Source organism: Lathyrus oleraceus, chromosome 6, assembly GCF_024323335.1.
Source record: "Lathyrus oleraceus cultivar Zhongwan6 chromosome 6, CAAS_Psat_ZW6_1.0, whole genome shotgun sequence".
Lineage (NCBI taxonomy): Eukaryota > Viridiplantae > Streptophyta > Magnoliopsida > Fabales > Fabaceae > Lathyrus > Lathyrus oleraceus.
The window spans coordinates 134,251,125-134,323,213 of record NC_066584.1 but is presented as its reverse complement, the minus strand read 5'-3'; the positions used below and the strand labels follow the sequence as shown (position 1 = coordinate 134,323,213).

The 72,089-nt window shown below is 36.6% G+C and overlaps 3 protein-coding genes across 5 annotated transcripts; 1 reads left to right on the top strand and 2 right to left on the bottom strand.

Annotated features, from left to right (window-relative positions):
* Nucleotides 1-47,581: 47,581 nt before the first annotated feature.
* On the top strand, nt 47,582-51,573 carry LOC127091973 (uncharacterized). Of its 3 annotated transcripts, none has more exons than XM_051030729.1 (9): nt 47,582-47,770; nt 48,213-48,348; nt 48,549-48,724; nt 48,959-49,026; nt 49,154-49,255; nt 49,393-49,548; nt 49,895-50,014; nt 50,869-50,998; nt 51,212-51,573. In XM_051030729.1, the coding sequence occupies exons 2-9, from the start codon at nt 48,236-48,238 to the stop codon at nt 51,331-51,333; spliced, it is 987 nt and encodes a 328-aa protein (XP_050886686.1). In that variant the 5' UTR covers nt 47,582-47,770; nt 48,213-48,235; the 3' UTR covers nt 51,334-51,573. The 3 variants fall into 3 exon arrangements, with proteins under 3 accessions (XP_050886686.1, XP_050886687.1, XP_050886688.1); XM_051030730.1 differs by having other exon boundaries at nt 47,615-47,770; nt 48,181-48,348; XM_051030731.1 differs by having other exon boundaries at nt 47,626-47,940.
* Nucleotides 51,574-54,772: 3,199 nt separating this feature from the next.
* Nucleotides 54,773-58,339, bottom strand: LOC127091972 (putative pentatricopeptide repeat-containing protein At3g11460, mitochondrial). Its single transcript, XM_051030728.1, has one exon. The coding sequence runs from the start codon at nt 58,123-58,125 to the stop codon at nt 56,224-56,226; it is 1,902 nt and encodes a 633-aa protein (XP_050886685.1). The 5' UTR covers nt 58,126-58,339; the 3' UTR covers nt 54,773-56,223.
* A 2,510-nt stretch (nt 58,340-60,849) lies between these two features.
* Nucleotides 60,850-68,036, bottom strand: LOC127091971 (ABC transporter B family member 29, chloroplastic). Its single transcript, XM_051030727.1, has 10 exons — nt 67,406-68,036; nt 65,282-65,368; nt 65,079-65,186; nt 64,679-64,945; nt 64,527-64,610; nt 64,042-64,258; nt 63,785-63,870; nt 61,686-61,873; nt 61,369-61,498; nt 60,850-61,201 (listed from the first exon to the last, which is right to left on the bottom strand). The coding sequence occupies exons 1-10, from the start codon at nt 67,943-67,945 to the stop codon at nt 61,055-61,057; spliced, it is 1,854 nt and encodes a 617-aa protein (XP_050886684.1). The 5' UTR covers nt 67,946-68,036; the 3' UTR covers nt 60,850-61,054.
* Between the last annotated feature and the right edge of the window lie 4,053 nt (nt 68,037-72,089).

Below are 72,089 nucleotides of genomic sequence, written 5' to 3'. Positions count from 1 at the left end.
GAACTATGACATTTACCTCATGCTCATCTCCATCCATATCTCTTGTAATCTGAATAAGGTTTTGGTCCAGCATCTCTTGTAAGTCTCTCTTCACCACAGCACACCCTCGAGGGTTTCTTGAATAGATGTGGCAAGAAGTAAGGTCATGCTCATAATAGCTCAACTCACAAAAAGTTACATGCATCTCGACCTAGGATCTTCTGATCAGATTGACATCAAAAACACGGTATTTTCTAAGACATCCTTCGACCATATTCACAATTGCACCCCCCATGTTTAGGCAACAGTTTGGCTTGTATATTAGGATCAAAGTCTTCAAAAGGTAAAATAATAGTTTGCATTAATCTTCTCACCTTGGCTTTCAAAGCGAAACAATTTTCAATATCATGACCGGGTGCTCCTTGATGGAATACACAATGATGATCAGGTTTATACCACCATGGAAGCTCTTTCGAAATAACTGGCGGAGTTATTATCTGTACCAAATTCTTATGTACCAAAGCAGGAAATAATTCCACATAGGACATCAGAATTGGATCGAATTGTGAAGGTCTCTAGACACAGTTCTATTGATTCTGTTGATGGGTAGGTTGTTGAAAACATGGTTGATAACTTGGTGCTACTTGAATAATTGGAGCAGGATTAATAACTGGGGTAACTAACGCCACATGTTGATTATGTTGATTGTTTCTCGGAGATATCCTACGCTTGTCTTGGGAAATAACATTAGCATCATGTTCCTTCTTCTTAAGAAAATCATTCCCATACCTCTTGGAACTATCAAATGAACCACTCTTTTTCAATGGCCCATCATGGACACCTTCTTTTAATCTCATTCCTATGTTTAACATCTTGGTAAAATCACTGAGAGAGCTTGCAACCATCCAGTGGTACTAAAACGGACTCAACATCTTCAAAAATAGTTGTCATTTCTTTCTCTTCCAATGGAGGGATGACTTGCGCAACAATATCACCCCATCTTTGCGCGTGCTCTTTGAAAGTTTCTTTATCCTTTTGGGACATAGCACGGAGTTGATCTCTGTCCGGTGCCATGTCAACATTATACTTGTACTGACGAACAAAAGCTTCATCTAGGTCATTGAAAAGTTCGGATCTGGGTGCTATCAAGTCCCATGTACCATTTCAAAGCAGCACTAGTCAGACTGTCTTAAAAGTAGTGAATCAATAGTTGATGGTTATCAGTTTGAGTCGACATCTTGTGAGCATACATCACCAAGTGACTCAAAGGATAAGAGTTTCCCTTATACTTCTCGAAATCTATAACTTTGAACTTATGAGGTATCTTCACATTAGGAACTAAGCACATATCATGAGCGTTCTTCCCAAACAATTCTTTTCCCTTCAAAGTTTGAATCTCTCTCTGCATAGCTTGAAACTGATCTTGAAATTCATCCATCCTTTCATAGACATCAACCGTTTCAATCTGATCAGCATGGAAAACATGTTCTTCCACATAAGGAGCATCATAGACCACAAGAGGTGGTACAGACATAACAGGTTGCACAACGGGAACTTCAATAGCAGGTTGATATCCTTCAGGCACAGAGTGAGGAGGCATACCCCAAGGGAAACCAGGAGGTATATGCTGTTACAGAGCACTGACTGGGGACACAGAAATGGGCGTAGAGACGATTTCAGAAATCAAAGTCCTCTGAAGCGGAGTCTGAAGAGGAGAAGGGGGAGGCTGATTATGAGCAACCACCAAAGTTTCCATCATAGCAGTGAGTCTTTCAAAATTGTCCCTCAAAGTAGTCACTTCTTCACGGAGTTCACGATTCTCTTATTCTAGACGGTTCATCTTCTTTTGTTGATTAACACGGGTGTTGTACTGGTGAGACAACTTGTCTGAATGAAGACCAAGAAAAGGAATAAATAAGACCCCTGGCAAACTTACTCAAAGAAAGACTAAGATGCAACATGATGCATGATATGCAAAATGAAAATGCAAAGTTTTCAAGGAACTTCAAGACATAAAACAAATTGCAAACATCATAAAGGAAATAACACATTTTGAAATACTGAAAATCTCATTTTATTAATAATGTGAAGGATTACAATTTGAAATGCAATTTCAATAATCCTAAATCATAAGCAGAAAGAAACCAGATCAATGGAATCGTATCCGACGATGACACAACTCCAAGCTGATACTTCTTGCGAAGTCTTTTCATCTCTCTTTTTATAGTTACTCTTCATGGCATCCTTCTCCATCACGAACTGATCTACAATGCCTTTCCAAACGCCGGAAGTATGAAGATGAGTAGATGATAAAGTGGTAAAAGAAAATAAATCCTCTCAGTTCCTTGATCTCTTCATAGCATGTTGCTCAAGCAATTTTATCAAGTCATCCTTTTCCTCCAACTGCTTCTGCAATTTTATCTTCTCAAGGTTTGAAGTGTGAAACTTGTCTTCCCAAGCATCCTTCTCTTACTTCATCCTATCTAAATCTTCTTGTAACTCCTCTATGCCTTTAATACGAATAGTGGGTGATCTAACGACTACTAAAGACATTGGTCGCTCATAAGCATAAGGTATCTTGAATTCTTTTGCTCTCTTCTTCACCCAACTAATATAAGGCTCCAAAGCTACACAATTATTCAACTCAGGCTCACTTTTTCCTTTCCTATGAATATTGTGCCAAGCATGCATCGTCCTAACCTTCAATCCTTGAGTGTCTTTCTCTTCTTGGAAAAATAAACCCTCTAACAAAGTGTAATTAGGTTTGTCCTTCATAGCGAACCTGAGTTGACGTCTTGCCAAAGTCGAATTGTAGTTGATTCCTCCTTGTGTACCAAGAAGAGACACATTAGAGAACTCCCCACAACTATCAATAATCTCAACATTGTCATAAACAGAAAAATACCAAGTGATGACATCATTGGTGAAAGACATGAGTCTTTGGGACCACCTTAAATAACCCTTGTTTTCTTTGAAGATAAGAGATTGTGGCAAGTGCAAAATAAACCACTTGTATAGTAAAGGTGCACAATAGACAATAGTTCCATTTCCCTTACAAGTCCTATGGTGAATGGAGAAATAGGTGTCACCAAGCAAAATTGGAACAGGATTCCCAACCAAAAAGATCCTAATATCGTTAACATCAACAAAATTGTCAATGTTGGGAAACAAGACCAAACCATAGATGAGTAAGGCAGAATAGTTTCAAAGGCCACCATGCTACCAACATTAGCAGAAGGAAAGGCTTTCTCAATCAGAAACTTTGAAGTCAATCCTCGGATACCTCCTTTAACAGTGAGATTGGCATCTATGTCATTTTTCTTCAGGTGAATAGCTTCAACAATAACTTGAGACTCCAAAATCCCTTCCAAACCACTAAAAGGAACTCTATCAGAAATTGGTATACCCATAAGATAAGCATACTCCTCCATGGTAGGCAACAACTGATAATCAGGGAAAGTGAAACATCGATAGACGGAATCGTAGAACTGAACCAAAGTGCAAAGAAGGTCATCTTCAATATCAGTAGATAGAACAAACAAAAGTCTTCCAAAATGGTATATGAAATCCTTAGGATCATCCATAAAAGATACTAGTTTTCTTAATTCCTTAAGATCAAGACATCTGAAATTGTATTTTTGAGTATTCCTTCTTCGAATATCCATGGTCAAAATATCTACAATGTTTTCAAAGAGAATTTATAAGTTCCTCGAAAACTGAGAACAATGCTCATGAATGTAATGAATGCGTGATGCAACAACCACAAACAAGATCACACAAGGCACACATGCAAGGTCCAAAGGTTCAGAGTCACAAGCATGGAGCCAAGGATGAAAACCAACCCACAAGGTATGTACTAAGGGTATAATCACCTGTAGAACAAGGTTATAAAAAGTTCCCAAAGTCATAGTTCCATCTTTTGGATATTACCGGCTTAAACGACTACTCGCCAACCAATAATATTCTCAAGAGAAACTCGTCCGAGTGTAGTATCATGTAACAACTAATTCAAGTCTACACCTAAATAGCCACTGCACCACGTCCTAAAAGGGTAGGATGTGTTAAGGGTTCTAAGGTCCTCAGCTTCTCAGGCTCCCAGGTCGAAAAAAGTAATGCCAATCACGACTATTTGTAAGACATCAGTGTAACACCTCAAAATTTGCCCTCTTCTCTTGGGACTAGCATAACATATTACATATCATTTTAGGTCATTAGGCATTGCATATTGCATATCATGTGGTTACATTGTGCAAGCCATTCTCTCAAGTCTTGATCAGAAGATAGGAGGTCATGTGCAAGCTAGGGTTTCATTGGACTGGTCATTAATCATCTGAGGATGGAGGTCCAAATTAGGGTTTTGTGATTCTCAAGGAGATTGGTCTTCATCCTGATTGAAATGATACATCATCATCATCATGGTCTTGATATCATCCAGAAGGTTCAAGAAGATTGATCATATACCTTGAGATTAGGGTTTTGACCACTGGTCAACCCTAATCAATTGCTTTGGGCCAATCAGGGCATAGCAAGGAGATGGGGTCTATAATGGATATGGGGATCATCATATGATTTTATGGAGCTTATTGAGGCTAGGGTTTCATCCTTGAGCCATTTCATCAGAGAATTGGGGCTCAGATTGATCAGTGCCTTGCCAAATTCATCTATCAGCTGAAAAGTCAACTGTGCTTGATTTTATGGATTTGGAGGTGGGAGAGAGTTGGATACACTTCATTCATGTTGGAACAAGTTTTATTTGACATGTCAAAGCTCAAGAATGAAGAAAATAAAGTCAAGACAAAAAGTTGCCAAAAATGGAAAGTGACTTGTAATGGAAGTTTCCAAAAATGGAAAGCTTTTCACCTCAAGACCACGTGTCCAAAAAAGCTTCAAATGAAAATTTGTTCAACATGAAAGTTGTAGATCTTGTTCTCACCTTTCCAAAAAGTCCAAGAACTTGAAATTCCCATGTATGGTTGGCAAGTTATGGTCCATTCAATTTCAAAAATGACCCATAATCAAAGTGGCATAACTTTCACATGGAGTGTCCAAATTGAGTGATCTTTTTATGAGCAAACTCCATTTGACATGTACTTTCATGGTGCATAATTGGAATTTATCAAAAATGGTCAATGCAAAAGGTCAATTTTCAAGTGTACAATTAAAATCCAAGGGCAAAATGGTCCAACTTGAGAAATAATGGGAATTTTGGAATTGGAGTTTTTGCAACACATCACATATGCCAATTAGAAATGGTTTGAATTGTCATAACATTTCAAGGTCCAATATTTGGCTAGGTCATTTTGAAACTTCACTTGAAAATGCAAAATTTGGCATGACATATGGAAAATGAGAAATACAATGCCAATTGCTATGAAACCAAAGCCAACACATTCCAAATGGCATTTAGGAGATGTATGAGCTGTCATACAGCTGTCATGAGCCCTTATGTGAAATGCCAAATTTGCCCTTGCACTTGAAAACCACATTATGCTAATTATTTCATTTTTTGGTTAATTGGTGATTAGAAGGTGATTAAGCAAGAGTATAAAGCTTTAATTGTAACTGAATTTGGATCATAATCACAATTCACAAAGTTTTCTAACCAATTTTCCCTCCAATTCTCCAAATTCATCAAGAACATTCATCAACCAAATTCATCCAAACTCCTTCAATTCATCATCAATTCGATTGATTCTTTTTGCTTCATCCTCCAATCATCTTCCTCTCAAACTGTTTTGGTCATTTGAATCAAAAGGACATTGGATTCGTGGCTGTTCATCCTTGGTGCATCAATGGCAATTGGCAATTTCTTCCAATAGAAGCAACCTTGAGCTTACCTGATCATTCCAACTACCTTGCTGAGCTTCAATCTTCACCTGTTTGGAGGAATCGCGCGCAAAAACCTCAAGATTCAACACTGTCTCCAATTTAAGGTGTGAGTTCGAATCTCATGATTCCTTGAAAGTCCATATGCGTTTTGAAGTTCCTTCCATGTAGATAATCGTGATATAGTTAGTTTTTGATTTGATGAACTATAGGTTGAGTTATCTTGATTTTAAGATTTGATGTCAAAACCTAATTTGATCGATCCATGAGCTACAGTTAGAATTAGGATAAATTGATCACATATTCATGATCCTGGTGCTTAGACGGTTCCAATGACTATAAGCATGTTAATTGTTGTTGAGATTCGATGTTCTTGCGTTCTTGAGATTTTCTGGAAAAAAGATGAAGAACGATGAAGATTTCTGGAAATTTGTGGAGTTTGATCCATTTGTATCGCGTGCCAATTTGAATTTTTGTTTCCCTCCGCTCCTAGCCAATCAGCGCGTGACACTGGATTAATGAGAGACGCGGTCGTTTTGGCCAAGGCGTGTTATTTACAACATTGCCACTGAATCCATTTAATTAATTAAAACATCTTAAATAATTATTTCAAAAAACTAACAAAACTTAGAAAAATCATAAAAAATTCATTATTAATCCAAAAATAGTGAGACTTTTTTTGATAGATCCCAAATTTTCCCTAGAATTTTATAGGTATGATATCATAAGTTGTGCATGGAGAAATGTTGACCTGACCTATTGATCTTTGACTTGTGTACAATTTTTGCATGTTTTGCCATATCCTTCATGAAATGCTTATACTTGTAAAGAAATGATTGAAATTTTTGTGCTTATTCTGGACATGTTGATGGTGATTTCCATGTAGAGTTTGTGAATTTTGGATACTTGGTTGATTAGATATGAATTTTTGGATTAAGGTGTGACAATTTGTGTCACACCAAGCTAGGTCATCTTTCTGATTTTATTTAAAATGCCTAGAGATGTTGATTTGAGCTGAAATTTTGTGTGGATGATCATTGATATGTCAAGATAACATGTGATTTTTGCTGGAATTTTTGGTTGCATTTTAAATTTGATTGATAATTTTCTTCACTGATTGGTTCATTGTGCAACCTTGTGTGATACATGTTGGCATATCTTTTGTGAAATTCTCATATGGTTTTGGATGAATGTGAAATTTGGTGTGATGATTGTAGACACATTGTGGGACACCATGCTTTTGGTCCCATTCATTTCTTAATTGTTTTCACTGTTTTATGAATTATTGAAGTGAATGCATGTGTTGGTGCTATGAATTGGCTTGCATAATTGTGTCTGGATTTCTTGATTTTCATTGGCCTAGTTCCTTTTGTCCAATTGAGCTAAAAATTGACATGCTACTTTTTGGTTGTGTCCTGTTTAGGTGTGAATTATTTGAGGATTTTTGGAATTGTTTTGGTATGCTTTTGATTGAAGTCATTCTGTTTGGACTTTTGATGTTGTATTTGACCTAGTTTGTACCAAATTGTGCATGAAATGAAAATGGTGGATGATATGAGCATGGGACCAATTGCATTTGCTTTTGAATTGCTTGAATTTGATTTTGGTTGAGAATTGCTTGCTGTTTAGAATTTTTTCTCCCTTTTGGACCCTAGGCTTGGCCTAGTGGTCTAGTTTCTCACATTTGGTTTGACTTTTCAGGATGAAATGCACAATGCTTAAGGAGATGGCTTCAAGTCAATTAAATTGAGATTGTTTGATGTTGAGAACTAATTTGACTTTGTTTTGTAGGGATTGATGCTTGAGCTTAGGCTTATAGCTTGCACTTGTGTGCATTGACTTGTGTTGTCTGTATAGATTAACATTTGCTGTTTACTGTTTGTCTGTCTGAGTACTGATGATACTTGATTGATTTCAGGTACATTTAGTCGCTTACAGTTCTTTAAGAACTTGCTTGTTGTTGCTTGGTTTTTAAACCAGTTGAGGTAGGACTTCTATTCTCCATGTAGTCTGGAAGACCTGGCCTGTTATTTGGCCAGGCAACTGTCTGAAGTCCTCCTTAAGAGGCGATGTTTGTGGTTGTTTACATTTGTGCCAAGCAGGTGAAGACCTCTATGAGGCAATTGGTGGAAGCCAAGGGATATGCAATCTATCCCCCACTATTCTGTGAGTCGTCCCTCTGCTCACACGGCTGTGTGTTGATGCATTGGGGCACGAACCCAAGATCCTGTGCTGTTGCACAATCGAGTCAGAGTCTTTGAGCGTAGAAGGGTCCCTCCATTCTGGACCCACGCTCCTTTGTCTGAAGCTCTCCCTGGTCAGGGATAAGAGCTGTGAAGTCCAATCTTCACTCACCTTTCATCTGCTTCACCTTAGCCTCTCAATGGCAAGGTTAAGAGCGAATCTACCCATGTACAGATGACTTGCTTCGGCAGTCAAACCCATTGTTTGAGCCTCACTTGACTGGTTATAGTGTGTGCTTTGTGAATATTTGTTTGCTTGTATGCTTGTATGCTTGCTTTCTTCCTGGATAGGATTAGCTTGCAGTTGCGCAAGTAGGTAGAAACCTCAACGTAGGGTAATGATGCATGACAACACTAGGCTCGAGTACAGCTCCCTGGTAGTGTGTCTTCCCTTGGTTTCTGGCTAGTTTTTCTTTCCCTTTCAGGGGAACTACATCGCCCTGATCCTCGTTCCAGACGAGGTATGTAGGCAGGAGACCGTGCGAGGTCTCTCCGGGCTTTTTTTTTTCTTTTTGTGTGTGTTTGCTTGTTATCTTCTTGTGTGTGTTTTGGTTCGGATGCTGATGTAAGTCCAGTGATTGGCTTTCAGGCTCCACGTTTGCCTTCTTGTGTGCGTTTTGGTTCGGATGCCGATGTAAGTCCAGTGATTGGCGGTCGGGCTCCACGTTTGCCTTCTGGTGTGCGTTTTGGTTTGGATGCTGATGTAAGTCCAGTGATTGGCATTCAGGCTCCATGTTTGCTTGTGTTTGTGTTTGCTTGTTTGGCGTGCGTAAGCCGAACTACGGCAGCTCTGATTCTCGTTCCAGACGAGATACGTAGGCATAGGATGCGACGTCCTATCGAGCTCCCTTCCTCTTAACCCCACCTGTGTTGTCTTAGCGTGTGTGTATGATGTTTGTCTGTTTATTTTAGCAACCTATTCTTTCTTTTAGAACGTGGATCCCGTCGAGTACGACGGACGTGAGGGGTGTTAATACCTTCCCCTTGCGTAACCGACTCCCTTACCCGTTCTCTTTGGTCGCGAGACCACGTCTTTTACAGGTTTCTCTGAGCGTTTCCTTTCCCTATCTTGGGATAAATAACGCGCAGTGGCGGCTCTGTGTTGTTTTTTTGTTTCAGCCCGCCGGTTGTTTTTCGCGGATGCGACAGCTGGCGACTCTGCTGGGGATTGAGATGGTGTTGACCTGTGCTGGTCCATCTTCCCCGAGCGAGTCCTTCCTAGCGTTCTAGGATAGTTTAGGTTGCTTGTTTTGCTGTATTTATTGCATTTATTATTCTGACTGTGTATATTTGCATAAATATTTGCATGCATCATACTATCATGTTGCCGTCCTCTGTGCAGGTGGTTCCTCTGTTTTGGGGTGGGTGTTCTGAGTGGGGCTAAAACCCAGGCCCGAGTGCACACCTAGGATTAGTGTGGTCTCACGTTCCTCATTTGCTATATCAGTATGATGTTGCAACGTGACATACCACAAGCCGGACGAGGTTCATTTGATAGTGCTTTCCATTGTGGAATATTTCACTTTGGTTGAGTTACTTCATCTGGGCTGTTGACTCTGGTGACCGATCATTTCCCGGATCTTTGGTTTAGATGATCTCAGGAGAGCTACAATGGCACACCCGAAAGGGCAAACCCATTGAGTATCTCTGCCCGATTGTCGAGGCTATTGTCCGCCTTAGGATGACCTGATTAGAATTTACCTGTGAGGGGAGGGTGATTCTTTCAGATGCATGTTCTGTTGGTGACTCAGATGGTGACTTTTTGTTCCGTGGATCAGAGTCCTATTTATAAGTCGGATTTATGGCCATTTATTGCCGAGACGCCGGAGTGCTGTCCGAGTTATTTATCAGTGGGCATCCGTTTATTTCAGGATTCCCCGGGCCGATGTTATCAGTGGGGATCCATTTATTTCAGGATTCCCCGGGCCGATTCAGAGGTTGTAGGTATCTGCTCAGAGTTTTGTTTTGTAATGATGATGATGTATCTGTCTTCCGTTTATTTCGGAACCCTTGAGTTGGATTTGTGATTACATGTTCCCTCAGATGGTTGTGATCAGTTCAGAGATCCGAGCTGTGGTTCAGTGCAGATGATCAGATGGCTGAGAGGATGGCAATGCATTGCATTCATTCATCAACATCATTACATAATGCATTTACCTGTATCTAACACATGTTTATCCATATGCAGGGACCCTTTAGATCGAGATCCTGGTTGAGAGACTTTCTGCTCAGATATGAGGACCGGTTTGAAAGACAACGTTACCTACAGTTTCTTTAACCCAGAGATTGACGAGTTGAGAGATATGATAGCATTGATTACTCTCGACCATGTGGGGATGTTCAGAGAGTCATACGGTAGTATCCTGAAGATGGTTTTCAGACTCACTGACAGTGACAGGAGTGCCATTCATACTCTTCTCCAGTTCTATGACCCGGGTCTGAGATGTTTTGTGTTTTCCGATTATTTGTTGGGGCCTCTGATGGAGGATTATGCTAGCATCCTGGGTGTTCCGATCCGAGATCAGATTCCTTTCTGTGCTATTAGAGGAGAGCCAGATGTCCTTGGGCTTTCCCGTGCTCTTTATTTGAGTCCGGAGATGGTTAAGGAGGGTTTGAAGGAGAAAGGAAAATTACCTGGTTTTCATTTGAGTTTCTTGGAAGCTAAGACCAAGGAGCATGCTGCGATGGGTAATTGGAAGACGGTTTGTGCTTTGGTTGCTATAAGCATTTATGGGGTTGTTCTGTTTCCTAATCAGAAGAACTTTGTGGACCATAATGCTATCAGATTGTTCATGCAGAGAAACCCTATTCCTACTCTGATCGGAGATGTCTATTACTCGGTTCATAACAGGAATGAGAAGCGGCGTGGAGGTTTGATCCGGTGCTGTGCTCAGTTGCTATTCAGGTGGTTTATGAGGTATTTGCCTTCCAGGGGTGCTTTTGCTTCTCTTGATCCTACGGTCAAGTGGTCTGTCAGGTTGATGGGTTTGCGGGCTGATGACATTGCTTGGACTCATAACGGCATGGCTGGACGAGACTTCATATATAGCTGTGGGAGATTTCCCAATGTGCCTCTCATAGGTGTTCAGGGTTGCATTAATTACAACCCGACGCTTCTTAGGAGACAGATGGGGTTTGCCATGGAGGTTCCTCCTCTCGAGCGAGAGATTCAGGAGTCCTTTTACTTCTCAGCTGAGGGCGATCAGGCCAAGTTGATGCAAGTGTCTGGGTCATGGCGTAACATTCAGAGGAAAGGAAAGGTTCCGTTTGGTAAGGTCAACAGTCGGTATTTTCCCCTATTCGAGGATTGGTTGCGGAAGAGGATAGAGCTCACACTTCTACCATTTCCTGGAGGTGATCTTGGGTGTCCTATGATTGAGGGTCCGCGTTCTTCTGTCAGTATGGAAGAATTCCTCGAGATGAAGAGGGCCAGAGATCAGTTGCTTACAGAGAAAGCTGAATTGGAGATGACTGTTGCTCGGGTCCAGATAGCCAATCAGGAGATCAAAGTGAAGATGGAGGATCAAGACAAGCGACATGCCCTAGAAGCGAAGCGCTTTGAGATGGATACCGCCTATTATGGGAAAGTTAATCAGGCCTTAGCGTCATCTACCAGAGAGCACGACGTCACCAAAGAGAGATTGGCTAGAGCTTCAAAGGTCATTGAAGATGAGAAGAGGAGGCAAATTCTCGTGAAGGATCAGAGGGACGACAGAGTCAGAGTTCTCATTGCTGAGTGGGAGGCCAAGCTGAAGGTTAAGGAAGCGGAGAATGTGAAAATCGTCGCCGAGAGAGATCATTACATTGCTGAGAGAGATCACTACTTCAGGCAGATGAAGATTCACCAGAAAGAGGTGGGGAGATTACAACAGGAGAACACCGAGCTCAGGTTCGCTGCAGAGTTCGCAAAGATGGTTGATGATACAGGGCCATCTGTGGGACCTTCATCAGGCTAGCCTTTCTTGTTAGTGTTGGATTACCGTCAGGCTTGTTGACGGAATTCATTTGCTTGTATTTCTTTCCCGATTATGGAGATTTGTATCAGCTTTGATGTGTGACTATGGCACTTATGGTGCACTTTGCTATGTGATGGTTATTTTCATTCAGTGATTGATCTTCAAGCTTTATTTGCTTTACCGTATGCGCTCACACGAACACACACATGGTTGGGCGGTATTTTGCTGAATCATATATCTCTGATCTGTATGATGAAATCAAATGCTGAACATCAAAATATTGCCGCCGAATTATTATATGTCTCGATGAAGCCAGGATCAAGAGACAAAGTGTCCCTCATATGGATGGACATTGCATTCATGCATGATCATAATAACTTGCCTTCTGTTTTGCAGGTATCAGCTTCTAACCTGTTTGATTGACACAGGAATGATGAATCCGCCTAACGCCGACATTCTCGAGCTGAAAGAGAAAATGGGAGAGTTGATTAATGTCATGCAAGAGTTCTCCTTAGGGCAGAAAGCGATCGCCGAGAAGGTGGGGAGGATTGAAGACTGGCTGAAGATGGGGAACATGCAAGGAAACGCTTCGTCATCTGGATCGAAGAAATCCTTTGGTAATGACCAGCGCAAGGATGAGGGTGAATCGAGTGCTGTGTATGCCCAGAGAGGACACGGTAGGGGTCGTTACTACCAGCACACTGCTGCAGTAACCATCCCTGCTGGTAAACAGTCAGTCCGACAGCAACCTCAGACAACTCCACAGAAGATACAAGGAGCTGGGAGTCAAGTGAAAGGAAAGGGGGTTGGTCGTCATTTTGACAAGCCACCCATGCCATATGCTGCCCTTTTTAAAAAGTTGATGGATCTGGGGATGGTTCAGCCAAGGATGTTAGCTCCATTGAGATCAGATCAGAGGCCACCTAACTATAATGAGAACGCCAGGTGTGAATTTCATTCTGGTGCGCCTGGGCATAACATTGAGGGTTGTAGAGCCTTTAAGCATACTGTCCAAGACCTGGTGGAGTCCAAGGCCCTCCATTTTTCACTATTGTCAAATGTTAATGCTAATCCCATGTCGGCGCATGGTCAGGCGATGGTGAATGCAATTGCTGAAGATTCAGATCACGCCTATGCGGTGGGGGAAGAGACTGACAGTGACTGTGAACTTGAGTCATGGATAAAATCGTGCGTGGCAGGGAACTCGAAGGCTTAAAAAGATCAGCACCGTCACTCGTCCTGAAGAGTAATAATTTCTTGTTTTCAGTTTTATTTGCATGAAAGCCATACGTGTTGCCCGACACGTAATGGTCCATTGTAAGGGCCACCTCATGTTTAAATTTGCATTTCTGCATCATTAATAAATGGAGGTTTTTCAGTCAAAAAGCGGTGTTCCCTGTTTTTTCATTTATTTTTGCAGTTTAAAAACAAATAAAAATGGCAATGTTTATTTTCATTTTTCCTTTTTGATTTGTCTTGTTCCGAATTTAAAAATAATTCTCCGGATCTCTTTGATAACGATTTGGTTACACCTCATATGACTTCGACAATCCGATCTATCATGCTGAAGAAGAAGGCGAAGAAGATTGTGATCTGCTGGAATTAGCCAGGTTGTCAAAACAAGAGGAGAAGGTGATTCAGCCGCACGAGGAGCAGGTTGAGGTTGTTATTCCAAGCACCGCCGAGGTCAGGAAGGAAAAAATTGGGGCCGCTTCAGAGGCGAGTCGAGAGCAGAATGGTAGTCCTGTTGGAAAAGCATGTGGATACCTTCGCCTGGTCATGTCAGGATATGCCAGGGTCGGATACCGATGTCGTTGTGCATAAGCTGCCATGGAGAGAAGACTGTCCTCTGAAGGAGCAGAACGCTCGTGCCTGTATCAGAGAGCCATGGTGACTTTGTTTCATGATATGATTCATCATGAAGTTGAAAGCTATGCTATGACATGATAGCAAAGTCTCAAACAGAAGAGGGGCATCTGGTAGATCTGGCCAAGACGGTTGACCGGTTGAGACGATTCAAACTGAGGCTGAATTCGAATAAGTGCACTATCAGAGTGCAGTCCGGTAAGCTGTTGGGGTTCATTGTAAGAGAGGAATCGAGGTTGATCCTGCTTAAAAAAAAAAAAAAAAAAAAAAAAAAAAAAAAAAAAAAAAAAGAGAGAGAAGTGCCTGAACCGAGAACAAAAAGAGAGGTTCGTGGTCTCCTGGGTAGATTGAACTACATGTCATGGTTCATATCTCACCTAACAGCCACGTGTGAACCCATGTTCAAGATGTTGAAAAAAAAAGATCAAACGGTCAGGTGAAATAAAGAGTGCCAAGGGGCATTGAAAGAATAAAAGGATAAGTTGCAGGAACCTCTGATTCTGATACTCCCTGCAGAGGGACGACCATCAATTTTGTACTTGACAGCCTTCGAGGGGTCTACGAGGTGTTGGGTCAGCACGACTAGTCTTGTCGAAAAGAGCATGCAATTTACCTAAGCAAAAAGTTTACCGACTGTGAAACAATACATTCACTGCTCGAGAAAACTTGACGTACTTTGGCATAGGCTGCTCGCCGACTGAGACAGTATATGCTGGTTCATACCACTTTGTGGATTTCGAGATGGATCTGATCAGGTAGATTTTTGAAGAGCTAGCAACGACCGGACGGGTTGCAAGAGGGCAAATGATTTTGATTGAATACGATATTCGATATACCTCTCAGAAAGCAATTGAGGGGAGTGTATTGTCTGATTACCTCGCCCGACAACCCGTGGAGGATTATCAACCAAGGAAGTTTGAGTTCCCTGATGAGGACATCTCGAGGTGCTCATATCGAAAGATTGTGAGGAACCGATCCCGGAGGAGGGGCCTGACCCTGAATCTGAACGGGTTTTGGTGTCTGATGGGGAAGGTAATGTGGACGAGTTAGTGCTTTGGTTACACTGAAAGGATCCCACATTCCTTTTGTTGCCCGGAAAGCATTTGAATGCACCAGCAATGGTGGCTGAATACGAAGTTTGTATCCTAGGTATTGATCGTCGGTGCGTACATTTACTGGGGCAACGCCTTTCTCGTTGGTGTATGGAATGAAGTCGTGTTACCTGTTGAGGTTCAGATTCCCTCTTTGAGAGTCCTGATGGACGTAACATTACAAGAGGCTGAATGGGTGAGGACCCGGTACGAAGAGTTGAGCCTGATAGAGGAAAAGAGGCTGGCAGCCATCTGTCATGGGCAGTTATACCAGCAAAGGATGAAGCGTGCTTTTGACAGAAAGGTGCGACCTCGGATATATCACGTAGGTGATATGGTGCTGAAAAGGATCCTTCCTCCTCAAAACGATCGAAGGGGCAAATGGACGCCGAATTATGAAGGTCCATTCGTGGTCAAGAAGGTTTTCTCTGGCGGAGCCTTGTTGTTAACGACCATGGATGGCGAAGATTTTCCATCCCCTGTGAATGCGGACGCAGTTAAAAAATACTTCGTGTAAATAGACCCGCTGGACGAAAAGAACAAAATAGTCCAGGCAAAAATGGGCATCCCGGCGAACCAAAAAACAGAAGAAAAGGTTCGGGCAAAAATTAGGGATAAAAAGAAAAAATGTACACCCGGCAAGTCGAAAACCTGAAAAGGCGACTTGGGCAAAAAAGGGTATCCCGGTGGACTGAGAACCCGAAAGGGCGGTCCAGGCAAAAGAGGGATTGAAACGAACAACTGCGTCCGGCATGATCGTTTGCGCTTTGGTTAAAGCATCATGGATAATACCCGGTAGGGATCAATCAGAATCGTCTTGTTCAGAAGGCAGAAGGCATGGAGAGTCTGAGGACATGTGGGGTGTAACCGAGTTGGAACTCGATGAGATCACGGGTTCACATTGCCATTAGGATAGATTTTTCCTTTTGTGCAATTACCTCTTTTCAGGAATTGCTTCCTTTGTATTGCTCATTTGAGCCACACAATTTTCAATCAATAAAATGCATATTCAGTCAAATAGTTTTGTTTTTGTTTTTCATTACCGTTTTGATTGCAAAAACATCCAGATATTTTTGATAAAGAATTTTGCATTTTAAGACATACAGGTCCCTTCCAATGCATGCATATAAGATTGAAACTTGAAATCTTATTTGGAAGGTTGAGTGACCCAAGTGTTGAAATCTTGACACGCCTGGGGCACGGTTTTATCTAACGATCTGTTTTGCAGGAACTGTTAGATATTTTTCACTCACTTGCAGGTTGTGATGTGGAAGCTTGTCGACAAAAAACAAATCCCCATGGAGTCCAATCAGGGACGGGGGGGACGATGAAGAGACGTTAAGACGTACGACGATCCTTGATGATAATCAAGAAGACTCTTCAAAATCGGAAGATTGGAAAGTCTGTAGAAATTCCCCGCAGGGTCCAATCAGGGACGAATGATGGGTAGAGAAACGGTGAAGAGACGACGAGGGACGTCCGACGACCTTTGGAATTAATCAAGAAGACTCTTCAAAGTCGAAAGATTGAAATTTCTATATAAATCCCAGGAGTACGTTTTTCGTCGAACGCCGAGCGATTGGGAATACAAGATGATGGAGCAGAAAAGGTCCAGACAAGTATGGGAATTCTCAAAAGTGGAAAGCTGATACGAGATTGGGAGGTGGATACCATGGTTCGACGAGTCGACGGGTGTTCTATGCCAACTTTTCTCATTTCCCCCAGCTAGGTCCCCAAGCAGAGTTATGAGGACTAACTCCCCAGCAGATCCAAGGTCTATGGATCCCCTAGCTGAGTCAAGATGGTTATCCCCGGCAGGTTTAAAACGATGTTTCCTCAGCAATCAGGCCAGAAGGTTGCTATTCCCCGAGTGGAGCGGGTTTCAATGAAATATATCTCCAGCAGTGTTCATCCTACCAGTGGATTGGACAAGTTCCCGAAGCAGAGGTGAATGTATATCCCCAGCAAGTCAAAGGTCGTGGTATCCCCACAGAGTGTTGGTGGTTCTTATTCCCCAGCATTTCCTCGAGAAGATTGGGTGCAAAGGAGGTTTTCCCCAGCAAGGGCTGCCTTTTTCCCAGCAGCAGTGCCTATTCCCCAGCAGGGTGGAGTTGGAGCAGTGACGAGTTCCTCAGCAGAGTGTCTCGTACTCCTCAGCAGAATCCCTTGAAGGGGATACTTTTTATACATTCATCATGAAAAAAAATAGCATAGCATGTTGCATAGAAAAATAATAAAGCGCGTAGCATTTCCATAATTATGGAGCATTACGCAGAAAAATCAATCATGCATCATTGCAAGCATAAGCTAGTCTCAAGCCGTGGTTACCGTTTGAGATATGGTTTTGCCGGAGGTGAAGATGCTACTCGAGCCGTGGTTACCGTTTGAGGAGTGGTTTCACTAGTTGGAAAATCATCAGCATTGCAAGTATCAGTAACGCAAACCGTGGTTACCGTTTGGGATTTGGGTTCACCGGTTGGTGGAGATGTTGCTCTGCGGAGTTTAGCATCATGACGTCAGGTCAACAATGTTCCCCAGTAGTGCGATATTGGAGGAAATGTTTCCGTCGGACAGAGATGGAAATAAAATCAGAGGACGTTACGCGATCAGCGCGATTTCGGGGTTCAAATGCAATGATCGGGGATCACTTGCGCAAGAATTTTCCGGTATTCAGACCGAGGCGGTATTCAGACCGAAGTGGCGTTCAGGCCAATTTTCCGGTGTTCAGACCGAAGAAGTTTCCGACGATCAGGTCGATGTACTTATGGCATTCAGGCCAATTTTCCGGTATTCAGACCGAGGCGGTATTCAGACCGAAGTGGCGTTCAGGCCAATTTTCCGGTGTTCAGACCGAAGAAGTTTCCGACGATCAGGTCGATGTACTTATGGTATTCAGGCCAATTTTCCGGTATTCAGACCGAAGTGGCGTTCAGGCCAATTTTCCGGTGTTCAGACCGAAGAAGTTTTCGACGATCAGGTCGATGTACTTATGGCATTCAGGCCAATTTTCCGGTATTCAGACCGAGGCGGTATTCAGACCGAAGTGGCGTTCAGGCCAATTTTCCGGTGTTCAGACCGAAGAAGTTTCCGACGATCAGGTCGATGTACTTATGGCATTCAGGCCAATTTTCCGGTATTCAGACCGAGGCGGTATTCAGACCAAAGTGGCGTTCAGGCCAATTTTCCGGTGTTCAGACCGAAGAAGTTTCCGACGATCAGGTCGATGTACTTATGGCATTCAGGCCAATTTTCCGGTATTCAGACCGAGGCGGTATTCAGACCGAAGTGGCGTTCAGGCCAATTTTCCGGTGTTCAGACCGAAGAAGTTTCCGACGATCAGGTCGATGTACTTATGGCATTCAGGCCAATTTTCCGGTATCCAGACCGAAGTGGTGTTCAGGCCAAGAAAATGAAAAAAGAAGAGAAAATTTTCGGGGTTCAAGCAAAGCAAAAGAAAATGAAAAAGAAGAAGAATAATAATCCCGAGCGGATGAGTGGTGTTCTGGCCATGGTTATCCCTGCGTTGCCATTTATTTTGGTATCCAGGTCGACGTCGTTGTTTCGGTATTCAGGCCGACTTTTTCCGTACCAGACGGATATTTTTGTTTCAAGATTGTTTCTTCGCCGATTCTGACAAGCGTTGTAATTATTTTCCCATCAGAGTGCAAATTGTTCGTCTGTTCTTGGTATTCAATCACTCTTCATCCTGATCATCTGAAAGCCGAGGCTATTCATATCGACAGGTTCACAGTGGATTGAATAGGGGCAGCTGTAACACCTCAAAATTTGCCCTCTTCTCTTGGGACTAGCATAACATATTACATATCATTTTAGGTCATTAGGCATTGCATATTGCATATCATGTGGTTACATTGTGCAAGCCATTCTCTCAAGTCTTGATCAGAAGATAGGAGGTCATGTGCAAGCTAGGGTTTCATTGGACTGGTCATTAATCATCTGAGGATGGAGGTCCAAATTAGGGTTTTGTGATTCTCAAGGAGATTGGTCTTCATCCTGATTGAAATGATACATCATCATCATCATGGTCTTGATATCATCCAGAAGGTTCAAGAAGATTGATCATATACCTTGAGATTAGGGTTTTGACCACTGGTCAACCCTAATCAGTTGCTTTGGGCCAATCAGGGCATAGCAAGGAGATGGGGTCTATAATGGATATGGGGATCATCATATGATTTTATGGAGCTTATTGAGGCTAGGGTTTCATCCTTGAGCCATTTCATCAGAGAATTGGGGCTCAGATTGATCAGTGCCTTGCCAAATTCATCTATCAGCTGAAAAGTCAACTGCACTTGATTTTATGGATTTGGAGGTGGGAGAGAGTTGGATACACTTCATTCATGTTGGAACAAGTTTTATTTGACATGTCAAAGCTCAATAATGAAGAAAATAAAGTCAAGACAAAAAGTTGCCAAAAATGGAAAGTGACTTGTAATGGAAGTTTCCAAAAATGGAAAGCTTTTCACCTCAAGACCACGTGTCCAAAAAAGCTTCAAATGAAAATTTGTTCAACATGAAAGTTGTAGATCTTGTTCTCACCTTTCCAAAAAGTCCAAGAACTTGAAATTCCCATGTATGGTTGGCAAGTTATGGTCCATTCAATTTCAAAAATGACCCATAATCAAAGTGGCATAACTTTCACATGGAGTGTCCAAATTGAGTGATCTTTTTATGAGTAAACTCCATTTGACATGTACTTTCATGGTGCATAATTGGAATTTATCAAAAATGGTCAATGCAAAAGGTCAATTTTCAAGTGTACAATTAAAATCCAAGGGCAAAATGGTCCAACTTGAGAAATAATGGGAATTTTGGAATTGGAGTTTTTGCAACACATCACATATGCCAATTAGAAATGGTTTGAATTGTCATAACATTTCAAGGTCCAATATTTGGCTAGGTCATTTTGAAACTTCACTTGAAAATGCAAAATTTGGCATGACATATGGAAAATGAGAAATACAATGCCAATTGCTATGAAACCAAAGCCAACACATTCCAAATGGCATTTAGGAGATGTATGAGCTGTCATACAGCTGTCATGAGCCCTTATGTGAAATGCCAAATTTGCCCTTGCACTTGAAAACCACATTATGCTAATTATTTCATTTTTTGGTTAATTGGTGATTAGAAGGTGATTAAGCAAGAGTATAAAGCTTTAATTGTAACTGAATTTGGATCATAATCACAATTCACAAAGTTTTCTAACCAATTTTCCCTCCAATTCTCCAAATTCATCAAGAACATTCATCAACCAAATTCATCCAAACTCCTTCAATTCATCATCAATTCGATTGATTCTTTTTGCTTCATCCTCCAATCATCTTCCTCTCAAACTGTTTTGGTCATTTGAATCAAAAGGACATTGGATTCGTGGCTGTTCATCCTTGGTGCATCAATGGCAATTGGCAATTTCTTCCAATAGAAGCAACCTTGAGCTTACCTGATCATTCCAACTACCTTGCTGAGCTTCAATCTTCACCTGTTTGGAGGAATCGCGCGCAAAAACCTCAAGATTCAACACTGTCTCCAATTTAAGGTGTGAGTTCGAATCTCATGATTCCTTGAAAGTCCATATGCGTTTTGAAGTTCCTTCCATGTAGATAATCGTGATATAGTTAGTTTTTGATTTGATGAACTATAGGTTGAGTTATCTTGATTTTAAGATTTGATGTCAAAACCTAATTTGATCGATCCATGAGCTACAGTTAGAATTAGGATAAATTGATCACATATTCATGATCCTGGTGCTTAGACGGTTCCAATGACTATAAGCATGTTAATTGTTGTTGAGATTCGATGTTCTTGCATTCTTGAGATTTTCTGGAAAAAAGATGAAGAACGATGAAGATTTCTGGAAATTTGTGGAGTTTGATCCATTTGTATCGCGTGCCAATTTGAATTTTTGTTTCCCTCCGCTCCTAGCCAATCAGCGCGTGACACTGGATTAATGAGAGACGCGGTCGTTTTGGCCAAGGCGTGTTATTTACAACATTGCCACTGAATCCATTTAATTAATTAAAACATCTTAAATAATTATTTCAAAAAACTAACAAAACTTAGAAAAATCATAAAAAAATTCATTATTAATCCAAAAATAGTGAGACTTTTTTTGATAGATCCCAAATTTTCCCTAGAATTTTATAGGTATGATATCATAAGTTGTGCATGGAGAAATGTTGACCTGACCTATTGATCTTTGACTTGTGTACAATTTTTGCATGTTTTGCCATATCCTTCATGAAATGCTTATACTTGTAAAGAAATGATTGAAATTTTTGTGCTTATTCTGGACATGTTGATGGTGATTTCCATGTAGAGTTTGTGAATTTTGGATACTTGGTTGATTAGATATGAATTTTTGGATTAAGGTGTGACAATTTGTGTCACACCAAGCTAGGTCATCTTTCTGATTTTATTTAAAATGCCTAGAGATGTTGATTTGAGCTGAAATTTTGTGTGGATGATCATTGATATGTCAAGATAACATGTGATTTTTGCTGGAATTTTTGGTTGCATTTTCAATTTGATTGATAATTTTCTTCACTGATTGGTTCATTGTGCAACCTTGTGTGATACATGTTGGCATATCTTTTGTGAAATTCTCATATGGTTTTGGATGAATGTGAAATTTGGTGTGATGATTGTAGACACATTGTGGGACACCATGCTTTTGGTCCCATTCATTTCTTAATTGTTTTCACTGTTTTATGAATTATTGAAGTGAATGCATGTGTTGGTGCTATGAATTGGCTTGCATAATTGTGTCTGGATTTCTTGATTTTCATTGGCCTAGTTCCTTTTGTCCAATTGAGCTAAAAATTGACATGCTACTTTTTGGTTGTGTCCTGTTTAGGTGTGAATTATTTGAGGATTTTTGGAATTGTTTTGGTATGCTTTTGATTGAAGTCATTCTGTTTGGACTTTTGATGTTGTATTTGACCTAGTTTGTACCAAATTGTGCATGAAATGAAAATGGTGGATGATATGAGCATGGGACCAATTGCATTTGCTTTTGAATTGCTTGAATTTGATTTTGGTTGAGAATTGCTTGCTGTTTAGAATTTTTTCTCCCTTTTGGACCCTAGGCTTGGCCTAGTGGTCTAGTTTCTCACATTTGGTTTGACTTTTCAGGATGAAATGCACAATGCTTAAGGAGATGGCTTCAAGTCAATTAAATTGAGATTGTTTGATGTTGAGAACTAATTTGACTTTGTTTTGTAGGGATTGATGCTTGAGCTTAGGCTTATAGCTTGCACTTGTGTGCATTGACTTGTGTTGTCTGTATAGATTAACATTTGCTGTTTACTGTTTGTCTGTCTGAGTACTGATGATACTTGATTGATTTCAGGTACATTTAGTCGCTTACAGTTCTTTAAGAACTTGCTTGCTGTTGCTTGAGTTTTAAACCAGTTGAGGTAGGACTTCTATTCTCCATGTAGTCTGGAAGACCTGGCCTGTTATTTGGCCAGGCAACTGTCTGAAGTCCTCCTTAAGAGGCGATGTTTGTGGTTGTTTACATTTGTGCCAAGCAGGTGAAGACCTCTATGAGGCAATTGGTGGAAGCCAAGGGATATGCAATCTATCCCCCACTATTCTGTGAGTCGTCCCTCTGCTCACACGGCTATGTGTTGATGCATTGGGGCACGAACCCAAGATCCTGTGCTGTTGCACAATCGAGTCAGAGTCTTTGAGCGTAGAAGGGTCCCTCCATTCTGGACCCACGCTCCTTTGTCTGAAGCTCTCCCTGGTCAGGGATAAGAGTTGTGAAGTCCAATCTTCACTCACCTTTCATCTGCTTCACCTTAGCCTCTTAATGGCAAGGTTAAGAGCGAATCTACCCATGTACAGATGACTTGCTTCGGCAGTCAAACCCATTGTTTGAGCCTCACTTGACTGGTTATAGTGTGTGCTTTGTGAATATTTGTTTGCTTGTATGCTTGTATGCTTGCTTTCTTCCTGGATAGGATTAGCTTGCAGTTGCGCAAGTAGGTAGAAACCTCAACGTAGGGTAATGATGCATGACAACACTAGGCTCGAGTACAGCTCCCTGGTAGTGTGTCTTCCCTTGGTTTCTGGCTAGTTTTTCTTTCCCTTTCAGGGGAACTACATCGCCCTGATCCTCATTCCAGACGAGGTATGTAGGCAGGAGACCGTGCGAGGTCTCTCCGGGCATTTTTTTTTCTTTTTGTGTGTGTTTGCTTGTTATCTTCTTGTGTGTGTTTTGGTTCGGATGCTGATGTAAGTCCAGTGATTGGCTTTCAGGCTCCACGTTTGCCTTCTTGTGTGCGTTTTGGTTCGGATGCCGATGTAAGTCCAGTGATTGGCGGTCGGGCTCCACGTTTGCCTTCTGGTGTGCGTTTTGGTTCGGATGCTGATGTAAGTCCAGTGATTGGCATTCAGGCTCCATGTTTGCTTGTGTTTGTGTTTGCTTGTTTGGCGTGCGTAAGCCGAACTACGGCAGCTCTGATTCTCGTTCCAGACGAGATACGTAGGCATAGGATGCGACGTCCTATCGAGCTCCCTTCCTCTTAACCCCACCTGTGTTGTCTTAGCGTGTGTGTATGATGTTTGTCTGTTTATTTTAGCAACCTATTCTTTCTTTTAGAACGTGGATCCCGTCGAGTACGACGGACGTGAGGGGTGCTAATACCTTCCCCTTGCGTAACCGACTCCCTTACCCGTTCTCTTTGGTCGCGAGACCACGTCTTTTCCAGGTTTCTCTGAGCGTTTCCTTTCCGTATCTTGGGATAAATAACGCGCAGTGGCGGCTCTGTGTTGTTTTTTTGTTTCAGCCCGCCGGTTGTTTTTCGCGGATGCGACAATCAGTAATCCCAAAGGGGGCTCCACTAAGCGGGGGATCTCAAGTCAGCTCATTAAGGATTAACTCTAAGTAAGCCAAACAAGACTATAGCATCCTCCTATCATAAGAGCATTCAAGTCCGGGTATAGGACTTATCTCACAACACAGAGATCACCAAGCATCAGACAGAACAAACAATAGCAAACATAATATACACAAGTAAATAAAGATAGGCTAAACCCACCAAGGACTACTCCCCAACAGAGTCGCCACTTTTCTATAGTGGTAAAAAATTTGAGATTAAGCTATTGATTAACTTAACTCGCAAATCAAGAGTTGCCACTGCGCTTTTATTATTTCCAAAGGAAAAAGGGAAAAAGTAGGAATAAAACCCAAAGAAGTTTTAAAACAAAACTAATAAAAAGAGATAAGGGTCCGGGGTTGGTTTAAAAGAAATAATGTTGTTGCAAAAGATCGGATATATGGGAAAAGAAATGTTTTTTTTTATAATTTTGTGTTTGCCAAGACTTTTGGAGTCTCATGTCTACGTATCAACAAAGTGCAATGGAGGATCAAAACCTCGTATTTCATGGTAAAAATAACAAAAGATGTTTGTTTTTTATTCCTTTTTTAATGAAAATACATTTTGTCATTTTAAGGAGAATACTCAACTAGCCACCCACAACTATAAGAACTTTGCATCACCATGAGAAGGGCTCCAACTTGGATAAAGATCAATAAGTATGCCATTAGCTCTCTTGGATGGAAAAGATTTATCATCAATGCTATGGGGATAGGAGAATTATATCTCAACTATGTAAATGACTCATGTCTAAACTTTGAGAAAACTTTTAAAAGAAAAAATGCACAAAGAGCATAAAATAATTTGAATGAGTTCATGCATTTTTTAAGTCTTTTTGAAATTGGTATGAATATGCTTAAGACGGATTAGCATTTTATTAAGAAAAGATTTTTTAAAATCATTTGACAAAAGTCAAGGTTTATTGAGAAAGTGGTTTAAATTTGAAAACAAGAAAGTTTTTGAAAGTGAGAGGAGATTTTGAAAATTAAAGAAGGGGGAGAAGAAGCGACTATCCTAGAACATAAAATAAAAGCTATGGAGGAAAGATATCAAGCAAGAATTCCCTCCTTTGGATTAAGCCTCAAGCAAGCCAAATGAGAAAAGAATAGTCATGTGTCAGAGGGAATTAAATTAATCAAACTAAGTCTTTACAAAGAGGTCCAAAGTCAAAGGTGCCAGATAGATCCCAATGTCTCAAGTCATAAACTCCCAAAGCAAGGGTCAAGGTCTTAGTCCGAAGTCCATAACTCCACAACAATGCTAATGATAGTAACCATCAGTCAATGAATCAAGAGGATCAATTCCCTTTTTAGGTCTTTCCTTTATTAATGTCTTTTTACAAGGAAATTAAAGTCCAAATGGACAAAGAACAAATAACACAAGTACAAATAATATGATGTGAGATGTTAAAAATAAATCATAAAGTAAATGACAAACGAGTACATAGCATAAGGTAAATGGCATTAAAGTAAAGATCATAAGGTAAATGACATTAAATTAAAGTCAATGTAAATATATGTTACTAAATGTTAGTGATCAAAAATGAAAATGGTTTTGTCATCTTTTATAGAACACTCAATTATTCACTCACAAGTATGAGAATATGTACCTCTACATTACTTATGAGAAGGGCTCCAACTTGGATAAAATCAACAAGTATGTCACTAGCTCTCATAAATGAAAAGGAGGCGGTATTTTCATACAATACCATGAGGAATAGGAGACTTACAATCTCTCTTATAAAAATGACTTACTTTCGGGACAAATTTAGCGTTATGTTAAGCAATCGTAATTGGACTTATGTAGAAGTCACAACTATTTGAGGTTGGTCAATAATAATGTTTGTGTTAATACATGCTAGAGACATGATATGTAAATCATTCTCCTAAATCCATGTCATACAAAAAGAAAAGAGGATGGATCAAGCACAAAGGCTAGAAGGGTGGTCCATTACCTCAATACATACTTCATAGTACTTAGGATAAACTTATGCATCAATCTAAAGAACCTTAAATGATCCATGATCAATTAGGAGGTAGATTTGAAATGATGAAAGTTCATCAAGCACCAATCCATGCATCATGAATAAGATAGACACAAACCATCCAATTGATCAAGAGGAAAAGAAAGAGATGGAGAAGAAGAGGACAAAAGAGATCACAACAAAATTAGATCAAAGGTTTGATCAAGTAATCATCAAAATTAATCATCCATTTTGGTGGATTAGGGTTTTTACCCTATTAACACCCAAGATCCATTGAGTTTGATGAGACCTATGATCAAAACAACCATGATCAAAGGCTAACAGAAGTCAACAAAGGTCAAACAAATATAAAATGCGACAAAATGAAATAAAATGCATCAAAAATATTTTTAAAATGAATTTTAAAATGGAAATAAAGAGGAAAATCCATAAAGTCCTTCAAAATACTAAATAAATTGCCAAGAAAATTATGGAAGGTTGGAAATAAAATAAGAAGCATATAATAAATTTTTTAGAATTTAAAAATGCAGAAAAGTATTTTTAAATCAATTAAAACAAAGGAGAAAAGAGAAGTTCCATGAAAAAGAGAAAATCAATAAAATAAAATATGGAAAATAAAAATTAGATGAAGAAAAATAAAAGAGAATTTTAGAAATTATTTTGGGATTTTTTTGATGTAAAATAAATTTTCTATGATTTTAAAATAAAATGCAATTAAAAATAAAAATACAAAAAGAAATAAAATCAGAAAAAACATGGAGCGTTGGATCTGACCTCATTAATTGGCGTGGCAGATCCAACAATCCTTAGGCTGGGGCGTACGATGGAATTTAACAAAAATGAAACATGTGATCTAATTCAAATTGGACCAATCAGAATATTTAATTAGCCCAACGTGTCTGGCCAAACTCAGACGGTCTGAAACACTCTGGTCATCTTCCCCGATGATCCTTTACCGGAGCTTCACCGTTTGATAAATTCAAAACACGAGACCATCACCAATATGATCGCCTCCTCATCACGAATTCAACCTCATGCTCCAAATTCATTTATCTATATTGAGCACGAGGAATTTCAGAGAAGTTTTAGATGTAAGCAAGCCACGAATAATAAAATTAAATGATGAACATGATCAATCAACATAAGATAAGTTAGGGGAAAGTATCAGAGAGAGAAGGACTACATTGTGGTAACTTGTTTGAGTTCAAATGGTGCTCAGAACTACCTTGTCCAAATGGTGATCAGAAGTTGATGAAGCCTGATCTAGTCTGGTCACTTTATAAGGTCTCAGAGCTTGGGAATTGTTGCAAAAGCTTCAGAGGAGGATGAAGATGCTAATGGAATCAAGAAATAAGATTGAAACAAATTGGGATTCAAAACACGATGGTTGAATTTTTCTGGAAAATTTCAGATTGAAGTAGGGGTTTCTTGGCTCTCAAAAGCTTGGAAATGAATGTAATAGCTTCCTCCATTTATAAGGAATGTGTTTGTATCCAAATACGTGTGGAATCAAGCTTAATTCGAGCAAAGTGAATTTGATCATGAAGTGAGAAAAGTGTGATTTATAATCCATCGAAACTTAGCCAAATGATGTGTTTCAAGGGTCAATTAGCTTCTGGAGACTTTGTTAAACATGTTTAGGTCCAAAACGCGTGCTAATTCGGCTTGTAATTGAGAATTAGTGAAGTTCAAATTCGGACCATGGTGATTTCTTCAGTTCCAAGTCACCATGTTCAACCCATGAGGCATCCTACTCAGAAGGCTTTTTGATCCCATTATTTTTGCAATGTGTTGACATCATAACAAAGATTACAATGTGTCAAGAAAGGTTACATTTGGATGCTTGAGCACAAAGTTATGCCATGTTGAAGTTGGCACGAAAAACTGGTCATGTAACTTAGAAAATTCTAAGTCCTAAATGTTTGAAAATGACCTGTAATGTCTCAATGAATTATATGGCCTTCCAAGCATAATTTGACTTTGATCCTTGAAGAAAATTTGTATAGGGCATCACAAATGATATTATGCAAAAAGAATCAGCCTCGGATTTTGAAAATTGAATAAGTTATGAACCTTGAAAGTTGAGGAAAAGTCACTTGAAAATAGGTCAAATTTCATAAAGTCCACAAATGACCTATAATGTATTCAAACTTTTGATGATCCTCCAAGCATAATTGGCTCTTATTATGTAAATAGAATTTGTATGGGATAAGGAATATTCAAAAAGAAGCATTCACAAATATTGAGAATTGAAGGAGCTATGATCCTTGGAACTTTGACTTCAAATGTTAACTTTTTGGTCAAACCTCTTGGGACAAGCTTGTGTACTTGGAATTTTCTTGCACTTCAAGGTACACAGATGATCATATGAACTCAAAATAAGGTGTATTTGAATGTACCTTGATTAGGTTGTTTAAAGCTTGAGGTAACTTGTTGAAGAAGGCATGGAAATAAACACATGAACCTTTGACTTTCTTTGAGAAGTTAGCCACAAAAATTTGAGATACTCTTGATAAAAAATGAGATTGAAAGATGCTTGAGAACCTTACATATCATGCCTTGAAAGGTAGCCTCTTGAGAATCAATGGTTGAGGACACTTTGCTGAGGAACCAAAACAAAACCTAGTTGAGGAAACATGCTTGATGTTCTTGATAGGAAACCCTACCTTGCACAATAAACTTAAAAGAAACAAGACATATTTTTTTATATTTTGATTATTGGTTAGATGAGTAATAAACATATAAACATAAGAGTAAAACACCAACAAAGAAGGGCTTGATGATCCATGTGCAAGGAAAAACCCAAAGATGAGAGTGAGAAGACCAAGACGTGATCTTGTTTGTATGCAAGGATGCATATGATATGTGGTATCTTAGTGTTAAAATTTTCGGTATTACACATAGTGAAGATGAAGATGAATTTCTTTGGTGTTTCAAGAGATATAACTCCAACGATTAGGTCTAGGGTTGGCCAACAAGGTTAACCTTCCATGGTTGATCTGTTGACCAAAAAGTTAACTTTTTTCCTTATGAGTGTTTTCTTCAAACACTTGTTATAGTATTTTGTAATCTTGAATTTTATACAACTTGTACTCATGTATAAAGAAATTCTCTTATAAATGAAGTTTTCTTTCTTTTGTTCTTCGATGTTTCTCACATTTTCAAGCAAATATTAAAATATGTATGCTAGGGAAACAACTCTTGAATGATGGCTTGTAGGAATAGTCTACAAATTGGTCAACAAAGTAAACATCCCAAGGTTGACTTTTAACTAAAAAGTCAACTTCCCAAGGTTGACCTTTGATCAAAAAGTCAACTTATCAAGGTTGCCTTTTGACCAAAAAGTCAACTTCCACTTTGTAACCCAAATGACTTGCAATCTTGCATAATTGAATATGATACTTCTTTTTTCCAATTCCAAATCTTTTCCTTTTCTTATATGATGCTTTGATGGAATTTGAAACACTCCTTGATAACTTGTTCCATAAGTAAAATCATGGGGAACTTATCTGATCACCAAATTGAGGACCAATCCATATAATGCATAATAACCTTAACCCAAGAACCATCTGACCATAAGGCATAGCCCACACATTGAGACAACCCATTTTATCCAGTTAAATCCAATATTATTGAACCTTTGACCTAAATTTGTTATAATATGCAGATGCAGATGAATGACCTAAATGCATGATCAAATAAACAAATATATGCAAATGAACAAAACCATAGGCCATGTGAATTGAATGATGAGGTAGGGAAAATTTTGGGGTATGACAACAGGTAATACTGTAGATAATCCTAAGAATGAATCATGCAAGGTTGTGGACACGGGTTTATGGGTGATTATTGAAAAGGGTAAAGATGAGATAGTTAAAAAAGGTATGGTTGAGACAAAGGAGAGTACTAAGCAAGGTGACCAAGAGGAAAAAGGAGTCACTCTTAATCAACTCATTAATAAAAACTCTCCTTAGAGAAGAACAAAGAAGCAAATCCTGACTGAACCAAATCCTCCTTTATCGGATTACGTAAAACCACCGTAGCCAAAAATTAAAAAGAAACCGATTCAAGATGATGAAGCAGGAATGTTTGCAAAGTTCAAGGAAATGCTAGCTACTCTCTAGGTAAGTATTTTTTTCCATGAAATTTTAAAAATAATGCCTAAGTTTGTTAAATTTATGAAGGCATTACTAAAAGAGACGAAAGAGAAAGTGATCAAGAAACATGCAAACTTGACCGAAAAGGCTGATATGGTAAAACCCCAGTCCTTGCCACCAAAATTAAAAGACCCATGTAAGTTTACTATTTCTTGTAACATCGGTGGAGTGAAGCAATATGGGATCTAGCATAAATATCATGCCACTAAAAACTATCAAAGAATTGAAAGTGGGTGAGATCATACCGAGTAACATGACTCTAACTCTAGCTGACTCGTTTGTTACTCAACCGATTGGTATTTTGCGCGACATGTTAGTACATGTCAACAACTTAGTGTTTTCTGCAGATTTTGTAGTGTGTGATACAAAAGGAGATTAAGGAGGACTTGTTATTCTCGGCTGGCTACTATTGGCAACAGGGAAAGCAAAGATTGGTGTAGAAACAAGTGAGCTTATCTTGAAGTCCAATAAAAGAAAGGTGGTTTTCAAGGTGTATGACGGGACACCTTATGTGGATAATTTGGATGCTTGCTACCATCTGGAGGAAAAAGGTAGGAAAGTAGACAAAGGAATAATGAGAAGAGAAGTGACCAATGTGAGGGTATCCCTTGCGTCTGACGTGCCTTAGACATGGAACGTCAAGCTAATGACAGAAAAGAAGCGTTGGATGGGAGGCAACCCATCATTTTTAATCAGTTTTTGTTTTGTAGAATTTACTTTATTTATATTCAAGACCATCCTCAAGAGGAGTTTGCTACTCAAGTGTAACCTTCACATGAAGATCTATATTGTATTTAATAAACAAGTTTGTAGTTGTTTTTATTTTTTCCAGATTTGCAAATTTAGCACTTTAGCATTAAACAGATGATCCAAAAGAAACTTGATCATCACAATAACAACTAGCAACTTGAAGGCGAAGGATGAGAAAAGAATCAACAGACTTGTACTCAACCTACAAATACCTCATATAGTAAGGCTTGAGCCAAATATTTCCATTGTTCACTTTTCTTTCTTTATGAGTGTATCCATGCATTATTATTTTATCTGGTTTGATCTGTTTCAGATTAAGTTATCTGGTTTGACCGACACACACTGAGACAGTTTTTGTTGATAGCTTTGAGCCTTTTTAAACCACCCTGTAGTAATAGGTAATCCATTGCTAACCACTTTGAGCTTAAGCTCTTTAGCCACATCTATTAGCCAATTGACTTGAAAGATTAAATCTTTTCATCCTCTCTTTGGATTTAGGTAGAAAATTTAGTTCCTTGGTCATATGCAAAAGATTAAGTTTGGAGTTTCTCTTGGAAGTGAACAAACTTTTAAGTTTGGGTTGAGGGTACTAGAAAGTATGGTCCAAAATTTCAAAAATGTTTGAGAAAAAAGAAGTGGAAAAAGACATTTTTTAAAAAAAAGAATGATATTATAAGAAGGACCACAACTCTCTAGTATCATCAAAAAGGAACAAAGAGGTATGATGATAGAATGAGAACTAAGCACCTAACTCCAAAGGTTTAAACCTACTTTCTTCAAAATATCCTACCCAAACATAAGCCAAGTTACAACCTGAAAAGACCTCTAATATGTGTGTTGTGATTTCTATGATGAACTCTATTAGAACTTGATCAAGCTAAGTATAATATATTTTACATGTTGATTGAGATATCACCCTATCCATTGAATGAGTTATAGTAAGTTGAGAGACAGGTTGAGTACTCGTTAATGTTAAAGACGTTTTTCGAATTCGTCGGATAGAAGTTGGGAGCTAGAAAAATGGTCAGGTAAAAGAAATATTTAATTTGGTGATGTTCGATTGTTATTGTGTGACTTGTTGTTTGTTGAAATGTGAAGTTGCAGACGAGTTACTTGAGGAGAAGCAACAATTCAAGTTTGAGATTGTGATGACAGTCCGTTATTGCATATAGTATATAATAACTTGAATTGTAAAGAATACTCAACCATCTTGATTCTTCCATTGATTTTCCAAAGCTTATGATCATTTGAACTTGATTGCTCTAATATTCAAGATTTGACTTCTTCTTGTTGATGTGTTTGTCTTCATCAAAACTATAACCAAGGACAAGAAGAACTCTTCTTCACAATTTCAGTGTAGAGGAGATAATGGACCATAACGAGGGAGGCCAAAAGAATACTATTTGGTCGAACTACATATTGGTTGGTGCAATTGAAAAAAGTTTCAAGCCTTTTGTATGCATTGCTCCCATGTCATTGCGACATGTTCAAGTGCTCGCTAGGACATTTTCTTGCATCTATCTAACGTTTAAAAATTCGTAAACGTATTTGGTGTATACAATAATAACTTTCTTGTGGTAGCAAAAGAAGAATATTGACCTACATATCAAGGGGATGTAATTTGGCACAATGAAAATATGAGAAGGAAGAAAAAGAGGTCGCCCTAACGACATGCGTATTAGAAGCGAACTGATACGATTGACAAACTGTAAAGAAAGTGTGGTATATGTCGTCAGCCCAGACACACACGAAAATGAAGTCCCAATATTAGAACAAGCTCTGAATGATAGTCTATTATTGTAACCTTGGAATTTAATATGGATAACGACTTTTGATTACAAAAAAAAAACATAAACACGCCTAAAACAACAATACAAACAACAAATAAAAAGACTTACCACCACAACATATCTAAGAGCATACAACAATCAAAACAATATCATCTGGTGCAGACATCATATCCCTAACATCATTGTTATCTTTAATTGGCACCCACATACGATGGAGATCATCATTGTCATCCACAATAGAGAAATACGAAACAAGTCTCTCAATACTTCTAATTCATTCACCATCATTAATCTTTGTGTCTAACCAAATGTTCCTCAAAACTTCAAATATTCCAAAAATGCATCTTTATCATAGGTTTGGTTCTCGGAAAAAAAAAATATGCTCATGTCTTTTACTACTCATGTTAGAACAAGTGAAGAAAAGGTTAAGAAGAAAATGAGAAGTGTTGTGAAAAAAGGTAGAAAACACACCTCTATTTATACTAAATGATACCTATTAAAATATATTCACTCAACCCCGCAACGAGTGATCCATTTGCAAAAAAAAAGTCAAAATAAATTACACATTTTAATTTACAATGAGTACTTTAATCATTATTACTTTTATTACACTCAATATTTAATAATGAGTACTTTAGTAAAGATATGATTTTCTCTCTTCCATATATATATTTTTCTTAATACGTATAAAATGATCAATTGAATCACTCATTGTGAGACATAGAGTAATATATTACAACAACAAAATTGCAACACTTAGGATTTAGATGAATTGGCGTCTCCTTTTAATATCAACATATAGACACCCGTTGGATTAGTTTGGCCTATAGGAGGCGTCAACTCAATTGCTTTAATTTCTAATTTGTATGGTGCAAACGCCAATTCGCTTGACTTCAATGCTACGCATGATTTTTTTTTAAATATTAGCATTTTGAAAATTAGTGGGATGGTTATTTAAAAAAGAAATATTGTTTTAACTTTAATTTACTTTAAATATAATTTTAATTTTTAAATTTGAAAAAAATAAAATGATGTTAATTTATAGATTTTTTTATTCAAATAATTCAGTTTTTCAAAAAAAATCTCAATGTAATTCAAATTTCAGATAATTTTTCAAACTACTCCCACTTTTATAAAAAAATCTCGTCAAAGCATTGATGTCAGACCAATTAGCGATTGCATTCAAATTTTAAGAGGAGACGTCAATTGAATTGACGACTGCATTCAAAACATCGATGTCAATCAAATTGGTGTTTTCTCTTAAAATTTGAGTGCAGTCACCAATTAGTTTGACCCCAATGTTTTGACGATTTTTTTTGTTGAAAAATGGAATAGTTTAGAAAATCATTTGGAATGTAGGTTATTTTGGATTAAAAAAAACCGAGTTATTTAAATAAAATATTCTAATTTATAAAGTATCAAGATATTTTTATATAAATGTTATTTAAAAGAACATAAAATTGAAATTACCTTATATTTTTTAAACAAAAATCATTTTATTATTACAAAATTTAACATTTATAAGATTTTAAAATTTTATTATTTTTTTTCATAAAAAAATATTAAATTATTTAAAGTATTAAAAATCCTTATCGTATTTTAAATATTAAAAATCCTAATTGTAATTTTCTTGGAATTCAAACTAATTTTTTTTAGGTTTTTTTACAAAAATAATCCACTTTTCAAGAAAATTCCCAAAATACCCCCGGTTTCAAAAAAAATCCCAAACTACCCCACTTTTAGGAGGAGTCGTCAATTGAATTGGAGACTCCTCTTAAAACTTGAATGGAGTCGCCAATTGGATTGGCTATGGCAGGTGCCCTAGCTAATCCAATTGGCGCCCCTGTGTAGGTTTTAAGAGGAGTCGCCAATTCAATTGGAGACTCCTCCTAAAATGCATTTTTTGTGTTATAAATAGATGCGTTGTGTGAGTAATTGTTCCACATCTCATATATCATTTGGCAATCATGTTTGGTGTTCGTCGCCGATACGGAAAGGTGATTTATGCGAGAGACAAACCTCAAATGCTGATGCTGTTTTGGAACATCACTACGTTGGATCAACTGAAGAGGGAGCTAGTTTGTTGGTTAGATGGGAAAATACCAGAAGGGGAAAAATCAGAAGTATTGAGAGACTTGACAGTATCTTTGGTTGGGTGCGAATGAAGACTGATACGGATGCTAGGGAAATGATGTTCGGTCAAGACGACATCAATTTGATTGTTATAATCAGTTAGAAATATATATGTTTTCAGATGTTTTGTACTGATGTTTGTTATGAACCTCGTTGTAACAAAAACTGAAATTCTGGTATCAGATATAAGATGTCGAAGGTAATGTTACGACACTAATATCTGTTAACACACAATGGATAAAAAATACATAATGGTAAAGCATATAACACAAGCAATTGTTAACCCAGTTCGGTGCAACTCACCTACGTCTGGGGGCTACCAAGCCAGAAAGGAAATTCACTAAAATAGAATTAGTTCAAAGACTCTCCGTACACTTCAACAAGTTACATTCTTTCTCACCTAATCTCTACCCGTGCAATTTCTACCTAAGCACTCTTAGATATGAGAACCCACTCACTTCCCTACAATCACACACCAGTGATTTTAAACAACAATCCCTTGTGAAAAGAAAATACTTTTCAATTACACACTCTTGATTTTACTTCACAGTTTCAATCAAGAAGACACACTCTTGATCTTGCTTCACAGCTTTGATCAAGAAGACACACACTCTTGCTTAACAGCTTTAGAGTGACAAATTACAACCACAAATCAGTCCAATTCAATCATCAATGGATGACTTGAATGACCTACAAGTCTCACGACTAAACAGACACAAACCCTAGCTCTCTCTCTATATTTCGCTCAGTATTGGTTGTGTGTTCAAACAGGTTTTCTAAGTCCCTTTTTATAGAAGCATCCAGCTGGGCTTGGACATCTTGAAAACCCTAAATCTATTTTCCAATCAAATCTTTTTATAACAGCTGTTTAGATCTCCTTGGAAAATAAGTAAATCTGGTTGTAATCCATGATTGAATGCGCCGGCTAATCATATCTTCAATCATCCAAAGATTGTCATTAATTGTGCAATCACAAAACACCAGACATTCATACTGAATGTTCTGTGTACAGGATGTCATGACATCGGGCTTGACATCCTGTAAAAATCCTGCATAATCCAATAATTCCTTTTATAACTTCCAGCAGGTACAGCCATATCAGATGCCATGACCTTGTGTATGTCATCTGAAACAATCCTGCATGAACATGTCTTTTATTTAAGCTCCAGCAGGTACATCCAATATCAGAAGCCATGGCATTGTATGTGGCATTCTGAAACAATCCTGCATGAACATGTTCTTGAACTCCAGCATGTACATAGGATATCTCATGTTAAGACATCACACATAACATCTTGTGAACACTCTTTGTTTTACCAAAATTGTTGCCAACACTTAGAATCAACAAACTCCCCCTTTGGCAAATTTTGGCTAAAACATATATCAGTCCTTTTTGTTCACAAGGTAAACTATCAGCAGTTAAACAACTTAACAGTAGTTTAATCAGCAGCAGAAGCAAAACAATTACTAGCTATGGCTACTAGTAATACACACATGCACAAGGGTACTTCTCCTCTCCCTAAATATGTGCAACAAACAGAATTACTAGTTATGGATGCAACTAGTAAGACACACAAATGCACAAGGGTACTCCTTCTCCCCCTAAATCTGTGCACACAACAAACATCTTCTTTGATAATAACAGCACCTGTAACCATCAGAATGTCATTCTGACATCTGCTTCAACATCACCTGTGCAGAACAGAATGTCATTCTGACATCTGCTTTAACATGTTAACATTCAGAATTTCCTTCTGACATCTCCTTCAACATCACCTGTACAGAACAGAGCTTGCACTGAACATCAGACATCTCCTCCAACATCTCAGAACAGAACACCATTCTGTCTTACATTAGACATCTCTTCCAACATCATAGAATATCATTCTATTCAACATCATCAGTTGTCATCTGTTTAGCCTAGCTAGCTACATCAGCACTGCAGATCTCCACAACCACATATTTAACTGCAGCTCTCCACATAATCATTTCTCCCCCTTTTTAGTCAAAATTGACCAAAGGTGACTTAAAACATAAATGCTAGGAGATACATACCATAATTATACACAACTGTAATAGTTGAGATAATTAGAAATCCATTAAACTCATCAAGGCATCAGTAAGGACTGCCACATAATACAAACATTTCAACAGAAACAAAACATCCAAGCTTTCAAGACAGACATAACAGCATCCAGAATAGCACACATGTCATCATAACAGGGGGACCATCACCACAACTTAGTCTGAGGAGGTAGCATCTTCTTCACTTTCAGATTCAGAACTGCCACTAGATTGATCTTGAGAATTAGACCTCTCACTTGAGGTATGGGCATCTGACTCCTTGGCTTCACCATCTTCCAAATGGAAGGAAATGTTGTCCAAATGTACAGTTGCAACCTTAGCTGGAGACTTTCTAACAGTTTTCCTTTTAGCAGGTGAGATGTCTGGGACATCATCTTCGACATCATCTTCAGAATCAGAGCTTTCTCTGATTTTCCTCTTCTGAACCTCTACTTTACTCCACGATTTAGAATGACCTACAACAGCAGCCTTCCTACTAGTTCTAGCCACAGTCCTGCCTTTCCTGGTTTTCATTTTCTTTGCAACACTTGGTTTCAAGTGATGAACCAAGGTGTCATCTTCCTCTTCTGAACTCTCTTACTCTCTCAGCAGTGTCATGCTTCTTTCTTGGCCATTCTTTGACTTGCCCAACAGTGATTGTCCTACAGACTTCATTGTCTGTGGCTTCTAACTCAACAACTCCTTCTGTTCCTCTCCCTAGGAACTTATTCATTATAGTTGAGGAGAACCTTACACACCTTCTTCTCATAAAGACCTTGCAGAATTCTTTGTTATTCTTGTCAGAAATATCCCCTGGGATATTCACCACAAACTCCTCCATTAAACCTTCAAAACATTGGGGCAATGCACTAACTGTTTTCATCAAACCAGCAAACTTGATTAATTCCATAACCTCCTTCACTTCTACAGCCTCCTTCCCTAGCTCCCTTTCTACAGCAACTCTCCTCTGTATAACAAATTTCCACTTTAATTGCTATAAATTCTCATGAATACAAATCCCCAATTTCCCTCTTAAACATTCAAACTGATTAACATCCAAAGCTTTTCTAAATATGTCAGCTAATTGCATTTTAGTAGTAACATGCTTTAGTGCTATGATTTTCTCTTCCATCAGTTCTCTAATAAAGTGATGAATAATATCAATGTGCTTCATCCTGCTGTGCTGAACATGATTTTTGGAAATAGTTGTAGCACTCAGGTTGTCACAGTACACTGTCCTGACATCTTGTGTGACATTGTGTTCAGTCACCATTAGTTTCAACCAACCCTGTTGAGAATAGCTACTTCCAACTGCTATGTATTCAGCTTGATATATAGCACAAACACCATTTTCATCTTTGAATACTTTCGAATATGTAGGAGCAGGAGTCCTTGCACTCTTCATGCCAATCTTCTTAACATTGTTCTTGGCACATTTGCTTTGAGATAGAAAAATAGACTCTTCTATCTGCTTGACTTATAGCCCAAGTCCAACAAAGCTCTTCCCAACTTCAAACTACATTTGACGAGCAACATGTTCTACCATCTGATCTGACCTTCTACCAAACCCATAATTATCCATATCTGTTTGAGCCACCATGAGCTTTTCTCCTTGAGGTTTCAGACAACAATCTTTGAAGATTTCAACCACATCAGATTTGTTTTTGGTCCAGATGTATCTGGAGAAATCATCCACCACTGCAAACTTCTTTCCACCAAGGTTTTCCACTTGCATGGGTCCCATCAACTGCATATGGAGGAGTTTCAACCCTTTGGAAGTGATGTTAAGTCTGAGTTTTTGGTGTGACATCCTTGTCTGACATTTCCCACAGACTTTCAATTTTGGAGTTTCTCTAGCAGATATAATCATCTTCATCCCTTTCTCCTTGACTGAGGTACATTTTGAGGAGTAACTAATTTGAGAGTTCCACATGTAACAGTTGTCTTTGGTTCTGACTCCTTCCATGATTACTTCACTTTCTTTGTTGGTAATCAGACATTCAGTTTTAGTGAAGTTAACATTTAGACCTTGGTCACATAGTTGACTGATGCTTATTAGATTTGCAGTCAAACCCTTAACCAGTAGGACCTTGTCAAGTTTAGGCACTCCAGGACAATCAAGCTTGCCTATCCCCTTGATTTCACCCTTTGCTCCATCACCAAAGGTTACATAGCTTATGGCATGAGGATGAAGTCCAGTTATCAGGTATTTGTTTCCAGTCATATGTCTGGAACATCCACTATCAAAATACCATTCTTCTTTGGCTGAGACTCTGAAGGGAATGTGAGCTATTAGACTTGTAACATTAGTCTTAGGAACCCATTGCTTCTTGTTGTCAGGCCTGTGCTGTTTGGGTCTGGGTTGATAGTGAGTTTGATGATGAACAGGGCTAGGATAACCATACAGCTTATAGCAGAAGGGCTTCAGGTGACCAAATTTCCCACAGTAATGACATATCCATCTTTGGTGTTTCCCTTTCTGCTGTCTTCTCTTCTGATGTTGTGACATATGACGTGACATCACATGTTTGCTTTTACTATGGCTGCATTTAGGTTTGGCTTGAGGTTTGCAACCAGTGTAACTGCACTCAGACTTAGATTCATTATACCCAATGCCAGATTTGTCTCCTGTTATTTTTCCAGTTTGGAGAATCTTATCTAGGGAGTCAGATCCATTGTTTAACATTCTTACATACTTGGTCATCTCTTCTAGTTTAGAATTCAAGAACATAACTTCAGTTTTTAACTTGGAGATGATTTCCACATGGTCTGCCTTCTCATTCTCCAGCTGTACTATCTTATGGCTTTCAACTGGTTGACTTTCATCTATCTTGGCCTTCAGAACCACTGCTTCTGTTTTCAATTTGCAGATGGTTTCCAAGTTTTCTACCTTCTCATTCTCAAGTTGAGTTATTTCCTTCTTCTGGCTTTCAACCTGTTTACACCACTCTACACTTTTGAGACACAACTTTCTGTAGGTAGTGACCAACTCTTCAAAGGTTACTTCACCATCACTTGAGTCTTCATCAGAATCCCATCTTCCAGTCAAGGAAATCATAAGATTTGCAGATTCTTCTGTTTCACTTCCATCTAACCAAGTGGCAGCAAGACTCCTCCTCTGTTTCTTGAGGTAGGTCCCACATTCAATTCTAATGTGTCCATACCCATCACATTCATGGCAATGAACTCCTTTTTCTTCTTTGGGCTTTTCATCTGACCTTGTTCTTCTTCCAATATTGTTGGATTTACTGATGTCAGATGCAATGTTCTTGACATTAGCCTTAGATCTTTCATCCATCTTTTTCACTAGCTTGTTGAACTGTCTTCCCAACATTGCTACATCATCTGTCAGATCTTCATCAATATCTGGACCACCTTCCTCCTCTTCCTCCTCAGTGTTTGACTTGAATGCTATGATTTTGGCTTTCTTTTCAGATCCATCACACATTCCCATCTCAAATGTTTGAAGGGATCCAATTAGCTCATCAACTCTCATATTGGAAATGTCTTGAGACTCTTCTATGGCTGTCACTTTCATGGCAAATCTCTTAGGGAGTGACCTGAGTATTTTCCTCACTAATTTTTCATCTGACATCTTCTCACCCAGGGCTCCTAAGGAATTAGCAATTTCAAGGATATTCATATGAAATTCATGAATATTTTCATCTTCTTTCATCCTTAAATTTTCAAACTTGGTAGTGAGCAGCTGTAGTCTAGACATCTTCACTCTAGAGGTGCCTTCATGAGTGGTTTTGAGAATGTCCCAAGCATCTTTAGCTATTTCACAGGTGTTTACTAATCTGAAGATGTTCTTGTCCACTCCATTGAAGATGGCATTCAATGCTTTAGAATTTCCAAGGGCTAGGTCATCCTCCTCCTTGGACCATTATTCTTCAGGCTTTTTCTCAGCAGTGGCTTCTCCTTCTTTAGTAACTACAGGGTGCACCCAGCCTGTCAACACAGTCTTCCAAGCCTTGTTATCAAGCGATTTTAGAAAGGCTACCATTCGAGGTTTCCAATAGTCATAGTTAGAACCATCCAAAATTGGTGGCCTGTGAACAGATCCTCTATCTCTCTCCATTGTACCAGAAAGTATTGCCCCTAGATCTCACCCAGAACCAGAGCAAGATGCCTGCTCTGATACCAATTGAAATTCTGGTATCAGATATAAGATGTCGAAGGTAATGTTACGACACTAATATCTGTTAACACACAATGGATAAAAAATACAGAATGGTAAAGCATATAACACAAGCAATTGTTAACCCAGTTCGGTGCAACTCACCTACGTCTGGGGGCTACCAAGCCAGGAAGGAAATTCACTAAAATAGAATTAGTTCAAAGACTCTCCGTACACTTTAACAAGTTACATTCTTTCTCACCTAATCTCTACCCGTGCAATTTCTACCTAAGCACTCTTAGATATGAGAACCCACTCACTTCCCTACAATCACACACCAGTGATTTTAAACAACAATCCCTTGTGAAAAGAAAATACTTTTCAATTACACACTCTTGATTTTACTTCACAGTTTCAATCAAGAAGACACACTCTTGATCTTGCTTCACAGCTTTGATCAAGAAGACACACACTCTTGCTTAACAGCTTTAGAGTGACAAATTACAACCACAAATCAGTCCAATTCAATCATCAATGGATGACTTGAATGACCTACAAGTCTCACGACTAAACAGACACAAACCCTAGCTCTCTCTCTATATTTCGCTCAGTATTGCTTGTGTGTTCAAACAGGTTTTCTAAGTCCCTTTTTATAGAAGCATCCAGCTGGGCTTGGACATCTTGAAAACCCTAAATCTATTTTCCAATCAAATCTTTTTATAACAGCTGTTTAGATCTCCTTGGAAAATAAGTAAATCTGGTTGTAATCCATGATTGAATGCGCCAGCTAATCATATCTTCAATCATCCAAAGATTGCCATTAATTGTGCAATCACAAAACACCAGACATTCATACTGAATGTTCTGTGTACAGGATGTCATGACATCGGGCTTGACATCCTGTAAAAATCCTGCATAATCCAATAATTCCTTTTATAACTTCCAGCAGGTACAGCCATATCAGATGCCATGACCTTGTGTATGTCATCTGAAACAATCCTGCATGAACATGTCTTTTATTTAAGCTCCAGCAGGTACATCCAATATCAGAAGCCATGGCATTGTATGTGGCATTCTGAAACAATCCTGCATGAACATGTTCTTGAACTCCAGCATGTACATAGGATATCTCATGTTAAGACATCACACATAACATCTTGTGAACACTCTTTGTTTTACCAAAATTGCTGCCAACACTTAGAATCAACAAAAACTTAATGATATATAATGATTGAATGTTACAGAAATACAATGTTACAAAATGCTTAAGACCTAGATGATGCTCCTCGATTGGAACAATTGTTCTTGTTGTGTCCTGGTTGACGACAGATACTACATAATCTTATCATTTTATTTGTGGAATCCATCTATGTTCTAATACATGTGCTGTTTGGCCTTCCTTTCTTCTTTCTATGCATCTCGTCATTGTGCCAAACAATATCACCTTCATATGGAGGTCAGTAATCCTCAATTGGTAGTACTGAGAAGCTTTGAGTATATACATTCATGATGGTGTTGGCCTTGTACACATCAGATAAATGGCTGTAAGCGTCTTGACGAGTATAAGCGCATGCTGCAATGACATGGGAGCAAGGTATACAGAAGGCCTGGAATTTTCCACAATCGCACCAAATTATGTTTAGTCTAACAGCGTAGGCTAAATTTGGTCTCCACTCGTTGTGGTCCATTGTTTCCTGGACGCTGAAATTTTGCCTATGACGGTCAAAGACTGTTAGAGCGTGTGTGCTAGCTTTGATGCTCTCCTCTTTCATGACCTTCATGCAACGCTCACTGAATACTTGCCCAGACATTAACACCGCACTCCATCTTTCACCTCTGGTTGCGAACATAGAAGCCAACCTATAATAGGTTGATCTTACCAAGGCGGTTATCGGCAGATTTCGAATTCCTTTGAATACCCCGTTCATGCATTCCACAATGTTTGTTGTCATGTGGCCCCATCGACAACCTCTGCCAAATGCTCGTGTCCACTACTCTACTGTATGTTATTTAGCCATCTCCCTGCGTCTTCATTAGACAGTCTAATTTCATCACGATAATATTGAAATGACGGTTGAGTTAGAGCATACCCAGCATTCACCACCTTCTTACGAAGATTCTTATCTTTTATAGCACGCATGAAGTTTTGTGCAATGTGTCTGATACAGTAGACATGGGTAGAATGAGGATCATGTCATCCATTGTCATGGTTGTTGTAGGCACTCTCAATGGCAGCATGTCTATCAGAAATCAAACAGAGATTGGCTTGTGGAGCCACATGCGTTCTGAGATGTCGAAGAAAGAAACCCCATCCACCAGCCATTTCACCTTCAACAAGAGCAAAGGCAATGGGAAAGACATTGTTGTTACCGTCTTGTGCAACCGCCATGAGCAAAGTACCCTTGTATTTTCTGTATAACCAAGTGCCATCAATTTGAATAATAGGTTTGCAGAATGCAAAACCTTTGATGCACGGGTCAAATGCCCAAAAGAGACGGTGAAAGATTCTATTACCTGTAGCACAAGTTCCATCTGGCATCATCGCTGGCAATGTCTCCATAATTGCCATAGTTCCTGGGACATATGTTTTTAGTGCCCATAAAAACCGTGGCAATTCCTTGTATGAATCCTCCTAGTTGCCGAAAACTTGTTCAACGACCTTTGTCCTCGCAATTCAGGCTTTCTTGTAAGATGGAGTATAATTATATGTTGTTCTGATATGAGATATAATTATACTCACCTTCACTGATGGGTCTTTATTAACCAACGACAGAATGTCTGACATATCAAAGTTGCGCTTAGTTTACGGTGATCTTGTTCAATGTTAGTTGCAATGCAACTGTGTGGTGGGTCTATTGAAGCGATCTCCCAAGAGTCGTTTTTCTTCTTGTAAGACACAACCAAACTAAACTTACAAAGCATGTTACGACATTCAATAACATACCTTCTAGAATCAGTGCGTTTCACTATAAAGTCAGCAGAGTTGTTCATGTGGAATTTTTTGATTGCCAGAACACATTCTTCTTTGGTACGAAACATGTCTCCCACCTTTAATTCGTCTTCTGTTCTCGGATACGGATGATAGAAAACACTGTTGGATGTTTCATCGTCGTGAAGATCCATATTTGTCATATGTTGAGGCGAATTGTAGACATGACTAGGAGATATTGGTGGTGGTTGATCATCATCTTCATCGTCGTTGTTCAACATGTGATCAACCTGTATCTCGGTATCCTCTTCTTCTTCATCAACGACGTCCACTTCTGCTTCTGCTTCTGGGTTGAGTTCATCTGACCATTGTCGATCATCTTCACCAGATTCATCCTGACCGGTTAGTTGAGACTGTTGAAATGGTATACATGGTTGAAGAGTAATGTACAACTCAATACAGTTGCAGCCTGAATGTTCATGACTAACAAACATGTATTCAACATCTTCATCGTCTCGTACCTTAAGGGGGGAATACTTGCATTGACTATTCTAAAAAAATATTGGATTTTGATATGTGATCTTTGACACAATACCTGATCCTATACATGATTGTATTCTTTTTTTACAAATGCAAGAAGGTTGCATTTCTCTTGATCGTGAGTCTAATGGTATCAGTGTTTCGAAAACAAAAACCATATAGCTCAGACTCGTATGTTTCACTATTGCAGTGAACGTTGACACTGTATAATGATGAAGATGACATTGTGCAGATGAAAACTATTTTCTTACTGCAGATGAATGTGAGTGAAGTGTCTTGGATGTTGATAGTAAGACACTTAAATAGAGGAGTGAAGTGTCTCACATTCTAGCTAGTTCGAAGTGACGTGTCACACATGCAAGCTACTTCGAAATGACGTGTCGCATGCATATCCCTATGGAGGTGCCAATTTGAATGGAGACCCCTCTTAAAGGTTGTACATGGTTGCCAATTCAAGTGGAGACACCATGCAAGCACAATTTTTCATGCTCCCATCCATTTGCCTATAAATACATCCACTCAATTAACACTTCTTCCACACCATCACTCTCACTATTTCTTCTACAATACTTCTTCTACAATTTCATCTGCAACAACTTCTTGTAGTTTCATCTACACCAACCCACCGACAAAATGTCTATCCTCACAATGGGCGAAGCACATAGAGGAACGGTTGCAAACATCGCAACATATGTAAGTTTTTTCTTTTGTTAACTTTTTATCTTTCATCTTCACCAACCCCCTTTTATTTTAACATACCAACTTAGTCAAGTTTTTTATTCTTTCTTTTATAGGATGTATCAAGGTTCCGAACTCGGGTCCACGAATATGTCCATATGGACCCGATGATTCAACCTTATGTTGAACTCGCCGGTTTTGGTCATATTAGCAAGATTTTGTCTTGGTCCATAGATAACAAATTCATTCTAGCTTTATGTGAAAGATGGAGACCAGAGACACACACATTTTGCTTCCCAACCGGTGAGTGTACCATGACGTTAGAAGACGTCTACATGCTTTTGGGACTACCCATTGAAGGTAAGGTTGTTAATGGTAAAATCAACTATGCAAATTCAATTTGCACGGAGCTCTTAGAGACTGATTTGTTAGATGATAATGCAAGAGGTTAAGGTATACTACTCTCACGCCTTAAGTCGTACTATAATAGTTTATACTTAGATGAGCATTCTACCGAAGATGCTCGAATAATAAAAACTAGGTGTTACATTATGCTGTTAATTGACTCGTTTTTATTTCCCGAAGGTAGTGGTTCTAGCATGCATATTATGTACTTACCTCTACTTAGACATGTAGATAGAATAAGAAGTTACAGTTAGGGATCTGCTTGTCTAGCCTATCTCTATAGTTCCTTGTGCAAAAACTCACACAAAGACACATCTACATTTTCTGGATGTGCTGTTTTGCTACAAGCATGGGGTTGGTCAAGACTATCGTCTCTAGCACCCGTAAATAACAACCCTTTCACATTTCCGTATGCACAAAAGTAAGTTGTTTAAATTGCTATATCTTTACTTACTTTTTTAAAAGATTATTACCTCTAACTAATATTTTTTGACTTTTTGGTGTAGATGGTCTGCACGTGGTATGAGTTACAACAGATGTCCAAGACACTGTATTACTCAGTATCGCAACCTGTTGGATCACCTTCGACCGACAGACGTAAGGAAAATAACTTAATTATTTCGTTATGTTTTGTTAACTTCTTCTACATTGACTATAATCCTATCTTCTTTCACATTTCAGTTCATTTGGCGTCCATACCTTAACTTGGATCATGACCATGAGGTCAACGCTGAAGACGCGGCCATATGGACTGCATGCACACCGATAATACGGTTCACAACTGTGGAGATGCACAACAGCGATCGTGTGAAGTTGCAGTTCGGTATGCTCCAAAGTATCCCAGATCCCCCAGCTAGTCTAGGAGAATGGCATCTGCGCAAAGTTAACGACCAATGAAACTTCAATCCATGGCAAAGCTTCGCAAGATCGGAGTGTCGCAAATGGAAGTACCGTCATGACCATGTGTTAACTGACACAGTCATGCTAACTGAAGAAAAACCAAGTCGTACTTATATTGTTTGGTACAGATCGGTTGGTTTTCAGTTCATCGTCGAGGATATGTACTTGTACGACCCACGCCAGATGACTTACACACCTGACACCTCAACATCAAACCCCCAACAACAGTGTCAGACCAGATACACACAACCCCCTGTCCGTCAAACGTTCCGTTCAACCAACACACAAACATACAACCAAAACATTCCATACACCCAACCCCAATACCAAGAGCATACCCCATACCACCAGCAACAAATTGACCATCAACCTGAGACTCAACATCGCTTCGCACCCACCCCATCACCCTACCAAAGTCGCATAAGCCAGAACACCCAACGATCATTCAACACCAACCGCCCCTCCTCCTACCGTAGCCAAGAAGCCCAAACATCACAAAACCAAAACATCCAACAACCTTATCTCTACCAAACACCCCAACAACCTTTCCAACCTTTCCTCGATGCATTGTTCACACCCATGTCTCCCTTCAACCGTCCCGGTCGCCCATCAATGAGTCAACCACATCCCAACTTCTCTGGCATGGATCATGAGCTCAGCTACGGCGGTACACCGTCGATGCATACTGAAGACTATGCCGAATTGTCTGACTACCTCAACAGATCTTCTCCTGTAGTTGGTAGTGACGCTCCTGGCCCCTCAGATGATCAAACACCGGTACCGAATCATTAACGTGGGTTAGGGTCACGGGTTAGGGTAGTTAGAGGATGTGGGACCGGAGGTCGGTTAGGTGATCCCGGTCATCACCATTATGTTTCTTTGTGTAAACGGCAAAATTTTATTAATATCAAGTGATCTTATATCAAATTTATCTATCACTTATACCATATAACACAAAAAATGCATTTTAGGAGGAGTCTCCAATTGAATTGACGACTCCTCTTAAAACCTACACATGGGCGCCAATTGGATTGGCTAGGACACCTGCCATAGCCAATCCAATTGGCGCCTCCATTTAAGTTTTAAGAGGAGTCTCAAATTCAATTGGCGACTCCTCCTAAAAATGAGATATTTTGAGATTTTTTTTGAAACCGAGGATATTTTGGAAATTTCCTTGAATAAGTGGTTATTTTTTTAAAAAAACTTTTTTTTAACTGCAAACAATCCTTTAAATTTTTTAAAAGAAAATCTCAAAAATCAATGTAATTTTACAAAAGGGTTTAATGTTAAAGTCTTTAAAAACTTTATTTATTAAAATAATCTTGTTTTGTGTTACCTCTATCATTCTCCGCCAGACGTGAATCCTCGCCGAGCCTCCGTCCGTTGACGCCACTTTTGTAACGTTTGACATAGCAAAATAAGCAGCCGCCACTGTAATTCAAGCACGCCATTGGTTTGTATTGTGATTTTTCATTTCTTCTTCACCTTTCCTCCTATTTCTACTGTAAAAAAAGTTCATTGTAGCGAAATGCATCCGAGGCAGTCGTGACAAAGATGCGGGCCGTGATCTGCCGCTTTTTCTGCGATTAACTATCTAGTCTAGTGATACGATCGAGACATCAGGTTTAATCCGATTCAATTAAGCAGTTCGACTAATGACCTAATTTGACACGTGTCGATACCTGCGATGACTGAATTTGTTTACAAAAGAATGATTTTAACAATTAATTTCTCTAGAAACCTAAAAATGATGCATATTGAGAAAATCATTTATCTATTCTGGTTCAATTGAAAATTGTTTTTGAATTAATCACTAGTTTTTTTTTCCTGTGAAATCACTGTGCCATTATTGAAAATTGTTAGGTTGAACTGATTTTGAAGACAAAATATGCTAGGTATTGTTTGGTCCTGAGTATGCATGAGTTCAATGCTTTGTAGCAAACGACCGTTAATGATGAACATATATTGCTTTGGAAGGAATCTTACCACTGCATCATGCTCTTTGTCTCCAGTGCAACTTCCAGCACAAAAGTATGTGTTCGGGTTTTTAATATTTTACACTTTGTCATAACAATATTGCGTTCATATTCATATGTACGATTCAGTTTTTGATTAAAATAAAGATACTATTAGCCTTGTTGGTGCCATTTCTGTTTTCGTTTTAAATCTTATGTCAGGTTGTCACTTGATATATTGTTCCCTGACTGACTATCTTGTATGTTGCAATGTAGAGAAGCACATCTTTGGTATGTTTTACCTGATGAGGTAAAGTGCCCAAACCTATTGAACAGATGTTTTGAAATATTATCACCTTGTGAGAAAGAAAATGTACTCCGTATGCGCGGGGAAGAGCTGAAGAAAAGTGCACTCCTAGCTCGTGCATTGGTTCGCACTACATTAGCAAGATGTAAGTTTTGAAGGTCTGCTACTCAGTTTCTCAATTAAGTTTTTATGTAACTTTTTAACATTTACAACTGTTGACATAATTTAATCAAGTTTCATCTGAAGAGATCTATATATCCTACTTGTTTGGTGGAGAATCTGCTATCTGTATATTGTTCATATTCCTGTATCGTTTGGTTTTGGTTTTTCTTATATCACGACATAGGTCATGTATCTAAACAATTTATTTTACTGCTAGACCAGACAAATTGTCAGATTGATCCAAAATCCTTGAAGTTTAGGAAGAACAATTATGGCAAGCCTGAGGTGTGTGTTTTTATTGTTAATTTATTATCTGTAACTTTTGTATGGTTGCACTTTCTCTGTGCTGGCATATATTTTTCATTGAGTTTTCTTGCAAACACTGAAAGTCTTAAGTAGCATATTTGATCAGGTAGACTGGCAATATGCTGATGATTGGAACCTACCACCACTACATTTTAATATCTCGCACACTTCTTCTTTGATAGCATGTGGAGTAACTGTGGGCTCACCGGTATGTATCTAATATGGTTATACAAATGTTATTTTTATTTATTATTGTCATTATATTCTGTTCTAGTTTTAAGACTGACATTTTTCCTGCTCTTTACTGTTAGCTTTGAACATATTGAATTTGTGTGCTCGTTGTAGATTGGTATTGATGTGGAAGAGAAGCAAAGGAGGTTAAAGAATGACATTTTAGCCTTTGCACGTCGATACTATTCTCCCCATGAAGTAGAAATGCTGGCTCACATTGAGGATCCCGAGCTACGACGTCATGAGTTTATAAAATTATGGACTCTGAAGGTTAGTCACATTATTGAATTTCATTACTCAGTTAGAAGTCGGTTGAGAAACAAATGTGACTCTTCGAACTATTATCTGGAGAATATTTGAGGATTTCTTTTGTTTAGCTTCATATCAATACTTTTTCTTGTGAGCTCTAGTCTTAGTAGTTCTTTGTTTGTGTTTGAGTTCTTTATTTTGTGCAACCAATCAAACGAAGAGTACTAAGAATACCTTTCCTTTGACACATGATAGTAACTTAATAAGTGTGATATAATGAGGGAGCACAAGTAGGTTGAGAATTCAACCAATTTTTTTTTCATTGCTATTATGCAGCTTCACTTACAGAGACATGTTCCAATTACAGGAGGCATATGTTAAAGCACTCGGAAGGGGCTTCTCAGCTTCACCTTTTAATACTTTCACTATTCGATTAAGAGACCATATGAAAGAAGGCATCCACGTTCTTCCTCATGTAATTTCTAAGGTATGTTTTTTAAGAAGCTATGATATTAATCTCGGATAGCGTTGCGTAGCACAAACCCCCCTAAAATGCAATGGCGGATAGCAGGATACTGCTATTGCATAGACTAAAAACTAGTGTACAAAGTAAATTCCTGCTATTGCATAGACTAAAAACTAGTGTACAAAGTAAACTTAAATTCTCAAAATTAAAGAAATCATCATACTTAATAATTAAAGAACCTAAAGTATAGGGTAATAAAACTGAAGAAGAGAAGAAGAATAAAACGGAAATGAACTAAAAGTAGTAGAGCAAGAATATACATTACTCTTCAAAGGGTTCATATTGAAATTTTTACCCTTAAGAAAAAGGACAACAGTTTTTCTTTGAGGAATTTATCTCCAAAATTCTAGTTGCAGACACAATAGCGATAGCGGTTTGCAGAGGCTTCAACCGCTATTGTTGACTATGACTTGCGAACCAATAGCGTCGCGTCGAACCCTATCACCACTATGCTATTCCACTATAGTGGTGAGACGTTTATTAGATATTATCTATGCTATAAAAACTGAACTGGGAATTGACCGGCGAGACCTCTACTTCAACCTTCTAAAACCGCTTGAACTGGGAAAAGCCGTAGTAAAGGCCGGCTTAAGGTTCTACTCGTTGAAAACTGTCCGGTTCGGATTTTAAAGCACTGGATATTATATGTTGGTTAACTACTGGAGTCGACTACTAGAGTCAACTACTGTCATACTGGCATATGCCCTGCTGTTATTCGGCCAGAAATTACATTAGTATTTTTGTACTGACATCGCATGTGAATTAGTAATTATTTCTGCTTCAACAATTTATGAAACAATTTATTTTGCTGACAGGAAAATGAAATTTCTGCTGAGCCTTCTGGTGACCTTGAGAATCTCTCAAGCAATTGGCATTTTGTGCTTTTAGAGTTACTTGGTTCTCATTATGCTGCTGTTTGCATAGAAAAGGACAGCACAAATGAAGGTAGCTAGTAAATCTTTTGTTATGATGAGCATATTGCAGTAATTGCACCCGATACCACATATTTAACTATTTTCCGCTGTACGTAAATGCAGCAACCGTTGTTGTGTTGTGGTCATTTGTAGATCCAAGAATTGTATGAGTAGCATTATTGTAACTAGTATTTTGAGCTGTTTTGAGTTGCTGGTAGTAATTGCTAATGTTTGTGGTTTGCAGACAAAGGTAGCATTCCAGTAAATATGACGATACGGAAAACAATTCCATTTGTTGAAGACGAATGTATTTCTGGAACCGATACTGTGGCAGTGATTGGGGGCTTGAGTAAACTGCTAGTTTAGTAGTGAGATTCTATAATAAAATGGAAGTTTGCCAATTACCTTTTAGAATCAGTGTTCTAGTTTATTTTAGAGCTAAATTTTTCTTGACTGGGAAGGCTCTGAGATGCTATCTACTGAAGTTTTAGAGTATGATGTTTTTCCCCGTTTGTCTCGCTGAACATGTTGCACTTGCAGAAAATAACAAATTTTTAAACAAATTTTTATTGCAATAATTTATGTAAAAATTTATACTTTGAATAATTTAGGCATCTTGCATAGGATAAGATTAAGTATGTTGTTTATTAACAAGTTGAAAAAATTAAGAGACGGTTTGCAAAACTATTTTTAAATTTTTAAAATAATAAAATTTTATAAAACTATTTTTAAAAATTATTTTTTACTTCAATTTTAAAAACTAAAACGCTAAATAGTTTTTAAAAATTTTAGTTTTTAATTTTAGAAATTGGGAAGAAGAGAGAAAGAAAAGTTGTACACTTTTTGTTAATAACAAAATTGTACTATTTTAAATCAATTTTTAAAAATAAGATTATTAAGGTTTTATTTGATAAAAATAGCAGTTGATTAATAAGAGAGTTTATTGCCGATGATTGATATCTTATAATTCATTGATAGCCGATAGTTGATAAGTTAAATTAATTAAATTAAATTAATTGAAATGCTTAATAAAATTAATTGTTCAATTATAAAAAATATTTAATATATATTTATTTTATTTTAAGTTAAAATAAATTATAAAAAATAATTTATTTTTGTTAAAATAACAAGGATAAAAATGGAAGAATAAAATGATAAGTTATAAACTAAAATATTATTTATTTTTGTTAAAATAACAAGGATAAAAATGGAAGAATAAAATGGTAAACTATAAACTAAAATACTATTTAAAATAGCGTATGAAAAATAAATTATAAACTAAAATAAGCTATAAGTTTGTGATAAAAAGATGGTTACTAGACATGATTAAATTATCATAGCCATAAATTCAAAAACGTCTAAATATATATTTTTAATCTTTTTTCAAAATTATTTTAAAAATTGACTTTCAACATAGTATTTAAAAATTAAAAATTCTCTAAACCCTGCAATTTTTTTGGAATTCATGTCTCTTATATTATATGAAAGAATTTATAAACATCCACGATCCTTGTATTTAACCTTTTCTGCAACTTTAAAATGTTGTAAAACAAACTGTGGTTTTTTTTAAAAATAACCTACTTTTTCAAAAAAAAATACGAAAATAACCGTATTTTAAAAAAAATTACCAAAATAACCAATTTTAAAGAGGAGGCGCATCTGGCGCCTGAGTGTGTTGCTTGTGAAAAGAAAATTTAATTTTGTAGTCAACAAGAATCAAACACACAACCTTTTAACAAGGAGTCAAACATGTTACCATTGTACCACAAACCATTCATGTTAATTTGTTTAATCATATATTTAATATATCGTGTATAATTACAGTAGATTAATAAATTACTAAAACTTAGTTGAAATTTTTTTCACTTAGTTTTAAAATAATGTATAATTACATTAGATTAATTTGTTTCATCTCTATATATTTGTCTTAATTATTTTCACTTAGAATTTTTATATCTATTTTAAAATTTTAAATTAACTAAATATATATTTAATTTAATTTTATCATTGTTTTAAAATATATAAGTTAAGAATATTATTTAATATTTGCATTTTAAAACTAAGTGGAAAATATTTTACTTAATGTTTATATTTCATCCATTATTTTATTTAAGTTAAGAATATATAAAATTAATGTATATTTTATTTAATGTTTATATTTCATCCATTATTTTATTTAATGTTTATTTTTATAAAATTAAAATATTCTTTTATATAATACTCTTTTTTATTAAACAATTCTTTTTATAAAATAAAAAATATATATTTTATTTAGTTTTATTATAATGAATTTTAAATAAACATAAATATTTTAACTATCTACGTTAATATTTGATATGTCGAATCATATTATCTATATTTTATATTTAATGTTATAATATAAAATTGCGATTGTACTCTTAAGAAATTAAAATATTATATATTTAATTTTATTTTATCATTGTTTTAAAATATATAAGTTAAGAATATTATTTAATATTTGCATTTTAATTTCTTAAGAGTACAATCGCAATTTCATATTATAATATTAAATATAAAATATAGATAATATCCATTCGAAATATTAAATATGAACGTAGATAGTTAAAATATTTATGTTTATTTAAAATTCATTATAATAAAATTAAATAAAATATATATTTTTTATTTTATAAAATGAACTGTTTAATAAAAAAGAATATTATATAAAAGAATATTTTAATTTTATAAAAATAAACATTAAATAAAATAATGGATGAAATATAAACATTAAATAAAATATACATTAATTTTATATATTCTTAACTTATATAAAATAATGGATGAAATATAAACATTAACTAAAATATTTTTCACTTAGTTTTAAAATGCAAATATTAAATAATATTCTTAACTTATATATTTTAAAACAATGATAAAATAAAATTAAATATATATTTAGTTAATTTAAAATTTTAAAATAGGTATAAAAGTTTAAGTGAAAATAATTAAGAAAAATATATAGAGATGAAACAAATTAATCTAATGTAATTATACATTATTTTAAAACTAAGTGAAAAAAATTTCAACTAAGATTTAGCAATTTATTAATCTACTGTAATTATACACGATATATTAAATATATGATGAAACAAATTAATATGAATTGGCTGTGGTGCAATGGTAACATGTTTGACTTCTGATCAGAAGGTTGTGTCTTTGATAGAAGGTTGTGTTTTCGATTCTTGTTGGCTATAAAATTAAATTTTCTTTACACATGCAACACACTCACTCAGGCGCCAGATGCATTGACGCCTCCTCTTGGAGGGCCATGCAGGGGAGGCGTCAATGGCGCCAGAGGCAATTGCGCCTCCTCTTGGAGGGCCATGCAGGCGCCACACACATTGGCGCCTCTTCATGAGGCCCAATGCATCTGACGTCTCCTCTCCAAAATTGATTATTTTGATTTTTTTTTTGAAAATATGGTTATTTTGGTTTTTTTTTTTAAAATAAGATTATTTTCGTATTTTTTTGAAAAAGTTAGTTATTTTAAAAAAAAAATCACAAACTGTTTTTCTAAAGCTGATTTATCTTAACTTTGATCAATACCATTCCCTATTGACGTGAGAGAGAATATAAAAAATGGACATGGTGGAGTGCACAAAGGGACAAACTAGTTCACCTATTATCCAAGAGATGCAATCGCATCCATTCACTTCAATATGATTCCTAATTTCATTTTTGTTCTTCATTATTGGTCGATGTGTTCTTCCAATCCGTATGTGCGTTCATTCCTTGTCAAAATACGCTAGAAAAGTTATTAGAACAAGTTTAGTCCTTGACAAACTAAAAAAAAAGACCTAAAATCTTTGTTTAGAGCTTAATTCAAATACAAGGATTAAAACCTTGAAATGGAGGTACATGAATCTTAAAACCTGTTTCATAAAATGAAGGTATTTTTTTTTTCTCTAAATAAAAGTTCAACTAGAGTAGAAATGGCATTTAACACAACACAACATCCGATCATGGTCTCAATGGATTAACAAATACTGTTAGGAACTTAGGATGTACTACAAGAGAAATTAGAACGAGATACCCTAGTTAACTTCAAACATGTAACTTCACAACCAGTAGTAAAAACATTTTTATATTAGTGGCTAAAAAGTCTATAGACATCAACTCTCAAGGCCTATAAGAATCCGTGCAATAAATTAGTATGCTTTACTGCAAAATTTTGGCCTGCATTGAAAAATTGTCCCTTCTCATTTCTCAACCCGCCCAACCATAAGAAATGGGTAATACTTTTGGTTCCTAACTACCTATATCTATCACTTGGATTAAATATGTGTAAGAATGTCATAAAATGGCTAAACAAAAAATAGTCACTGCTGACTGAAAAAATAGTATGCAGACAACTATTTCTTGCAAGCTTACCAAAGCCAATTACTTCCTTTGCTGTGCCATGATATACTTGGTAGTAGTAGTACTACTAAGCAGTCTTAAGTCTCATCTATAAGCTACAGCCAGTTATTTCTTTTCAAAATCAATTGGTTTGGTTAAATTATTTGTGGGGTGAAGAAAATCAGAAGAAATACTGCAGGTACCAGCACAATTAAGGAGGTTGGGGAAGGGACTGGGGAAACTTGTGGAGTGTAAAGGAAGAAAGGTTCCTCACCCTCTCCTTTGGAAGATACTTACAAAGGAATGATTTGGATGGGAATGAACACTAATGAGAATGAATTTTCTCCCTCAAGAATTTCCACAAACTGAATCCTGTTTTTCGAGAGTATCATAACCAACTTCTACAGACACAAGCATTGTTGCACTATATTCTATGTCAGCAAATGATGAATGGGATCCATGCACCTTTCAGCAAAAATTGCAAATCCTGTGTTATAAATTATAATTGCACTTTTCCTTTCCCATTTTGAGAGTATTCAAACATTTGTCTCAAAAGGGCTGAGTTACTTATATTCTCGAGACTTTCTCAACATTTTTGGATCAAGCGTCTACCACTACGCTAAAAACAATTGCTTTTAGTGAGGGCACAAACGCAACTATATTTCCTTATAGCAAAGAGCGCTCAATGGGCTGCGCCTAACACATCATAGGCGCCATGGGTTGGGATTTCAAGCCCATCGAATCGCATGGGTGACGTTGGATAAATAAATCCAACAAACACAACCCCTTTCTCTTATCAACAGCTACAATCAACTATGTGGGTGGGGTGGCACATCATTGTTGTCCATCAAAATATAAATCAGAGTTTCATAAGTAGTGTGTCCCGCCGCAATGATATTACCAGTAGTCCTTGCAAGAACAGACCCCATTCTTGAAACGGTGAAAGCGAGTGGCATCTCTAACAATAAATTGGCGATTGACAATCTTACTGACCAACTTAAAAAACACATGACAATCCACACACACTCTCAGGTTCTTCATGACAGTAATATCTGTTCCAGGCTTAGTGTTCAAGAGACCAAAAGCAAGTGCTAATTTTTCACTGTGCACCCCAGCACCAATTAACGGTTCTTCAGTCTTTCCCTGACACTTGTGATCCGGTTGATGAATCTCCTTCACAAGACTTTCCAATTCATCCAGCATTCTATATATTTCCTTAATCCGGGGATGACTCTTATCTCCAGAGTAAAAAAGATGCATTTTTCCTTTATATTCCACATAGCTACACCCAGGATCCTTTCTAAGCTTTCGATCCCTCATCATGATTCTAACTTTCAAAACCCCATCTAAGTTCTTAGCATCAGAGTACACATTTGACAGCAAAACATAGTAACCTATATTTGTAGGTTCAAGCTCAATGACATGTTGAAAAGCCACTTCTGCTAGTTCTACATTTCTATGAATCTTGCAAGCACCAAGAAGTGCTCCCCAAACAGCACCATCCGGTTTCACCTTCATCGAATCTATGAGATCCATCGCTTCCTTCAATCTACCAGCCCTACCCAAAAGATCAACCAAGCAAGAATAATGCTCAGGACCAGGCTGCAAACCATGCTTCCTCACCATCTCATCAAAATACTTCAATCCTTTCTCAGTCAATCCAGCATGACTACAAGCCGAAAGAACGCTCACGAAAACCGTTCTATCAGGCCTCACACCTGACCTAACCATTGCATCGAAAAGCTCCACTGCAATCTCACCTTCTCCATGAATCCCATACCCGCCAATAATTGCAGTCCAAGACACAACACTCTTGTTCCTATCATCCATACAATCAAAAACCTCCCGAGCACGAACCAAATTCCCACACCGAGCATACATGTTAATCAACGCATTCGTTAAAAAAGAATTCGACCGAAATCCAAGTTGCTCAATCTTCTTTTCCACCTCACGACCAATTCCTTGTGCACCAAGGTTCGCACAAGAACACAAAACACCAAGAAGCGTAACAGGATCAGGATTCACCCCACCCATCTTCTTCATCTCAAAATAAAGCTCCAAAACACGTCGAGCATGACCGTTTTGCGCATAACCAGAAATCATAGCGTTCCACGTTATCAAATCCTTCACAGGAATTTCATCAAACAGTTGGCGCGCTTGTTCCACTTCGCCACACTTAACATACATTGTCAAAAAACTATTAGCAACTGATAAATCAGACTCAAAACCGAACTTAAATCCACAAGCGTGTAAGCACGCACCAAGTTTTAAGTGACTAGGGAGCGTGAAACCCGAAACTAAACCGAGCATTGTAACTGAATTAACCGAAAAGCTAACTTCTCGCCGCATTTTGCGGAAGAGGTTAACGGCTTCTAAGATCATGGAGTTAGAAGAATATCCGGAAACCATGGCGTTGTAAGAGATGGTGAGGTTTATGGATTCTTCGTCGAAGACTTTACGAGCGAGGTGAGGGAGAGATGATTTGGAGTACATGTTGATGAGAGAAGAGCGGGTGTACGGGTCGGGCTGTGACCCGGTTTTGATGATGTGGGAGTGGAGCTGGGATCCGGTGAGGGGGAGAGAGAGGAGTGCGCATGATTTGAGGAGGACTGGGAAGGTGAATGTGTTGGGGAAGAATGATGAACGGAGCATGTGACGGTATACGGTTAGTGCTTCTTGGTATTTTTTTTGCTTTGATAACTCTCTTAGGTAACAGTTCCATGTCGTCGTTGGGTTGTGTTTTGACTCGCCGGTGTCAGGTGGCGGCACTGTGAAGTGACGGCGGTGCTCAATGCTCATCTGTTCAGGTTAACTGTTAGACAACCCATTCAGTTCATGTTCATCTGCAGTCTTCCTGACCTCTGTTGTAACATCTTAGTTGGATATTTAATAGTTACACCCCCACGTTAGTTTTTATGACAGACCCTTTGTCTGTTTTTTAAATTATCAAAATGACTAAAATAACCCTGAACTTGTCAAGTTAGCCATAGAAGAGTTCTTCGTGACAGATGTAAGCTAAAAGTTTCAAAGGTGTATTCTTCGCCTTTTTTCAACATCGTTTTTCTTCCTCTTTATGTAATATTTTGCACGTGTCACTACTTCATCCAAGGACGTCTTGGCCTATGAGTGAAGGATTCTTTGAAGTATCCTCCTCTGAGCCTATTCTAAAATACTCCTACTAGTATTTTTTGGTTGAGATGGATTACTTTGATTGTCACTTCATTAAAATGGAAGAGGTATTCCGTCAGAGATTTAGAGAGATCTTGGTAAATATTGAAGAGGTCGGTGACAACCATCTTTCTTGTCTACTTTTTGTAAACAGGTGGATTAAGTTACTTCACTAAATTCTAATAACGAGTGATGGAGAGTCGAGGTAGATCCATATACCACCTTAGGGTTATGTCTATGAAAATGGTAGAGAGAAGCTTGTATTTTAAAGAGTCAGGAGCTCCAATGATTGCCACGTGCGTGTTGATGGTGAGGACATGTTCATATGAATCGTTGTGTCCATCAAACTTAGTCAATAAAGATGACTTAAAATTCTCATGAACCAGCGCCTTCCATATCTCTTCTAAGAGAGGTTAAGGGTCTAGCATCTCCACCTGGTATGTAGGGTTAACCTCTTGGTGGTGGTGCTGGATATGGATGACATTATCCTCCTGAGTATGGTTTTAGCGACGTAGATTGTCCATGGCAACGAGCATCTCTACCATGGCACTTTCCCCACCTTCAGATTCTTCGCCGACTGAAGTTATTGTCTTTTTGTTCACAATGACAGACATAAATGTTAAACTTGAGGACAATAATCCAGTTAGATATTGTAATTGTAACCCGTGTCAATTTTATCGAAATTCATGGTGTGCGTCAATTGTATTTGTTAAAAGTATAATATGTGACAATCCTTAGTGATTAAGGCTTGTCATAATTTTTAGGGTTGTTGTAGGATTGAGAGGTATCTCACGTAGGGAGGTGAGAAGCTTTATGTATATAGTATTTGTATGAATATGAGATTGTCCATGCCAACTATGGGGTGAGATATTTATATGATCCTTTTGGCTCTAGATCCTAGACACCTAGGAAACATCAACCATCTCTTAAAAAACATGGAAGCGGACAGTTAATCCCTATTATTTGAGAGAGCGTGATTAATTTCTCCTAATTTTTCCCTAATATTGTGGACTAGGGCCACGTCGCTTATCACGTTGTCCCACTCGAGCGAGTTATCCTAGAGGTGGGCAACATATTTGAAGAATGAGGATTGATTTAAACCATGGGCAATTTGGAACGAGGCGTTACCTCATTGGCCTACTCATGTCGCCCCTGGTGGCCCTTTCAGATATACCAATATAAGTCTTGTTAAATGTGTTTTTATTTCAAATCATATTAAATTGCATGTTTTTCTCTCTTTCAAATTTTTTGTTGATGACAAAAGAGGAAGAAATGTGTGATGTTATAATATACATGCAGAGAAATAAATACGAGATTACACAATGTGTATTTATCCATTAAAATCATACTCGAACACTAATTGAAACATGCTTGAATATTTGTTAATATTTAAAACATGAACTTTTATGTTATGAATCTAATCTACAAAGTTTGTCGCACATTTAAATTAGTTTAAATTGTTTATTTTTTTAATTTCATTTAGATTCTAGGAAACTTACAAATCTCACTCTATAAATTTATTTTTGATAAATTTGTTCATAAAATTATATATGTTTGTCATTATGAAAAATACGAAGATTGTTGAACCAAAAATAATGTGAAGAACAATATCTTATAATTACGGAGTTTTTATGATAAGAATACAATTTAAAATATTTTGATACTATAATGCATTTGTTTTTATGTGTAGAACATTTTCTATATCTACAAGAAAAAAGAAAAATGATCATGTGTCAAAATAAACAAATTTGATCACCTAGGCATCAAGTCAAAATGATCCTCTACATTTAGACAGAGATATGATCGTCTCACAAAAAAAATCATCTATGTCAAAGTCAACAAGATTAAACATTTATACTACCAAAACAAATATGACAAACATGATCAACAAGATTAAACATTTATACTACCAAGACAAATATGACAAACATGATCATCTATATGCAGATGAAAAATTATATAGATGAAAAATTTAACTTGACTTGACTGACCACATTAGAAGAATATCCCATATAACCATAAAATTTGTTTTTATCCAACATATTCGAGACTTTGTTCAAGGTCATTTATCCTTTTAAATACCAACAACTTTAGACTTTTAGTGATTTTTTTTCCAAAACTGGAAAAAATATTGAAAAAAATAAACGTTCCGTTACTTTTAGCATAAGGAAACTATGCTTTCAAACCTAAATAATTTTCCATCAACTGCTTGGGATGAATTTAAGGACAACATAAGCACTTGGAAAGTATAATGGGGCATAACTTAAAAGAACATGACATCTCAATTATATTAAGATTTTATTAGAAGAATTTAGTAAAGTGACTAATATCAACCATTGATAAATATATCAAAGATGCATATCAAATTATGTGCGATTATAATATAACCTTTTTTCTTCTCACTTTACTAACTATTCACTTTAAAGAAACCAAAGGGCATACATTTACATAATCACATGCGCACAGAGAGGAGAGTCCATAGTTTTGAACCTATATGTAAAACATATATTATCATCCAGATGGTATATACAAACAAACGAATCCAATGACATAAATATATTCAAACAATAAGCCCAGATGATAGCAATGAATCCATGTGACCGTTCAATATAGTTGATCGAGGCAGCTCTTCCAGCTTTTCATCATCCAAAAGGAATATTCTTTTCGCCATCATAACGGTTTCCAAGCGATGCGAAATCACAAGCACCTATGAACATAGGAAGAATGTTTGAAGTTTCATAGTGAAGAAAAGGGTATACCAATCGAACAATAGAGTACACAACTATAAGAATATTTACTTAATCAAATGGAATAGTGGTCATGTAATTCTCATAGCTGATCATGTCAAAGAATAGAAAAGGCTAGTTTCCTTACCGTGCGATTCTCCATTAATCGCTCCACAGCTTGCCTCACTAATAACTCAGATTTACTATCTAAGGCAGAAGTTGCCTCGTCGAGAATTAAAATAGAAGAGTTTTGATAGAAAGCCCTTGCAATAGCCAGCCTGTAACTTCGAGGAAAGAAATAAGTAACAGATAGCAACAGATCAACGAAACAAGCTAATATCATCTATGATTCATAAATATCTGACGCATCAAATTTGGTTTTTACACTAATCATGACTTCCAAATGCTCTTTCCAAACAGAACAAAATTATGGTTATAGAACAGAATTTTGAAACTGAAAATTACCTTTGCCTCTGGCCTCCACTTAAAGTTGAGCCCCTTGGTCCAATATTGGTTTTGTAACCTTCTGGAAGTTTTCTAATGAACTCATCTGCATAAGCAGTTTGAGCTACCCGTTTCACTCTCTCCATGTCGATTTTTGTTGTCAGATCCCTATAAGCAATGTTTTCAGCAACTGTACCTGAAAAAAGTGTCTATAACAGTACATATAACATCAATATTTTTGAATTGAAGTAAATACTGCTCGTCAAATAATAGGATCCATTAAGAGAAAGAGGCCCAAAATGGAGAGGGGAAGTTGGTTAGAGATAGTGGGGAAGTTACACGTGAGTTGGTTAAAGAGAGTGGGGAAGTTTCACGTGAAGGGAGTATATAATAAGGTTAGTGGGAGGAAAATAGTGGATTATGGAGTATCATTATCATTTGTAATAGAACCTTAGGGTTTGGCAAAGTGAGGATCTCTTCTTCCTTTGAGGAGCTTTGCTATGGGATTATAGGGAATTTATTCGCTGTAATAGTTTCTTTTTATCATTGATAATACTTTTCTTTTATCTCTTGAATTGGTTCCTAACATAAAGCCACAAGTAAATAAAGAACTTACACGATGTATAAATTTACAAAGAACCCAGATACCGGTAGAAATAAACCATTCATGCTATTGCTAGCAATAAAGAATGTACAAAATTTGAATAATAAAATACACCAGAAAAATAAAACATTTGATGTAATGTAACACTTCAAAAAGAAAAACTAAAGGATGTTCGAGATAACTTCTAAAAACCAGATATCTAAGTACAGTGGAGCTAATTTTTAAAAACAAAGGTGTTTGGTTACTTTGATAACTACCTGGTAAGTTTTCTCTTTGGACCAAAAGCTACCTTAGTTTTTGAAAACTGGTTCTTGTGGAAAGAGTTTGTACAAAAATAGTTCTTCAACATATCATTTAAAATATATCTATTTTCTAGTCCAACCTTTTCCAATTCTCTCTTTTCTTTTCTATATACCTTTCTCTCCCTTTCAGCTAGATTTTAGCTATGAGGTCCGGATCTGTAGTAACGGTGCGGGTTTGTTAGAACATTGCTACACTGAATTTTGAAATTCAAGATAGGGTACGACTAGATATGTTAATAAAATATTTATAATAAAAGTCTTCATTAATATATAATTATAAAGATGACAATTTACAAAATATAAAGTCTGATCAAAACACTTGGTGTAGAGTTTTCATATAAATCATAATCTATTTTCAATCCATATGTTGGATATCAACAAAAGCAGCGTTAAAAAAACTTGAAACAAATAAGTACAACCTAGTTAGTAGCTGCAAGGGTATTTGATGTATTGGGTGCGGGTTCGAACCCGTAATTCTCCACCTCTCCACACTTGGTGTGTGATTCTCGCTACTAAGCTATTTGACAAAAAAAAACTCAATAAGTTTTATCCAATGTTGACCAATGAACCTCTTTACTCTCATTACCATCATCCATAAAAAACATGACTTTTAAATCTTGTTCATCAAGAGAAAACTTCATAAATTCAAGAAGTTTAATGCTATCTTGAATTGAATCATGCACATCTCCACCGAATTATCGCAATCTTGTTTCCCCTTTTAGGATATGTATCCGCATGTATCCCCCTGAAGTATCTTCTACGTACCCGGTAAAATATTTTTAAAAAGTAATTATGATACTTAGTGTACATATCCGGGAGTATTCGGTCTCTATTTTTGGAGTATACATGCTTCAAAGGATCGTATGGTGGGTATATGATGAGGATATTTTTAGGAACTGTTCGTTAACCCAATATGGTCAATAAGCATGTTATGTCTCTTGAATTTAAATATAAACTATACTAAAATAAGTTTTAAATGTAGTTAAAACTAGTGGCAAGATAACCTGAATTAATATAACCAGTTATTCTTAAACAGTATCAGACCAGTTGTTTGTGGGAGTTGCCAAACTGCCCCTAAAAGCTTGTAAACAATAGTGCCAAAATCCAAGCGGACAAAAGAAGTACTTTTTTAAAATTCTTGTGAGAATCATGAACTGAAGTACAAATCCTGCATACAATAAGTAGAAGAATAGAGAGGCTGATGAATCACTTACTATATCTTGAGAAACTACACCGATGTGTCTTCTTAAACTTCGCAAATGAATGTCTTGGATGTTTTGGTTATCAATCAGTATAGAACCTGCAGGTATAAGAATATGAAATAGAATCTACTGATAAGAAAGATGACAAGTGAGTATAAAAATGAAACTAGTTGGTATAAAAAATGTAATTGATAAATCACTCTCCACATGCTGAACCACATATGACAGAATTATGTATCCATCTTTATATTAAAAAGTAAATGACTCACCAGATATAGGATCGTAAAGCCGAAGCAACAGTTTCGCAAGTGTTGTTTTCCCTCCCCCAGATGGACCTACGATAGCAACTATCTCTCCTGTCCGAACGTGAAGATTCAATCCATTTAAGATTAAAGGCAAGCCATCATTATACTTAAAGGATACATCACAAAATTTCAGGTCCCCTGTAACATGGTCCAAATCAACAGCATCTGGTTTCTCAACTACCTATTATTGAGAAGAAAAAAATCGATCTATTATAACAGGTCAACTAGTTACCTAAACAGAAAATTTTAAAATAGCAAAACAGGATACTATATGCTCAACAGCTACCCTAGGTTTTTTTCTATTATCAAAACATCATCAATTTCAAACAAAAACATTTGGTCAAATGTAAAAGTAAATATAAAAAAATGGAAAAAAAAAGATGAAAATTAAACAACCATGAAATTCCGTTGTCATTCGGGGTCTCTTAAGCATGTGCTCATAGATTTACCTTATTTTTGAACCTGGTCATAGCAAAGAGGCGTTCAATAGCTGGTTCTCCCTGCCTCCATTCATTGTAAGCTTTTCCTACATCCTGCGCGAATACTTTTCAGATTGATAACCAAAGACAGCTTCTCAAAAGCTGAACCATGACAACGATACCTGAATAGGCTCGATCAAGAAAAGCAATGAAGTCACGAATGAAACCAAGCTATAGCGATCAAATGAACCTTTTGAAATAACCACCGAACCTGCACAAAGTATGGAAAGAACTCCAAAGTAAACAGCCTGTATAACCTGGGGAATGACTGCTTTCATCCTTTTTTTGTTCAACTTTGCAGAATTGTCAATCAGGGCCAGTCTCCTAAACCTGGCACTCTCAAGCAACTCCGCATTGTTTGCTTTCACAAAGAGAATCGCGGGCAGCATCTAAATTTTTTTGGGGAAGAAAACAACAAAGAACATTTAACACAAGGTAAGAAATAAACTGTGCAAACGATGCAAGGCTTCAAGATTTTTCTGAAACTACAACGAAGAAGGAGAGTGTGACAGTCACATTTACCTCATTTAGATATGCTGATAGAGCAGCAACACTAAGATGTGCCTTTTTAGATATCTTGCGAAGTTCTTGACCAAGAAAGGCGACAACTAGAACCATACAAGGAACAACCTGCAAATTACAAAAGCTTAACGTGTGATTAAATCTAGTCTTGCTGCAAGAACAATCAAGCAGTAATTGAAAAAGAGTATAATCTCCTGACTCACCATGGCTGAAATCAAAGAAAGGAAAGGACTTATAGCCAACATATGCATTGCCATTGCAGACAGTTGCAGAGAACTAGGTACTATGGTCTGTCAGAAACAAAGGCCAATCAAAACATAAACAGAAATTCAAATTAATGTAACATAAATGAACATAAGGGAATGCATTCCCCATACCCCTCACACCATAAAGTACAAGTTTGCGCTTAGCAATCTTCAGTCTACACTTAAGAAAATAAATTCTCAACTCACAGTTGTGTCTTGTGAAGAAAAAAATATAAAGGTTTAATAGTTTTTTGTTTCCGGTAAATTGGTCAGTTTTTTATTTTGGTCCCTGATTTATTTTTTCTTTTTGGATGGAGTCCCTATATTTTACTTTCTTGTTGGTGTTAGTCTCTGACGTCAAAGTTCTTTTAAAAAAAACTTAGGTGGCTAACTTGCTAACTTGGCAGTTAAAATGATTCTTTGTTTATCACTTGTCCATCAACATCTTTTGTTATCAAAATTTGAATATATTAAAACTGCACTAAATCTGAATCCCAACATGCAAGTGTGTCGTAAGTGTTTAAGCTTTGTCTCATAAGTGGCTTTATACCAACAAACAAACAGCTGCAAAAAGAGTCATCACCAACATGCTCGCCTCACCACCTAGTATTTATGAGATATTCAAGTATGTTTTGGATGCTGGATTATGAAGATTTTGAAGGGAATCAAAAGAAGTCAACGAAGCTTTAATGAAAGATGATGGTGAACATTGTGAGAAAAAGAGTGAATAATAAAGTTGATTATGGTTTGAAATGATGGAGCACTAGATAAACATACATGAAGACTTCATAAACAAACACATACGTTCTCATCGATTTGAAAAAACTATGGGTTTGTATGAAGGTTGGGATGAAGATATGAACACAAACACATAATTAGAGCCTAAATCCAAAAAACAATTTAGGTTACCGGGACTAAAATAAAAAACGTGCCAAAAAACGATTTAATCCAAAATTCTGGATTTTGTTCATATCTTCATCTCTAACCTTACAAACCCCAAAAAAAATTCAAACTTAAAACTATATATATATATATATATATATATATATATATATATATATATATATATATATATATTCTGGGTTTGCTCCATTTTATTAAACCTAATTTGTACCATATAAATAATACCTAGCATTCAATGGGAGTGTTCTATGTTGCGACGTCAATTTTAAGAGTTTAATTGGATGCAAAATTTATTCATAAAAACTAAAATAATGACTTCACTGTACCAAAAAAAAATTATACTAAGGACTTCATTTAAGTTGTGGGTTACTAAAAGCTTTATTTTATATATTTTCTCTTACAAAACTATTTTAATCAAAATGTTTATTTAGAGAAAAAAACACTTGTTTTAAAAAAAATTAACTAAAATTTTCTCTTACAAAACTATTTTAATCAAAAAATTTATTTAGAGAAAAAAACACTTGTTTTAAAAAAATTAACTAAAATTTGAAATAATACTGAATATAACTCAACAATTTAATCAAATCATATTTTAATAATTAGATGATAGTTAAGATATTTAAAAAATTAATCTAACAAAGTAATGGTTTAAATCCACTTTTGATTCATCTATCTTAATGAAAATTAATTTTTAATCTTTCTATTTTTAAAATTGAGTTTTTGATCCTCATATTTTACAATGTTTAAGATTTTGTGTCTTAACCATTTTCAGTGACAATGATGTGACACAACTAAATTGAAGACCTCAAAATATTTTTTGAGAGATGAAAATGAAGAATGGAATGTGGGAGTTCAATAAAAATTAGAGAGTTTTGTCCCATCATTAATTATTGCACCACGTTTTCAAAAATGATGAAAACAAATAAATTTTTAAAAATTGTAAATTTGGAGATAAAAAACCTGATTTTATAAATAAAGAACTAAAAATTAATTTTAATGAAAATAACCAAAACTATTTTTTTAATAAATAAACCAAAAATACATTTAATATAATCATAAAGTAAAATAATAATGAAATATGATAAATGTAATTTTAAAACTTTTTATCATTTGAAAGTATATGCTGACTGAATCCTAGTTCTAGTTACACAATGAGAAGGAAAAAAAATTAAAACTCACATTAAGAAGAGCGTATAAGGTGAGGGCAAGATCGGAAGCTTCAGCAGTAATCCTATAAGCGATATCCCCAGTCGAAACGGCGTCGTTAGCTTCGAAATACGCAAGTTCCCTCTGAAGAACACGATCGAAAACGTGAACGCGAACATCGCAAACCGCATTAAGAGAAGCTTCCCAAAGAAGCGCATGCTGCGCATACGTGGCAATCAACCGAACAAGCACCAAACCGCCGAGCGCGAATCCCTGTGAAACATCGACGGTTGTTGTGGCTGTGGTGATGGCGGAGAATTTCGAGAGAAGGTTGGAGAGTGAATAGACGGATATAGCACTGCAGAGCCAACCGTAGAGGATTGGTTTCTTTTGTGAAATTAGATGCGGTTTTAGAAAGTGGATTGTGTGGTTGGTTCGGATGGAGCTTTGGATTTTTAGGTTCGGGAATTGGCGGTTATTTTGGGTTCGGGATTGGGTTTGGATTGGACGGAGGTTTGGGTTTAGTTTTGGAAGAATGAATGATGAGACTGAATATGAATATGAAATTGGCATTACGTTACTCTATGAGGAAATGGAATTTGGAATGGGAACGACTAATAATGAGAATGATGTTGTTTAAAACATGAATTTAATTGAAATGGAGAGTAAAATGATTTTAGACGGGAAATTAATCATATTGAATGTTATAAAAAAATTGATTTTTATTTTAATTATTTATAAAATAATATAAATAAATTATTGTGTGTATAGTAAGTGAATCTCTTAAAACAGAGAAAATAAGTATGAATCTTACTATGAATATGTGGATTAAATTGGAAGGATCATACATACATACGTCATTAAATAATTTTGACCCAATTTCTCTTCAATTCTTATAAATTGTCTGTCTTATTAACATTTCCCTTTTAAGTGCGTTCTTTTCTTCACGATTTAATGTTCCAGTCCTTTTATTTTCTTCTTTATTAAGCCGTTGTTTATTTTCTCTCTCTCTATATATTTTTGGGTAATATTAACTTGTGTCTAAGTTAAAAAACTCATAAATAAAAAATTTATTTTAAAAAAATAAATAAAATCTACTTTTTAATATATAAAAATTAATTATCATCATAATTACTTAATTATCCTAATTACAATCCATAATAAAGCTACTATCATGTTCCTATAAGTAATTTCGTACTAAACTCTATTTATACTACTAAAAAATATTACCGTTATTTTATTGTTGTTGCAATCTTATCATTCCAAAATGAAATCAATATTCTGAAATCAAATTAATTATTATTGTAGTTTTTTTGCCAAATATTATCGTTACTTGATTTTCTTTAAATGACAAAATGAATATTTAATTGTATAATTATATGTTATTAAATTATAACTTTAAAATTAAAAATAACTATTTAATATAGTTGATTAATATTAATTGAGTAATTTAATATTATTGTTAATTTACCTATCAATTAATTATTATTATTGTTACAATCCAACACTCCGGGGAAGAAAGTTGTTGTTTCTGTTGTGCTGAAAGATTTTGAAGTAATGCGCATTGTTTTCATAACTTATGTGTTTGATAAATTTATATATTTTGCATCACTGAATCCCATCATATAATATTGTTTATTTATATTGCAAAATAGGGGTAATTGCATAAATTGCAATTTATGGGAAATCTATGGATCAAAATTTTTGGCTTACTACACTGATCCTAAAAACAATGGAGCTATTGTAATTCTGCTCACTCATGCAATGGTAAAAGATGGCCAAGGTATTACACTATCATACTTTATAAATACATAGTTGATTTGTATTTTTCATTATACGTTCAATAATTTTTATATTAATTATACAATTTACAGTGTCAAATGCATGGAGTGGTTCCAAATTGTTGATAAATGAAGACATCCCTGAAATTCAAGATTTTATGTCCAAGTATGGATTTTATTTATTTATTTATATTCAGATTATTATACATAATTTTTAATTTCAAAAACAATCTTATTTATATAGGTTGCCTACTAATGAACTGAAGGAGAAGCCTACTCAATCTGCAAAATCTCTTTCTAATTGGTCTGGTGGTTCTCAGTATTCGCCAGTAGAAAGGTTTGTTCATAATGCGAAATATATGTCTTTAAGTCAGTTCTGCAAAATCAAACATGTAAGTTGAATACTATAGAGCCGAATTTATCTTTACTATTACAATTATATTGTTTGCTTTTTGAAATTAATATCATTTTTTATTTGCTTTTAGGAAACTTTATGTGTTACTGTAGCAACCACATTGAAATTTGCTGTCTCAAAGTATGGATGGTTTTATTATGGCTGCACAAGGTGTTTTTCGAAGGCACCTAATCCTGAAAAAGCTTATGAATGTTCATGTGGGCAAAAAGTCGAACAGCCTATACCAAGGTACATATAATCTAGATGAATTGCAAATAAATTTGGTAATGGATTTGTTATTAATCATATTATTTTCTTCGTTTAAAATACTATAGGTACAAGATTGAGATATATGTTAGCAATGGTGAATCAAAATATCGATTTGTATTCTGGGATTCCGAATGTGCTGCTATACTTGGAATGACTGCTGAATTTATGCATAACTCTATGGTGGAGGTACATTGTTATACATAAGTTAAAATGTTAATAGTTTATCGAGTTGTAAAATTCAGATTATCACTCATGGTTGATATTTTATTTTTCCATTAGAATGGAGAAGATGATCCAATGGTTTATCCTGATGAGCTTGAAATGCTGTTGAATAAGAAAATGGCTTTTAGAGTTAAGGTGCAGCCAACGTTTTCCCAAGCGTCTGTTTGGAAGTTTTGTGATGATGAAGCCTTTGTTAAAGAGATTGAAAATGACTACATAATAGAAGACGTATAATATTCACTTAATTCATGTATTATTTAAACATTTAACAAGTATAATAAATATTCGATGTTTCAATGTGCAGAATCAGTCTAAAACTGAATATGCAAAGTTGGTCCCTAACAAAGAAATTTTGGAAACTTCCGCAGTAAGTATCTTCATTTGTTAACATAATAATTTTCTATGATAAATATTGTATTATTATAATTCATTTTATATCTGACAATTAATTTTTTATATTGCAAGCAAACATTATCTGCATCTGGTGAAAATCATCCAGAATCAATCATTCTAATGACTCCGACTAAGGATGTTGTAATTGCTGACAAGGGTGAAGAAGTTGATTTTGAAGCGTCCGGCGCTACGCAATTATCAGGCACCAAACCATCCAAGAAATTAAAGATAGAACCATCTTCTTAATTAGAATTTTCGGAAATTTGATATTGAAATATATTTTATGAACTTTTTAGCACCAGAATGAGTTTAAGTATGAAGTTGTTAAGAACATGATATGTTTTGGTTGTAGGATGTGTTCTTACTTTTTTGAAGTGTTTATTTTGTGGGATTACAATTGACATTTATATTTCATGTATGGTTTAAAGGATGATAATGAGTATTTAATTCATGTGTGTGAAATTATTCAAAATCCTATGTTGTCATGTTCAACATTGTGTTTTGTGTGTTCTTTCAACTACAAAATTTATATGAGTATCATATCTTCAAATGTTAATAAGTATTTTAGATTGATAACAAAATACGTTGTCATCTTATGAAATATGTGTATACGACTAAATTATAAATAGATTATTGCATGTCATGTTTGGTTTCAGCATGCCTAATGGTGTTAGAAATTAAAAAAACAATTACATAAAAATTTATTATGAAATCCTTCAAAACTAATTATAGAAAACACATAGAAACACATTTTTTTACAATTTTTTTCAAAGTCTAATACATATGTTAAAATTGCAGGTAGTTCAGAAATGTTGGAGCAATGTTTGAATCTTGCATTCAACTGAATTAAGGATTTATAAAAAAAACAAGGTATAATTATCATATACAGTGAATTATCTTTTGATTGGTAATGGAAAATCTACATTGTTTGTTTGAAATGATTAAGTTAAGCATGCAACTATACTTTTTACCAATCTCACGTCATCATATATAGTATTATAACTCAACATATTTAAATTATTTATTTGCCAAAATATAGTTGGGGGTTGAAATGAATAATTATGTTCACTGCCTCCTTTCTATTGGCTAGGTCAGTGGAGTATTAAAATAATTCAGCCGTAAGATAATTGATGTTATGCATGATTTGTAATAAATCAATAAGAATATCAATTCTTTATACATTTAGTTGTACAAGAAAATGATTGTAAATAATTAAAGTGGGCTAAGAAAATGGGCCCCACTAAATCCTACTATATATTATATAAAATATAATTAAAAAATTGATTAAAATATATCAAAATACATTAAAAGAGAGTTTTTCATTGGGTAAGGTGATGTATGATATGAGTAATTTCCAATGGGTGAATTATTTTATGGATTTGGGATAAAAAGAGAATTTTGAAATCTTGAATTATGGTGTGGATTTGGAATAAGAGGTGGATTTCCAAAATATGGGGTGTTTTGTTGATTTGGGATACAAAGAGGACTTCCATCATTTTGCATAAAATTGGAGCATGTGTTATGTTGATTGAGGTTCATTTTCAAATGAAATGTGTACACAAAAAAATTAAAATTAAATAAAATAAATTGGTCAAATTTAGACTAGATGTGAGTGAAAAATGTGATAAAATAAATTATCTATTTATACTACTAAAAA

What these genes read in the sequence shown, in the direction of transcription:
- LOC127091973 (XM_051030729.1), top strand. Translation starts at nt 48,236, where the DNA reads ATGAGTTCAATGCTTTGTAGCAAACGACCGTTAATGATGAACATATAT. An exon ending in TAAAATTATGGACTCTGAAG is followed by an intron (nt 49,549 to 49,894) that starts GTTAGTCACATT and finishes TTCCAATTACAG; the next exon opens with GAGGCATATGTTAAAGCACT. An exon ending in TTCCTCATGTAATTTCTAAG is followed by an intron (nt 50,015 to 50,868) that starts GTATGTTTTTTA and finishes TTTTGCTGACAG; the next exon opens with GAAAATGAAATTTCTGCTGA.
- LOC127091972 (XM_051030728.1), bottom strand. Translation starts at nt 58,125, where the DNA reads ATGAGCATTGAGCACCGCCGTCACTTCACAGTGCCGCCACCTGACACC.
- LOC127091971 (XM_051030727.1), bottom strand. Translation starts at nt 67,945, where the DNA reads ATGCCAATTTCATATTCATATTCAGTCTCATCATTCATTCTTCCAAAA. An exon ending in CCTTATACGCTCTTCTTAAT is followed by an intron (nt 65,369 to 67,405) that starts GTGAGTTTTAAT and finishes TGTTTCTGACAG; the next exon opens with ACCATAGTACCTAGTTCTCT. An exon ending in TATCAGCATATCTAAATGAG is followed by an intron (nt 64,946 to 65,078) that starts GTAAATGTGACT and finishes AAAAAAATTTAG; the next exon opens with ATGCTGCCCGCGATTCTCTT.